The following is a 72,089-nucleotide window of genomic DNA, read 5'->3' on the forward strand; positions in this document are numbered from 1 at the left end:
TGAACGTGATTTTGGTGCAGAGCTGCGAAGAATCCAGCCCAGTCAGTTTTCCCTAGGTTGGGATGTCAGTGTAATCTCAAAAATCAAGAAGTTTACACTGGAATAACATTCAATAGAGTTTTTTTATTGGGAACACATCACCTCCATTACATTGCAGACTGATACATAAGACCCGAGGCTAAAGTTGCTTTATTCCCCTGAATAAAATGAATCGCTGTGCCACAAGGAACTGTATATCCATCTGTTGGACATGCGTATGATGCATATTACATTTTAATGCATGAATGCACAGGATGCAAACTCCACACTCTGCATGGTGAATCATTTGGATCATTGTGGCAGTGGATAAATTGTGGCAGTGATGACCTGTCATCAATGAAATATTCGTTTGTTCATACAAGATTCACTTTTGAACTATTGTCATGCAGCAAATGTTGGACTATGAGACATTCACCAAGATGGGGCCTCATGGTAGCATGGTGGTTAGCATCAATGCTTCACAGCTCCAGGGTCCCAGGTTCGATTCCCGGCTGGGTCACTGTCTGTGTGGAGTCTGCACGTCCTCCCCGTGTGTGCGTGGGTTTCCTCCGGGTGCTCCGGTTTCCTCCCACAGTCCAAAGATGTGCGGGTTAGGTGGATTGGCCATGCTAAATTGCCCGTAGTGTAAGGTTAATGGGGGGATTGTTGGGTTACGGGTATACGGGTTACGTGGGTTTAAGTAGGGTGATCATGGCTCGGCACAACATCGAGGGCCGAAGGGCCTGTTCTGTGCTGTACTGTTCTATGTTCTATGTTCTATGTTCTATGTGTGATCACCACTTTCAATAAGTCAGAAAATAAAACGTACAGTAAAATTAAGTTACACTGATTCTTGATATTTACAATGCAGTAATTTATGATATGCATTAATAGTTGAAAGTAAACGATAAGAATTCCATGTAGGCTGAGCACATAATTTCAAATGCAATGTTTGGAAGCACATAAAAAAATAACAACACAGAAACATGCCCACATCCATGTTAGCAGTCACCCTCCATGCATGTAAGTACTTCTAATGTTAACCTATTACATTTCCATATTTTGTCAATTCTTTTTCCTTCAAACACCTATTCAACTTAATTTTAAATGTTGACCTTGTTTCTGTCTCAACCAAGAACCCTGGAAACTAATTCCAAAGTCTCATAACCAAAGAATTCCTCCTGTTCTCTGTTCAAAGTCTCTTGCGTTTAATCTTGTGTATATGGCCCCACATTCTTAGCCCCAAAACTGCTGCAAATGGTCTTCTACTTTTCCCCCGTACATTCATAATCCCAAATATTTCTGTTATGACACCACAGATCTGCATCGCTGTAATGGCTTGGTAAACAAATATCCCTTGTGGCCCAGCACCAAGCTAAATAGACCTTCAAAGACTGTGCAGACTTAATTAACCTTAGTGGGAAGTGGTGGGGGCCGGGGAGGGGAGTGGGATTCCAGAATTGGCTTCAGTTTAGGGTCACGCCCAAGAGTCTTAAAAAGGGATGGATCACTGCTTGGGGCTAGTAAATGCAAACCAGTCTTACAGAAGAAGAGTAAGTAGCATGATTTTTGCAGTGACAGATGACACCAGCATCCAGAAACAATCTGGCACAGTTAGAGAAATGTAAAATTTAATATTGGATTCAGATTTAAATAAAAATTCAACCAGCTGCTGATGGCCTGCCTCACAAAGCTTTCGGGTGGTGGGGGTGGGGATATGGAGTTAGTATTCTGTCCCAGTGAATGTAAAGCAATACTAGAGAAAGAACACAGAATTCACATAGTGGAATCTTCAGGGAGTGCTTTATAACCATTCTGTAAGTTACTGCATGGAGGAGCTGTACTAATCAAAAATATTCAAATAAGATTCACTTTCTGACTATTTTCAAGCAGAGTTATGTTGTGAAATCAATGTTCATGATGTTGTTCTTGGCATCTATAAGCATTCTCTGGAAGCCTGGGGAGAACCATTGCCCATTAGGCTTTGGGTTTAGTGTTAGGTCTGATATCATGACACCTGAAAACGCAAGTATGTAATTTTCCTTTATCCAGTACATGGATGTACTTTTCATCAATGTTAGCTTTTTGAGATAGCTTCCAAGATATAGAAAGTGAAGGACATTTTCAAGCATTTCATCATCAATTTTTGGATTTCATAACATTTGCTGTGAGTTGGTAAAGGGCGTTGGTCTTCCTGGTGTTCAGGGGAGGCCCATGTTCCCATAGTTGATGCATTCACCGAAGTTTATCTATTGTAGTTCTTCTTTAGAGCATAGCACTAACTTGTGGATATTGTGGTTCAATTAGACAAATTGTTGCTGTCTTGGTTTTGACCTTCAGCCAATTGAGGTTAAGAGTTTACCATTAATGCAACATGTTATTACCATATTTAGGGGCAGCTTGTCAGTAACAAGCTACAGCGATGCTGCAAGAAATATTGAGACTAGTGTTGGCGCAATGACACACTGCTTTTTGATGTCTGTTTTGACAAGGAAGGGATCTGTAATAGAGCTATTGCACTGTACAGTTAGTTGTACTTTGTCATATTGGAGCCGGATGTTTGTGAAATTAGCTTTTTTGCATCTAGATCACTGTAGCTCCTTCCAATCGGCTGTTCAGTTCACTGAGTCGGGTACTTTATGAGATCCAAGAAAGCCAAATACAAAAACAATGTACTGCTCTCTGCACATTTCCTAAAGCTGGCATGATTTCTGGATGGACCCACTCTGTAATTGGCACGAGGCGATTACTAAGTATCTAGAACTTTGCTAACAGTTGAGAGCAATGCTATGCCCCTGCAATTATGACAGTCCTTTCTTGAAGGTTGTGATCATCATGGTGTCTCTAAGGTTAAATGGAATTTCTTAATGTTGTCAGAGTTTCACTAACAGGGAATGCATCTGAGGGATCAATATGCTCCTCTGTGTTTCATTACTTCGACAGCGATATTGTCAGGACCAGAAGATTAGATGTTTTTCAACTGGTTGCCATCCATTGCCACCTCGTTGAACATTGGATAATTGTCTTGCTCATTTCTAATTGTACATTATGGGAGATTCCCGAGAAGGTACAGGTCCATCGTGGAGTTAATATTACATAGTTTTCAAAGTGCTCTTTCCAGTGGTTGCTAATACTGTCTGTACCTTGGGTAATTTTTCCATTGTTGAATCTTACCATTGTTAGACCCTATATTGATGGTTGATAGATCTCTTGAAGCAGGCACGTGTGTCATGCATGTCAATGAGAAGTTGAATCTTCTCAGCCTTCTCTGTCCCCAAAATGGCGCGTCTCTGAACTTTAACTTTGATCGTCTGATAGGCAATCGATGCAGTCCTTACAAGGATCTTTTGAATGAAATTACAGCACAAAAGAACAAAGATCAGCATTCCCCAAGACACAATTTTGTGAATTGTAGAAGCCACAATAATCTCACATCAGCCAAAATGGGCAGGACATGTATAATCAGACTGTCCAACTCAAGACTGCCGGTTTCCACCGAGAGACATGACATTATCACAGGGATCCTGTTCACATGGTGACCAAAGGAAACACTTCAGAGACATCTCAAAGCATCCATGGAGATCTGCTTTATGAACATCAACACATAGGAAGCTGATGCCTGATCTTTCCAAAGTGGCGATAAATTGACCATTGTTGGAGGGTGCCGATCCAGATGACTGGAGTTTATTTCATCACGTTTCGACTTGTGCCTTCCAGATGGTGGAAAGACTTTGAGCAATCAAGTGGTAAGCCACTTGTTGCAGAATATCCAGCATCTGACCTGCTTTTGTAGCCATGGCATTTATGTGAATGATCCAGGTGAGTTTCGAATCAATGTTGACCATCCCGAAGGTTGTTGATGGGAAGTTCAGTGATGGTAATAATATTGGGTGTCAAGGCAAGTTGGTTAGATTCTTGCTTGTTGAAGGTAGTCATTGCTTGGCACTTGTCTCTTAATTCAGTTATATGGCTGTCATTGGTAACCTCCTCCCTAAATCTATTATCCTTTATTGAAAACATTTTGTTTAATCTTCCTCTGCCGAACTTTCATTGATTTTATTTATGAACTCTGCTATTGGAATCCTTAACAGTCAACATGGATCTATTGATGGAAACACAAAATGGCAGATGGACTTTAATCTGACATCAATAATGTCCCTCAACCTGCTAATTAAATGTTGTGCTAGGTAGCACAGGAAGTCAGTCTTCTTTGGAGCAGAAACTGGAGATGAGATAGATAATGCAAAGACCTTAGAAATCAACTTTTCTTTGAACAAAATAGGATTATCTTCATGAAAGATAGCCCCCAGCTCGAGAGTGGCATTTGAGCTCCAGTATATATTAGGTGAAGAAAAATGCTTTGCAATAAATCATTGTATCAAATGTTCAATTAGTTTTGCACACCAAATGTTGATGGGCGTTTCATGAATTCAAGTGAATGACAACATTTGGACTTTGGTTTCCGGAGAATGACTTATTTTCTGAACTGAAGGCTGCATCGGATGGCTTCTCACATAAGGTAGTTGAGGCCTTTGTGGAGTGACTTGAACGTCGTCGTCTGCCTGAGTTGCAGCAAATGGCCACGATTCTCTTACTTACGAGGTATGTAAACTCACAGATGTTTATAAGAACGCACAAGGCTGCAGTAACAACCATAAAAATAGTGAAGATTGTTTTCTCAGTTGGTCTAGCAATGAAGCAATCCACGGTGTTGGGGCAAGGGTCCAGCTGGCACTTAACAAGGCGAGGTAATTCAAAGTTATCATAGATACTGTAAAGTATGTATAGGAAGCCGCTATCAATCGCTGCTTTACATATAAGACTGATAACATAAGTCCACCAAAGTCCACCTATTTTCTTCCCTGTGTCTCTGTAAAGATTATGACAGGTCTCCCCATGTTTCTTCTTATTTTTCCTCTCCCGATCTTCTCTGTAGGCTACATGCATGACCACGAGCAGGGACGGAGTGGAGACAAATATGAGCTGCAGAGCCCACAGTCGGATGTGGGAGACGGGGAAATAGAAGTCGAAGCAGACATTTTCACAACCAGGTTGCTTGACGTTGCATTCAAAGTCTTTTTGGTCATCACCCCAAACTCGTTCTGCTGCCACCACATATACCATGACTCGGAAGAGAAAGAGGACGGACAGCCAAATGCGGCCGAATCCCGTGGAATATTTATTAACCCCACTGAGTATGCCTTGAAGGAAAGCCCAATTCATTATGTCTGAAGGTCTTTACAAATACCTGAAAGGGAGCAAAACACAATCAAATATTAGTGGAGACAAACCAACTTTAAAACCATTGCAAATAGAAAGGTTTAAAAACAAGTTATTTTTTTTAAAATGTCATACTTCAAAATGATTGCATTCTTTATGGTCTAATTTATTTGTTGCTTCTGCAAGAGAGGGTTAAGTAATATGAATGAAGGGCAATCAATTATATGGGACCAGGGTAGCACAGTTGTTAGCACTGTTGCTTCACAGTGCCAGGGACCTTGGTTTGATTCCTGGCTTGGGTCACTGTCTGTGCGGAGTCTGCACGTTCTCCCTGTGTCGGCATGGGTTCCCTCTGGTTTCTTCCCACAAGTCACGAAAGACGTGCTTATTTGGTGTATTGGACATACTGAATTCTCCCTCAGTGCACCCAAACAGGCGTCTTAGTGTGGCGACTAGGGGCTTTTCACAGTAACTTCATTGCAGTGTTAATGTAAGCCTACTTGTAACACTAATAAAGATTATTATTATTATACGGGTTGGATCAACAACTTTCTTGGGAAAGCTTGACAATACTGGTTGGATTTTAAAAAGCTTTTCCTTCTTAAGGCTCTTTCTCTTCTTTGGAATGAATGCACGTGAAACGATTCCTGGTTTTTGTAGGTCCCCTCATGCTTCCAACGGTTTATAGTATCCAGATTCAGCCATGCAGTTCGCATCAAGGGCAGAGGCTACCAACTTCTGACATTGACTGGAGCATGGATCCAATCAAAGTCAATTCTTGTTGCAATTTGTAATCATGTGAAGGGGTCCATTTTAACTTCCGAGAGACTGGCTGTAGTGGACTGGCCATCTCTTAAATATTCCAGTTTATTTCTATTAAATCAAAAAGAAATCTACCTCAAGCACTCAATGATGTATTACCTTTTTTACATGCAGCTTAAAGCCAGTGCTAACAGACTGAGATCACAGCTAAACATAGAAGAGTAGCAGCATATATTCACAGACTTAAAAGAGTAGGCTTAATAGAGAAGCAATGTCTAAAAGAGATTGAAAATCCACAGCAAGGCAGCTACTGCACTGTAGTGTTTGGGAGTATGTGAGATTTAAAATCTCAGCATGGGCAGCACGGCAGCATTGTGGACAGCACAATTGCTTCACAGCTCCAGGGTCCCAGGTTCGATTCCGGCTTGGGTCACTGTCTGTGCGGAGTCTGCACATCCTCCCCGTGTGTGCGTGTGTTTCCTCCGGGTGCTCCCGTTTCCTCCCACAGTCCAAAGATGTGCAGGTTAGGTGGATTGGCCATGATAAATTGCCCTTAGTGTCCAAAATTGCCCTTAGTGTTGGGTGGGGTTAATGGGTTATGGGGATAGAATGGAGGTGTTGACCTTGGGTAGGGTGCTCTTTCCAAGAGCCGGTGCAGACTCGATGGGCCGAATGGCCTCCTTCTGCACTGTAAATTCTATGATCTAAAATGTTTTCTGCGACAGGTATTGCACTGTTGGTTGCTGTATTGGTCATAATAGCTCTGAATTATTTTATTGGTGGCTCATTTCAGTTGCTTCATTGGGATTAGTCAGAAATGTGCCAAAGTGCCTACTCCACCAATACTTTAGATGTGACGAATAAGCAGAACAAAGTTTTTATAGGCTCAATCTTTCCACAGATAAGTGAAGAAACAACTAAGTGGAGTAGACCACTTTACGTTGTTAAAGTTAACTGCTGGCAAAAGATTAAGAACCAATTAAGTCCTTTGAAGGATGAGTTTGGTGAACAGATTATTGGAAATTGCAGATATGTACATAGGTTTTCAACAAGTGCAAACCGTAGGTAAACATTATTTGAAAGTCATCAATACTTAAATTGTTATGTGGAAATGCAAAAGATTAGGCATTATTCCACCAGGCAGGTTTACCCAAGTGGAGTGGCTTCTGTTAAGTGGACATATTATGAGAAATTGCTGGTGTGTTATCAATAATTTCCTCTCCATGAGGATTAACAAACAGCAAATCATTGGGCTATACTCTCCTGATATTTCCCGGGATGGATGTCCTGGGAGCGCTGGGGCGGAATTCTCCGACCCACTGCAGGGTTGGGGAATCGCCCGGGGCTGGTGTAAATACCATCCCCGCCCTGGCCGGAATTCTCCGTCACCCGGGAATCGGCGGGAGCGGGAATCACACCCCGACGATCGGCGTGTTCCCCCGCAGCGATTCTCTGGCCCACGATGGGCCGAAGTCCCGCCGCTGACAGGCCTCTCCCGCCGGCGGGAATTGGAGCACCTCTGGTGCTGGTGGGAATGGTGGCACGAGCGGGCCCCCGGGGTCCTGAGGGGGGGGGGGGGGGCCGTGGGGCGATTGGACCCCGGGAGGTTCCCCCACGGTGGCCTGGCCCGCGATCAGGGCCCACCGATCGGCGGGCGGGCCAGTGCTGTGGGGGCACTCTTTTTCTTCCGTCGCCGCCACGGTTTCCACCATGGCGGAGGCGGAAGAGACCCCCCCTACCGCTCATGCGCCGGTGGTGACGTCAGCGGCTGCTGACGCACCAGCGCATGCGCGAACCGGCGAAGGCCTTTCGGCCAGCCCCAACGCCGAGCGGTGGCCGTCAAAAGCCGTTGGCGCCGCTTTTGGCGCCAGTTGGCGTGGCGCCAACCACTCCGGTATGGGCCTAGCCCCTAAAGGTGCGGAGAATTCTGCACCTTTGGGGAGGCCCGACGCCGGAGTAGTTGGCGCCACTCCGCCCCTCCGGGTAGGGGGGAATCCCGGCCCTGTTCTCCGTTGGGAATATTTTGACTGCAAAACTCGGCCTAAATGTCAACAAGGATTGTCAGGAACTAAAAGAGGAAGTTAGTAGTGTTGTGGATTGTGTTTGTAGGAACTCCACCAATGGCTGCATGGGTAGATTTTGACTGCACATTAGTGTGAAATGAGGGATTGGTTGACTGTGTGGAATTTGCACGTTCTCCCCGTGTCTGTTTGGGTTTCATCCGAGTGCTCCAGTTTCCTCCCACAGTTTAAAGATGTGCAGGTTAGATGGTTTGGTAATGCTAAATTGCCCTCAAATTTCCAAAAATGTGCAGGTTAGGTTACCAGCATTGAGCGGGGTAGTGGGCCTAGGTAGAGTGCTCTTTCGGAGGGTTGGTCCAGACTTGATGGGCCGAATGACCTCCTTCTCCTTTATAGAGATTCTATGGATTGTATGGGATGGCAACTCAGTCAACCAGGCTCCTTCTCTCCTGATTTTTAGTTCCATTGACTTCAGAGCCCCAGATCTACCTCAGTGAGTGAGACATGACTCTCATTGAACATATCCTGTAACCTTAGAGTCGGAATAAATGCCCAAGGGTGTTGTGTAGGATGCCATCGAAAGAAGTTGAAGCTCATTCGAATAGTCGTTCTGCATTTAGATCATATAGGCTGCTCGTTAATCAGCTGCAATTCTTTGAAGGGTAACTACATTTTCAAGAAGGGCGATCCCTTGGATTTTCAGAAATGATTGACTAAAGTTCTACATGTGATAATTTAAAAGAAGCTTATGCCTCTTGGAATTGCTGGTCGATTAGCTAGCTTAAAAATTGACTTAACCACAGAAAGCATGAACCTGCTGCGCAATGGAAATAGTTCTGGCTGGGAGAATTGAGCAGTGGAATTGCATTGGAGTGTGTTTAATAAGAAATAAAAGCAATTGGAAAAAATAGTTGAATATTACGTTAGGAGGAAATGTAACAATCAGAATGTCTGGCAGTTTGATTCTGGTGTGTCCTTGATTTCAAGGCAAATATTAACTTTTGAAGCCAATGGTATGCAGCTGCCCACAGTGTGAGTAAGGTCTGTGAATAAGATCCATGGCATTGCCAGCCTGGCTGTGCATTATTCATAAACTTTATCTCAATCCATTTTAGGAACTGTTGTTGCAACTCGACAAGGCATTGGTGAGACCACACTAGGGGTATTGTGCACAATTCTGTTTCCCTTATTTGAGGAAAGATGCAGCAGCATTGGAAGCAGTTCAGAGAAGGTTCACTAGGTTGATTCCAAAGATGAGGGGCGGGATTCCATGACACCCCCCCCCCCCCCCCCCGGGCCGGGTCAGAGAATCGCTGGGGAGCGGCGTGAATCCCGCCCCCAGCGGCTGCCAAATCCTCCGGCGCCGGGGATTTGGCGGGGGCCGGAATCGCGCCGGTCGGCGGCCGCTGGCAGCGGCACCCCCCAGCGATTCTCTGGTCCGCGATGGGCCAAGTGGCCACCCATTTACGGCCGGTCCCGCTGGCGTAAATTACATGGCTCCGTGGGTGGCCTCCAGAGTCCTCGGGGGAGGGGGGGATCAGGCCCCGGGAGGTGCCCCCACGGTGGCCTGGCCCGCGATTGGAGCCCACCGATCCGTGGGGGCACTCTATTCCCGCCCATGGACTACCTGAGAGCTGGAAAGAGGGATGAAGCTGGATTATGCTTTGTCGGTTGGCACAGCCATAATGGGCCAAATATAATCTCCCTTTATAAATTCCTGAATGCAGCTACGCTGTTCACCTCAACCATATATGTTTTAGCATGTCCCACTTCGTAAACTCTCTTTTGGCTAAAGATTGTTCTCCTGATTACTTACTGAATTTAATTTTGTATTCCTTTATGTGGTGTGGGCATCACTGGCGAGGGCAACATTTATTACCCATCCCAAATTGCCCTCAAGAAGGTGGTGAGGTGCTTTCTTGAACTACTGCAGTTCCTGTGGTGTAGGTACACCCATAGTGCTGTTAGGGAGGGTGTTCCAGGATTTTGACAAGTGACAGTGAAGGAATGGTGGTATGTTTCCAAGTCAGGGTGGGTGGATGGCTTGGACGGGGACGTCTAAGCGGTGGTGTTACCATGTATCTGCTGCCCTTGTCCTTCAAGATGGTAGTGATCATGGGTTTGGAAGGTATTGCCTGAGGGGCCTTGGTGAGTTCCGGAAGTGCATCTTATAGATGGCACACATGGCTGCCAATGTGAATCAGTGGTGGAGGGAGGCATTGTACATACCAGGGAGGTACCCCGAAGTTACGCTGGATCACCCCTCCCCTTATCCCTTCACACCCCCTCCTTCCCCCACCTCTTCCCGCAAGTTCCCACATTAGGAATTGCCCAGAAAGTTCAAACCTTAGGCAATTAGCCTGCACCAGGAACCATTCGATACTTTGACTGAAGTCAGTCATCGAATGGTTCAAACTATCTTAAAGGAATAGTTACTCAGGAAAAGTTGCAACAAATAAAAACACTTCCGACTCCTATAATGTTATAATACTGACATGCCCAATCCTCCATTGGACCTCCCAATGCTCCCCCTCCGACTACCGTGTCGTCCCCTCATGGGGCACACTCACTTTCCTCCTAACCCCTGATTATCCTCTTCCCCCAACTTTTCTATCAAACCTCCCAGCTCTCTCCTACCCCTCAACATCCCCCCACCTCCCAGACTACCCTCCCTACCCCTGACTACCTTCCTGACCCCCATGGGATCCCCTGATTACCCCCAACCCTCCAATTATTTTATTTATTTTTAGGATAAATATAGAGTATTCCATTTTTTTTGCAATTAAGGGGCAATTTACGATGGCCAATCCATATACCCACGCCACGCAGTCACGGGGAGATTGTGCAAAGTCCACATAGACAGTAACCCGGGGCCAGGATCGAACACAGGTTCTTAACGCCGTGGGGCAGCAGTGCTAACCACTATACCACCATGCCGCCCCCCCCCCCCCCAACCCTCCAATCAGCCTCCACCTGGCTACACACCCCAACTCCCTAACGACTCCTGACACTCAACTGAGCTCAACCCCTTGACTTTAACCACCAGGCTCCTGACTATAGCTCCCACGTCCACCCCACCAAATGCCTCCCAACCCCACGATTAATCCCTGCCCATTACCCTAACTCCTCACTGACTATCCAACCCACTTAATCGACCTGCCGGTCTCCATACTCGTACGGTCCCAACCCTATTCTCAACCGCCACCCCCCCCCCCCCCCCCCCTCCACCCACTTACCTTACATTCCCCGTGATCTGGCGGGGCAGGCAACTCTGGCGCGAAGGAGTAACGTGAACCACTCCGGCATCGGGCTGCCCCGAAGCCCCGCACCTTCAGGGGTTAGGGAGGCGACGGAGTGGTTTGCGCCGCGCCAGCCGGCGCAGAAGGGCTTGGCGCCATGCCATCCGGCGCCGAAGTGCCTCCGCCAGCCGGTGTGGGTTGGCGCATGAGCGGGAGCGCCAGCATCTGCTGGCATCATCCCAGCGCATGCGCAGGGGGGGTTCTTCGCCGCACCGGCTTTGGCGGAGGTTGACAGCAGTCGGTGCGGAGGGAAAGAGTGCACCCATAGCACAGGCCTGTCCATGGATTGGCGGGCCCCGATTGTGGGCCAGGCCACCGTGGGGGCAGCCCCCGGGGCCAAATCCCCCCGCGTCCCCCCCGAGGACTCTGCAGGCTGCCCGTGGAGCCAGGTCCCGCCGGTAAGGACCTGTTGTCGGCAGGAACTGCCGAAAACGGGCGGCCACTCGGCCCATCGCAGGCCGGAGAATCGCTGAGGGGGAGGGGCTCCTGCTGCCAGCAGCCACCGACCGGCGCGCCGTGATTCCCGCACACGCCAAAACCCCAGCACCAGAAAATTCGGCAGCCGGCGGGCGTGGGATCCACGCCACCCCCCGGTGATTCTCCGACCCGGCGGGGGGCTCGGTGAATCCCACTCCATAGTCCTGAAGTACATATCCTAGAGTTTTTTAAATGTGGTAAGAGTTTCTGCCTCTACCACCCTCTCAGCCAGTGAGTTCCAAGCCCCTACTACCAACTCAATAAAAATCATTTATCCTCAAGTTCTCTAACCTTTATGCCATCTATGTTAAATCTTTGCCCCCTGGTTATTGATCCATCTGCCAAGGGAAATGGGTATTTTCCATCCATTCTATATAGGTCTCAGATAATTTTATGCACCTCAAATAAACCTCCTCTCAGCTTCCTCTGTACCCAAGAAAACACCCCTTGTCTATCCAACCTTTCCCCATTGTTAAAATTCTCCATTTCTGGCAACCTCTTTGTAAATGATGACGGGCGGGATTTTCTGGTCTCCCAGCCGCGTGTTTCCCAGCAGCAGGGGGTAGCGCATCATTCGCTGGTGGCTCAGGAGTCTCTGGTCCCGCCGGTGTCAATGGGCAATCCCATTGAAGTCACTCCACACTGCTGTGAAACCTGCGGGATGTGGTGCACTGCTGGCAGGACTAGAGAATCAATCCCCCTGCTAGCGAGCCGCTGGAGAATTCCGGCCCATAACTACTGTACCCGAGTTGTGACCTAAATAATGTTTTATACATTTCTAGCATAACATCTCTGCTCTTAGATTCTATGCCTTGGATAATAAAGGGAACTTTATTATGTCTTCTTTTTCTAAAAGTGTGTTTATTGAGGTTTTACATTTTGACAAACAATGTAACCAAACCTCAAGACTGATACAGCACAGCAAGTAAAAGAAAGGCTCAGCATACATGAATACAGAGGGGGACAGCAGAACAGTAGTACAACTAGCTTGATACAATTATTAGACATAACTTGATGCCTCTACAACCCAGCCAGAGAACCAGCGAGAAACAGGATAAAGCCATGAAAGCATGGTAAAATGGTGAACATCTTTCCACACAGCGACTGCTCGCAATTACCACGAGAGTTCAGGAGATGTTTTTCGTGCCATGTTCGGCCGTGCACCGATATACATCTCCCTCAACTCTAGTGGCGCCAGAGGCACCAACAATCTTCTCTGATGCCAGACCCATCTGCACCCATGCAGGACCGATCATGGATTCTTTATACCCACCCTTTAAACAAACAAAAATACACAAGAACCCCAGGTCTAAAATATATATCACATAATGGCAACATAAGCCAAGTCTCAGGCCCAGTACAGAACCAACATCATTCCATACCTTTGTACAGAGAGGACCAGCAGCAACATGTTTGGATTATGCTCAATACTGTCAACACATTCCAAGAAAAACAAAAAGGAAGGAGAATTAGAACTACCAGGAATGGATCATAGGAGAACAAAGGGTCCAGTCCCCAGCATAAGTCCGTATTTCCCTGGCGCACATATGTCACCCATTAATGAAGAGACCAAGCTTCTCATTCAAACAAGAACATGTCCTGATCATTAGGAGGGACAACAGGATATAAACTAAAGTACAGGGCATGGCACAACCCAGGCCCACGTGCACAGAAGAAGCAAAATCCAGCCTCTCAGGATTTCCCAGTAAGTGCCTTCAAGGTGGGATATTCCAAGCTCCAGGGGGACAAGAGGATACCATCCAGGTATCGGACATGGCCTAGCCCAGCACAATCTGACACACAGGAAACAATATTGCTAGGACTTCCAGCATAGCACAACCTATAACCCAGCCGATCCTGTACCTCACCAACCACACCCAGGGAAATGCACCGCCCATATTTACACTAAAACAAATTACACAAGCCCCCAGCTTGGGAGACCCCATCACCAATGAGAAGAATCATCATCCGATAACTGGCACCTTGAAATGCACCACTAATGTAAGGGGAACCTCCTATAGACCACTTGACCGGACCAGGATTTATAGCTGCACACTGCTAACCCAGATAAAGAGAAGGAACAAATCCCTGAGGGAAGAACGCCCGAACCTACCTCAGAATATTAGCCACTGCCCCGCACTGCACGCCATCACAAGAAGGATATTAAGGGAAATGACAGCACTGCCTCACCCGAGACACAAACACTGCTTCCACGTGGAAAACCCAACCACAATGAGGAGGACACTCAGGAATCCATGATTAAGACCACATGGAGGAGAGCTCCTTACTCCCCCATCAAATCTACCCCCATGAGGGAAAGGCTCCAAGATTGTAGAGTCATGACAAACAGTCTCTCTTCAACAAATCAATCAAGGGTTGACCAAATCCACCTTCCGCCACCACTCAATTCCTCCTATTCTAATAGCTCTAATGAAAAAAAGACTCAAAAAGAAAAACACTCCAACCTCACAGAAGAGTCAGAAGGAACCCAATCCTCCCCAGGATACATAATCTTCCGGGGCCACCGAAGGAGACAAGCAGAGATTCTTAAATGCAAACAAAGAAAAAACAACACAAACACCTGACACGGTAGGCTCTAACTGGGTGAGCTATCCTCAATCTCAGTGAGGATTTAACTAACCGTATGACCCAGCTCCACACCAACCAACCATTCATCATCCTGCCATGGCTCCATTCATCTTCATTATAAACGAGGTAAAGGATGTCCGAAAAGCACTCCCTTCTCATAACCGCAAGGATTACAGCACATAATAAAAAGGAGAACATTTCACATAATTAACTCAATATGGCTCTTGTTGTACAGGATAACAGGTTATTCTTGCCATCGTACTCACACTTTGCCCATCCTTGCATAAGAAAAGACAACAGATAACCGACAACATAATGCAAAGGGAGTAACACCCAGGATGGAGGACAATAACACCATCTATGTTGCTCAAAAAGGCCAAAGCCATGACAACATCATCAAGCGCTCCTCAGGGTCTCTTGAGGTTACCAGCGAACAAAGGATCTTCACTTCCACTGTGTCGCTTCTCTGGTGCCCACAGCCTAGGTCCCGGCTGATTGGGGACGACTCGGCATTGGTCAACATCAAGCCTTCTCGCCAGCCATCGAGAAAGTATCATATAGTGCCAGTGAAAGTATAGTGAAAGTATAGTAGACAGCTGGTTCATGATGCAGAGTGAGGTCAAACGCACGGGTTCAATTTCTGCACCGGCTGAGATTATTAATGAAGGCCCTTCCTTCCCAACTTTCCCCCCCCCCCCCCCCCCCCCCCCACCTGAGGTGTAGTGATCCTCAGGTTAAACCATTACCAGTCAACTCTTCACCCTGAAAGGGGAAAGCAGACTATGGTCATCTGGGACTCTGACGAATCAGCCTTTATATAGGACCAGTGGTCGGGTTGTCCAACCAAACCCAGGCTTCGTGGACCGGATACACTGCGCTCCACTAAGCCTGATATACCCAGGGCGGGATTCTCCGACCCCCCACCCGGTCGGAGAATCCACGGGGGGGGGGGGGGCAGCACAAATCTATTCCACGGCAGCCGGGGGCCGTTGGCAGTGATCTCCCTGGCGATTCTCCGGGCCCCGATGGGCCGAGCAGCCGTCCATTTTTGGCCAGTCCCACCAGCATGGGTTATGCATGGTTCCACATGGCAGGACCTGGCAGGTAAGTCGGCAGGGGCGGTCCTCGAGGGGCTGCTGGGGGGATCCAATCCCGGGGGGGCCCCCACGGTGGCCTGGCCCAGGATCGTGGTCCACCGATCCGCGGGCGAGCATGTTCCGTGGGGGTACTTCTTCTTTCTGCGCCGGCCCCTGTCAGGCTCCGCCATGGCCGGTGCGGAGAAGAAAACCCCCTGCTCATGCAGCAAGATACGCCGGCAGGTCTGCGCATGCGCGGAACCACATAGGCGGTTCCAAGCATGTGTGAGATCACGCCGGCCCTTCGGCGCATGCACAAACTCGCGCAGTCCCTTTGGCGCCGGCTGGAGTGGCTCCAACCCCTCCGCTGTCCACCTAGCCCTCGAGACAGGCAAGAATTCTTCACCTCGAGAACCCATTGACGCCGGAGTCGATGGCGCTGGTTTTCAAGCCGGCATGCGGATTTAGTCCCCAGAATGGAGAATCCCGCCTCCAGCCTCCAGATTAAGATTACAAAAGCATGGCAGCTCAATCGGGAATCGCCTCCCACTTTGCAGCAGGGACCAGGCTCACGGACACTCTTTGCCCGGCCCCTACCTCCTGAACCCGTCAGGATAGACGACATACCATGTGACAGAATCTTGACGAGCTGAAGGCAGGGAAAGTGCTCTATCGATTACGTGGATTCTCTCCTGCATCTTTACCATCCTTCAGGATACCTCACATGTCTTCAAAGTGAGCTTCAAAGACCTGCACGACGAAGCCAAGATCCTCATCGAGAACAACATTCTCAATGGCAGCCATCATCCCGATACACACAGCACTGCCGGGGCAACGGCCCACTCATCAGCAACAATGCAAAGCAGCCAACTCCAACCGCCACGGTCAAGTGACGATTCTCTATGATTTAACTTGGCTCCACATCGATTCAGGATCATCCAGGGACATATTTGACTTTTCTGGAGGTATATGTTTTGCACTATGAAATGTGCACTAGGATAAAATAAAGGATTAAAAGATGAGCAAAGCCAGAGCTCAAGAAAATGTAGCCATTCCCACGCTCACGTCATGTAACCCCCCTTTTACATGCCTTCTGAACCAACTTATCTACCTGTCCCACTACCTTTAGGAATCTGCAGTCATATACTCCAAGTTTCCTCTCCAATTCTCAGTGTCCTTTCACTTAATGTGTATTCTCTTGCCAATTATGCCCTCCCAAATGCATTACTTCTCTAAATTGCTACAATCCACATTTTTGAATGACCTGCAGTTGAAGAAATTGCCAACCAGATTCCACATTTTGTAGCTTTTACCGTAACAAAAACCATGCACATTAAACATAAATTAACTGGCAAATGATGTCAAGAAAAGGTAAATTCTCTTCAAATAGTCGATGCAACAAAGATGCATCTTGCAGAACCACAAGCAATTTCCTTCAGACATTACATAGCTACACAGTTCCACAATGTGCTGGTCTTTAAACGTGCAGGGTAAGTTAGGGATCCTATCTAAATACAGCTTTGACCTCCAAGTTTCATAGGTATGCTCATCATCAGCAAATACACTTCTATAAACCGCTCACCCTTAGGTTAAGACATTCCTTATGATATCGCTTTCGAGAGTTCCTTTTCAACCAATCAATCAACAATATCCCGGTTCATAGTTTGGTCTCATCTGGGAAAACACCCAGGGTTCTTTAGTATTTCTGACCTATTCACATAGAGTTTCAGATTTTAGACCTTTCGTGGCCAGCTCACACATTTGTGAGACCTTGAAGGCAAACAGAAAAACTGTCCTCCTGATACAGATTTCTTTATTTTCTTTATTTCCCTTGGAATAATTCAATGTGTTCCTCTGGACAACACCTTCTGGCTCTTCATGCTGGCGGGATCTTCCACGTGACGTGGGATGGAATCAATGGGAAATTCCATTGATAGCGACGGGACAAGAAGATCCCGCTGCTGGCCAATGGCAAGCCGCCTCCCGCTGCCATGAAACACACTGCGGGAAGGCCAGAGAATCTCGTCTTCTCTCTGTTTGTGTCTGTATCTGGGCCTTCACCCTTCAACTTCTCTGCTTGTACTCCACTTTGTGCCTTCAGCTCTCCTTTAAGTTCAGCCACAGATGACAGCTGCATTTTAACTTCCTTCCGTTAGTACAGCTTCAAGATCCACCAGGTCACATGGACCAGTGTTGCTTGTTATCCAAGAAAGGTACAATTTAGCCCTTCACAACTGATGTAAACTCTTAAAAGTAATTTTCAAACATTCTTAAAAACTATTTCAGATCTGCAGATATTTCAAAGAAACGACAATTTTTTCTAACTGTTACTGCTTCTGTGTCAAATATCATCAAAGATTGAATTTCAATTGTCTTTCTTCTGCTCACCTACCCAGTTCATTGGCATCTTCCAGCGGTCTATGACAGGATTTTCCCACTAGCCTCTGCGTGATTTTTGGTGGCGGAGGTGGCCCATCAGCCGTTGTCAGCTGGATTTCCCGTTGGCAGCTCCCCTTTCCACCCGGGAAACCTGTGCGCCGGCATGGAACCAGAATTTCCCGCTGGCATGAACAGCCAGTTAATCATGCCCTATATCTATCTTTCTATCAACCACACGGCTAGTTTTGGATCATCTACAAATTTCTTAATCATGACACGTACATTGAAATCTTAATCATTGATACATACCAGGAAAAGCAAGACACGTAACATGAGCCCTGCAAACCTCCTTGAAAGAGCCTTCCAGTCTCAAAAACACCCATTGACAATTCTACTTTGCTTCCTGCCATTGAGCTAATTTCAAATGTAACTCGCTGCTTATCCTTGGATCTCATGGGCTTTTGTTTTTCTGAGCAGTTTGCCACGTGGGGCCTTGTCAAAAGCCTTTCTAAAATCGACCACCTAAAATGCATTATCATCCTGAAATATTGCCAAAATATTTAAGTTAGTCAGGCACAATTTACCCCTAATAAATCCGTGTGGACTGTCCTTTATTAATCCATGCCTTTCTAAATGGTGATTAATACTCAAAGCCTTTTCCAATAATTTTCGTAGCTCTGAGGTTAAGCTGACTTTTCTGTAATTTATCAGTCTACTCCTTTCTCCATTTTTAAGCATTGGTGCAACACTGGTAGAACTGCAGTCTTCCCAGGACCCCAGATGACAACCTGGGGTACATTTCATCTGGGCATGGATATTTAACAACTTCCACTGAAGCTAGACCCAAAAATAATTCCTTTCTTACTATGAATATCCAAACCAATAGTTCACACTCCTCACACAGAGAACAATGTTTGCACAATTTCCCTCTTTTGTGAAGACAGATGCAAATGATTCGCCAAGAACATGTCCGCATCTTCCATCTCCACTGACAGGTGACCTTTTTGCTCTCTTCATAATTATCCTTTTGCATTTTAGGTATTTCTGACAAATGGCTTTTCCTTGATTTTGCTTACCAATATTTGTTCAAATCCGTCTTTTGTTTTCCCAATTTGCTTTTTAATTTCACTCTGACACTTTCTACACTACTTTTGGCTTCCATGCAGTATTAAGCTCACCATATCTGCTGTCAGCTTCTCTTTCTTTGTCTTATCAAATTCTATGTGCTCCCTAACATCAATTGGAGTCCCACCCTTTTCTTTACAGGGACATATTTGTTCTGAACATCTCAGAAATTGCCTACATATTTGCTCTTTGATCTTTCTCGGGGTGGGGGGGGGGGGGGGGGGGGGGTTCTACAGTATACTCCCAGCAGCGTGATTGCTCTTTCTTCTCCTTTTGTTTCAACTCATGTGGTCACTTTTGATAAGATTTATGCCATTTCACCTCTCCTCATTGTTGCGATTGCCTCTCAGCCCACATCTCTCCCATCTGAAAACCATGTAACCAGCAATGTTGAGCTGCCATTTTTGCTCTCATTTCAACCGTGTTTCAGTAATAGCTATGATATGCTATTTCCAAGTGTCTACCAGTTAATTTGCCTTATTCATCGACTCCAAGCATCAATGTTTAAAGATAAAGTTGTCATAGTCCCAGATGACCATAGGCTGCTCTCCACTTTGAGGGGGAGAGCTGACTGGTGGGGATTTAACTTGAGGATCACCACACCTCCGGCGAAGGGCAAGGTTGAGAAGGTGGACCTTCATGAATAACCTTGGCCAGGGCACAGCCTGGCTGGTTAGCTCAGATGGTTAGAGCATGGTGCTTATGATGCCAAGGTCATGTGTTCAATCCCTGTACTGGCCAATGACACAAACCTGTCATGAAATCAACTGATCAAAGTGTACCCTGTCAGGCACTGACAAAACCTTTGTTGTCTATTTCTTAGCCTTTGTTTCCTCTAATTTCCACACTAATTTTTCACCTATCATTTCCAGCCTTTCTTTCCTCCCTCCTGACTCTGTGCTCACCAATCCCCTCACCAAGCTAGCTTAAATGTTTCCAATGCCATTCAAACACCTCCCCTTGCATATTCAAGGTACTGGTCCTAACAATGCAAATGCAATTTGTCTGCCTGTACAGAAGCCCTCCTTCCTACACTTTCTCTCCAGCCTCATATTCCTCTGCTGTATCCCCAAATGATATACTCACTCACACATGACCACTGGGAGATTTCCAAAAATTGTTACCCTTGAGGTCCTTCTCACTAATTTGTTTCCTAGTTCTCTAAAATATGCCTCCTCCTTTCGACCTCAGTCATTGGTACCAATATGGACTGCAGCCTCTGGCTGTTCATTCCTCTGCCCTCAGAATGTTGTGCGGCTGCTCAGTGACATCCTTGACCCTGTCACCATGAAGGCAGCAAAACATTCTGTAGTCATGTCTGTGACTGGCTGCAGGCACACCTATCAGTTCTCCTGACTATTGAATTCACCATCACTATTGATTTTCTGAGCTTTGCAAAGTCTGTTTTTTCCCAAACTTGCATCTCTCTTTTTCTCCACCATTTAAGTTATACCTTTATTGCTAATTCTTTTTCTCAGAATAGATTCTCTTATTGTGAACCGAATGGGGGAGGGGGGGGGGTCTGAACTAGAAGCTGGGTAAAAAGAAGGACCAGAAATTTGGTACAGTGGTACAGTTCCGGGCGCAGTATTGACATGATAGGTTATTGTGCAGAAAAATCCCTCAAGAGCAAAGCTAGTTATGACAATTGGTATCAGAATAGGCATCAGCGCAAAACCCTTATACAACTTAATCTGTAACTTAAATGACAGGATTCCGAATTTGCCCACAAAATGATTTGGATCGACAATAACTAATTCTTATAGCTTTATGAAGGAGAGTGAGATAGGTGCAGACACGATGGGCTGAATGGACCCTTCCTGTACCGTACCTTTTCTATGGTTCTTTGGTACTGCAATTCTGTCCTCAAATGCAAAAATGCCAAACACATTCACTTCATAATGGAGATAATGATTTAAAGTGTCTGGCTCTTACCATTCCATTCACATTTCACAGGCATCATTTACAGCATCTAGCATGCACAAGTCTTTGTTGCCTTCATGTTCAATCTTTCAAATGCATTGGAAAAGTTTGTTTGGAAAGAATGAGTAAGTGTATAATCTGCTCCTGTGGCATGCAGTGCTCTACTGCAGTCCTGCAATCCAAACTACTCTAATTCTTTGAGTTTACATGTTGAGTTCTGAACTTAAAAAATCAATCATGTACCCTGATTTAAACAAATAAGTAAGGTTTTCGGAGGTGGTGACATTTTCTTTTGATTAAAAACAATTAACCACAAGCTGTTTCTGCTATTCAGCAAAAAGCTCAAAGTTCCAAGTTGGGCTGTGATTTTGTTTTCCCCCTGTGAAGGCTCATGTTTCAACATTCACAATGAGTTTCCCTGTTGAATTAGTTTGAAACATTTTAAAATGTCTTTTGACACATGAGTGCAAAAAAAACATACCTGCAGAAGTAAGGCCAGCCGTTGTTTTCCAACAATTTTCAGCACTACCTTGAAAGCCTTTCAGACTCCGATCTCATCTGTCTGTGCAATACCTCTCTCTGAGAAAGGGTTGGCTTTTCTGTGCTGTCCTGACACGGAGCTCTGGGTGGGGCAAGCTTTGGGTATGACAGCACAGCTGTGTGGTTAAAAAAAAGTTGGAACTTGAAAACAGAAGGGCTGAAACTGAGGAAAAAATCCTTTCCTTAAAATATGACATGAGTATTTTTTTCAAAGGCTGCTCCTAGCCTGCCATGTAACGTTAACGGTTGCCCAATTTCCTGGCTGGCACTCTGAGGTTAGGCTGGAAAGGGTGCATGATAATTTAAAGAGACCAAGGACCATAATACCTATTTGACCAGATGGCAGGTATCAGACTAGGACTTTGCAAGACACTGGCTTTCATCAGGTAGAAAGCTCAAGGCATGGACAAGGTTCTGTAGGATTCAAAGCAAGGAATTATAATGAGGCGTTCAGTCCTCCAGGGTGGACAGGTTTTAGTTCGGGCGGCAGGTTAAAAGATCTGAAACTATCCCCATGTCGGGAAGCCAGCAGGGTCCCACCAAATTCTGCATGAAACCCGAGCACGTTTTGTAGCATATGGGGGAAATTCCGTGGGACAAGAGAGTCTGAGATTTAAATACTTCCTCAGTGGCAACGAGGTGCAGTTTTAACCCAGGATTTTCCCTTTAATTCTGAGCACACAGGTTTCATTCGAATTAGGAGCAAGAGTGAGGCCACTCAGCCCCTCGAATCTGCTTTGCCATTCAATAAGATCATGGCTCATCTGATCGCAACCTCAACCCCACATTCCCATCTATCCCCGGTAATCTTCCACCCCCTTTCCGGGGGCGATGGCAGAGGGGGTTTCCTCGGCTTCTGGGAATTTGACAGGTAAAGAAAAGTCAGGGGACAGTGAAGGATTTTAGGGGTGGAACAATCTACAGGCAAGAAAGGCTTTAAATATATTTTTAAAAATATGTTTATTAAAAAATTTTCATATTAATTAGAACAATCCAAAACAACAAACAGAAATACACATTAGAAGAGAGAAACAGAAAAGCAAAAACTCACATAACATCTGATTAACGTTAACACAAAAACGTAACTAAACTCCCGAACAGCTGATGGTGACTAGCTCCTTAAACAAGGAACTGAATGGTTGCTATCTTAGGTAGAACCCCTCTACCGACATGCTGATGGTGAACTTGACCTTCTCCAAATGCAGAAATGATGAGGTTACCCAACCAGGCAGAGGCACGAGGCGGAGGAGGAGACCTCCACCCAAGCAAAATTTGCGCCTGGACTATCAACGAGGCAAATGCGAGGACATCTGCTTCATCCCAGACTGAAACGCCGGCGAATCCAACACCCCAAATATGGCCACCAGTGGTAATGGATCCAAATCTATGTGGCGTATCTCCTACACGGTGTTTCAGAAAGAAGCCCAGAAACTTATCACCCTGGTACAGGACCAGAATATATGTGTATGGTTAGCCAGCCCACGAGAGCAATGCTCACACTTATCCTCAACCCCAGAGAAAAAATTGCTCTTATCTTTGGTTAGGTGCGTCCTATACAAAACCTTCAATTCAATCAGACTCAGAGCACATGAAGACGTGGAGTTGACTCCGTGGGAGTTGGGCCTTCAACCCCTCCAGCAGCCGCACAATTCATATATTATGCCTCCTGGATCTGTTCTCTAGGTCAAAAGAACAAAGACCAAAGAAACATACAGCACAAGAACAGGCCCTTCGGCCCTCCAAGCCTGCGCCGACCATGCTGCCCGTCTAAACTAAAATCTTCCACATTTTCGGGGTCCGTATCCCTGTATTCCCACCCTATCCATGTATTTGTCAAGATGCCCCTTAAATGTCACTATCGTCCCTGCTTCCACCACCTCCTCCAGCAGTGAATTCCAGGCACCCACTACCCTCTGTGTAAAAGAATTGCCTCGTACATCGCCTCTAAACCTTACCCCTCGCACCTTAAACCTATGCCCCCTCATAATTGACCCCTCTACACTGGGGAAAAGTCTCTGACTACCCACTCTGTCTATGCCCCTCATAATGTTGTAGACCTCTGTCAGGTCGCCCCTCAACCTCCGTTGTTCCAATGAGAACAAGCCAAATTTTTTCAACCTCTCCCCGTAGCTAATGCCCTACATACCAGGCAACATCCTGGCAAATCTCTTCTGTACCCTCTCCAAAGCCTCCACATCCTTCTGACAGTGGGACGATCAGAATTGAACACTGTACTCAAGTGTGGCCGAACTAACGTTCTAAACAGCTGCAACATGACTTGCCAATTTTTATACTCAATGCCCCGGCCAATGAAGGCAAGCATGCCGTATGCCTTCTTGACTACCTTCTCCACCTGTGTTGCCCCTTTTAGTGACCTGTGGACTTGCACACCGAGATCTCTCTGACTGTCAATACTCTTGAGGGTTCTACTATTCACTGCATATTTCCTACCTGTATTAGATCTTCCAAAATGCATTACCTCATATTTGTCCGGATTAAACTCCATCTGCCATCTCTCCGCCCAAGTCTCCAAACGATCTAAATCCTGCTGTATCCTCTGACAGTCCTCATCACTATCCGCAATTCCACCAACCTTTGTGTCACCCGCAAATTTACTAATCAGACCAGTTACATTTATCTCCAAATCATTTATATATACTACGAACAGTAAAGGTCCCAGCACTGATCCTGTGGAACATCACTAATCACAGCCCTCCAATCAGAAAAGCACCCTTCCATTGCTACTCTCTGCCTTCTATGACATGGCCAGTTCTGTATCCAACTTGCCAGCTCACCTCTGATCCCGTGTGACTTCACCTTTTGTACCAGTCTGCCATGAGGGACCTTGTCAAACGCCTTACTGAAGTCCAAATAGACAATATCAATTGCCCTACCTGCATCAATCACCTTTGTGACCTCCTCGAAAAACTCTATCAAGTTAGTGAGACACAACCTCCCCTTCGCAAAACTGTGCTTCCTCTCACTAATATGTCCGCTTGCCTGCAAATGGAAGCAGATCTCGGCTCAAAGAATTCTCTCCAGTAATTTCCCTACCACTGACATCAGGCTCACTGGCCTGTAGTTCCCTGGATTATCCTTACTACCCTCTGAAACAAAGGAACAGTCCTCCAGGTCATCACCTGAAGATAGTGAGGATTCAAAGATTTCTGTCAAGGCCTCAGCAATTTCCCCTCTTTCCTCCTTCAGTATTCTGGGATAGAACCCATCAGGCCCTGGGGACTTATCCACCTTAATATTTTTCAAGACACCCAAAACCTCCTCTTCTTGCATCTCAATGTGACCCAGGCTATCTACACACCCTTCTCCAGACTCAACATCCACAAATTGCTTCTCTTTGGTGAATACTGATGCAAAGTATTCATTTAGTCACTCTCCCATTTCCTCTGGCTCCACACATAGATTCCCTTCCCTATCCTTCAGTGGTCCAACCCTTTCCCTGGCTAACCTCTTGCTTTTTATGTACGTGTAAAAAGCCTTGGGATTTTCCTTAACCCTATTTGCCAATGACTTTTTGTGACCCCTTTTAGCCCTCCTGACTCCTTGCTTAGGTTCCTTCCTACTCTCCTTATATTCCACACATGCTTTATCTGTTCCCAGCCTTCTAGCCCTGACAAATGCCTCCTTTTTCTGTTTGAAGAGGCCTACGATATCTCTCGTTATTCAATCTTTATCCTTCTTCCACACAAGAACATGCCCTTCCTAAATTCCTTTCAACTGACATTTCAAAGCCTCCCACATGTCAGATGTTGATTTACCCTCAAACATCCAGTCATTTATCCTGGCCTTCAACGATTTATTTGCTTCGACCACTGAAGACAGCTCTAATTCCAGTGAGGCAATCCTATCATTGTGGCGCCCTGGGCTTCCACTGTTTCATTGGTTTTCCCAGAGCCACTTGGACTCTTCATTGGTTTCCTGAGGTCCTCCAAAACAATTCGTTGGTGCTTTTCAAATTCCTTCACCAAGGTACTAGAAAGCACCTCGGCTGCCAATGGAGAGGCCGGAGTGCCACTTGTTCTGCCGATGAACTCTGAAAGTTCTCAGACTCCATCGACGAAACTCTGCTCTCAGCCTTCTTTTCCCTAACATTTTTGGGCATTTTAGTCATACAAGATCCTTATGACATTAACTATGTGGGCTTTCAAGAGTGAACAGTCTGTGGTACAAAGTAGAGGGGCAAATGGTATAATACTCCTGTGGGAACCACCTCATGCATGCCTTCCCCCTACATTATGACACCAGAAGTTTTGAAAGGCTTTAAATATTAAATATAACAGCTGCTTCCTTGCCTAAACGAAAGGCTTTTGCTGACAGGACTTATTCTAAGAGTGCACCTTCTCTGCTTTGGAGGTGACTCCCAATACTTCAAATGTCATTTCTGCCACCTTGGTGTCAATTTCCTTTGATGTGCATTTCTTAGCTCCCAGCCATCAAAGCAGGATGGATGCTACTATATAACCCTACCTTGAACCTTTCCGGTCAAATAATAGGAACTGCACCAGCACAAGCAAGAGCGACATTCTCCTGAACCAACTTGTTACTCTGCAGGGATGATAACAGATCTCCAGCTCACAGGAGCTGATACACCAAACATAGGGTATACAGGGAACAGGATGAGCATCCTGGACATGACAACACCAGAGCTTCAGGGGGCACAGACTTTCTTTACAGATTGTAACTGACATCTGCAACCTCCTGGGAAATAATCTCTTTCCAATGGCCCATATGGGCATGAATTGCTTATGGTGAGTCAAGGATACCACTGCACTTAATTTGTCACCTCTGGGTATTGCCAATGATCCAGTGGTGACAGTCGTGGGATCTAACAATCTGCTCCCCACAAGTGCATCTCCTAGGGTGACAGATGTAAGTAATCTTTATTTTTAAGTACGTAATCTTTATTGTCACAAGTAGGTTTACATTAACACTGCAATGAAGTTACTGTGAAAGCCCCTCGTCGCCACATTCCAGCGCCTGTTCGGGTACACAGAGGGAGAATTCAGAATGTCTAAATTATCTGACAGCACGGGCGTGATTCTCTGCACCCGCGAGAAATCGTGAGGCTGGCATCAAAAACGGGCGGGTTTGACGCCAGCCTCCACCCCCCCGACCGGGAACCGATTCTGCTCCCCGGTCGGGGCTAGCATCCCGCGGCCGTGAACTCTGGCATCGCGGGCTTAACGAATTTCGTTAAGCCCGCTAGCCAGGGTTAGCGACGGCTGACGCGTCAGATGACGTCAGCCGCGCATGCGCGGATTGGATGACTCCAACCCGCGTATGCGCGGATGACGACATCACGCATTTGCGTGAAACCCCCGCATGCATGGGCCGGTATGCCCCTCAGCTGCCCCGCAAATGGGTACAGCGGGACGGCGGAAGGATAAAGAGTGCGTGGGGTAAGTACCCGCTGCCCGCGATCGGTGCCCACCGATCGCGGGCCCATGACACCCTTGGTACGGCCGTGGTACTGCCATGCCAATCGGTGCCATGGTTCCCCAGATCGGGACTTTACGGCCGTTTTTACGAACGGCCAGACCAGGTGTGATTGACATTCATAAAAATGGTCGTAAAGGCCTTGGAAATCGGCCCATCGGCCAGCTGAGAATCGCTGCTCGCCGTAAAAAAACGGCGGGCAGCGATTCGTGTCGGGAGGCGGGTGTGGGGGGGGGGGGAGAATAGCTGGAGGACGTCGGACCAGCGTGGCCGTAAAAATTTATGCCGCCCGCTATTCTCCTCCCTGTCGTGAGTGCAGAGAATTCCGCCCCACATCTTTCAGGACATGTGGGAGGAAACCGGAGTGTCCGGAGGAAACCCACGCAGACACAGGGAGAGCGTGCAGACTCCACACAGACAGTGACCTAAGCCAGGAATCGAACCTGGGGTCCTGGAGCTGTGAAGCAACAGTGCCACCGTACTGCCCACATATGCCATGTATGCCATGGCCAGCCCTCAAATGGCTTCCCAGCTAATGAGAATAAAAGATCCCAAGATTTCCACAAGTTCTGGGAGTTGTAGGTTCTGCATATGTGCCAATCAGGTCCTCTTCAGACCACTAAGGAGTATTCTTCAGCTGAAAGGGATGGCATTTCCATTTACATTTGACTGATGTACAACCACCAGCATACCATCATGCATGTTTGTGCAAGAATCCCAGGGAGCTGCCATGGTGTCTTTGCTGCATCAGTCAAATCGCGCACAGATATTTTCTACTCCAACTAGTGCCTGAGAGAGCGATCATGGGGCCTGGTCCTTCTCCTGTTTCTGGCCACCCCTTCCCCACCTTCCCCATTTAATGCTCCCCTTACCATGTTTTGGATGCTCAGAATTGGGAATCATGCTCCCAACTGTTTCATGGAGGTTTAGCAAAACTTCTAGGCCTAGGTACTCAATGCCTCTATTTATAAAGGCCAACAAAAACTCACTTTTTAGTATGATGCACTTTATAACCATGGCTTTTATCAAATAATTACACTCAACTTGATTGTTCATGTTGTGCATCAAGCTCCACCTCATTGAACCTGGCTCTATTCAATATCCTGACAGGAACATCCAAAACCCAAACACTGAAAACTACAATCCTATGTACGTGGCACAATGTTTAGCTCTGCTGCCTCACAGTGCCAGGGACCAGAGTTGAATTCTGGCCATGGGTGACTGTGTGGAGTTTGCACGTTCTCCCCACATCGATGTGGGTTTCCTCCAGATGCTCTGGTTTCCTCCCACAGTCCAAAGATGTACAGATTAGGTGGATTTGTCATGCTAAATTGCCCCTTAGTGTCCAGAGATGTGCAGGTGAGGTGGGTCACTGAGATCGGCACGGATGTGGGCCTAGGTAGGCTGTTCTTTCAAAGGGCCGGTGCAGACTCGATGGGCCAAATGGCCTCCTTCTGCCCTGTAGGGATTCTATGGATTCTGTCTTGAACTAACTGTGACCTAACCTACTGCCGCATGATTCCTGGTTTCACTTCCTAGTTTAAAAATGGCAAGAACTTCCAGTAGGTTAGCACCAAACAATTCATCTACAATAATGTGGTATTTCTATCCATGCAAGTGGGCTTTGTTTACAGAACACTACCACTTTGCATTGAGTGATAAATATTTTCCCATTTTAAGATGAAGCTAACTCACAGATGCCCAGCATAGAGCATGAAGAGGAGAGCAAAGCACTGCTGATGCTGGAAAACTGAAATATTAACAGAAACTGCTGGAAATATTCAGCAGGCCAGGCAGCATCTGTGGAGGTCGAAACTGTCAATGCTTCAGGTCCACCATCTGCACTCGTTCTGGCCAAGAGTCACTGATTTCTCTTTTTCTCTGCACAGTTGCTGCCAGATGTGCTGAGCATTTCTAACACTTCCTGCTTCTACTGAAGCAAAAATACCTCCTCTTGCCAACCCCTACAAAAGAAAATTCGACTTTTGTGAGCCTCTCGTTCCCCTTCGGCAACAGTAGTTGCCCGAGATCTGGTTTGGCACAACATTAAACATGAAAAAAATGAGGTTATGGAGTAAACATTAACAACAATGCCAAAACAATAGACCGATCAATTTAATAATGAGTATCTGATGAATATAACCATTAAAAGGAGCTAAGCAGCAGAACCAAATAAATCATTTTTGGCTTTTTGTTTAACAAGCAGAGTTAGACATTGAAGGATAAGGACCCAAGTCCTGGTCACCAGGGATGGGGGAGGGGACTAGGGTGAAGAGTTGGGTTTAACTAATATCGGCTTAGCGTTTGCCGCTGGTGGTGCACATTCTGATTTGGCTCAGCAAAGTTTATACAAAAGCGAGGATCGGAAGCAAGTTGTCTTTCAGCTTGGAGTTTCCTCCTCCCCTAATGGTGTGTGTAGATAGGGATTTGGGGAGGGATAAAAAGGTGGAAGGGCGGGCATTTGTGTATCCGTCCCTGAACTGGGAAGCCTGTGTGTATATGCGTGTGGGTTCTCTCTCACACACACACACACACACACACACACTCACTCACTCTCTCACACGCATTCACTCTCTCACACACACTTATTCACACACATATTCATGCACACACGCTCTCACACACACTTACACACACATTCACTCAGACACACTGTGATAAACCACGTTATTGCATTAAATGTATTGTACTTTATTGGGCTTGTCCAGGCTGGCTCCGCCTGTGGCTCCTCCCCTCGGGCTTCTATATAAAAGTGGTAAGTCTCCGCCTCCGATTTAATGAGAAATCCCATTGACAGTGGCAGGAGTAGAGAATCCCACCACGAATGAACATCACAGTGCCGTCTCCTGCCGCCAAGAAACATGTGGCTGGGTGAAGTATTGGGCAGTGTAGACTTGTGAAGCTAACATATGCCACCAACACTGAAGAAGGTTCAACTCTATTTTATTAACTACTACTAAAATAATAGACATACAAGAACTGTGGGTTTAAACAATGCTAGTTTAACCAGAGACCTGTGCCTGTCCGAACCAGTTGAATCTCTCAGCACGTGGTGTGAGTCTGTACTAAACTTGATGAGCTCTTGTGCTTCTGAGAGGCAGCATCCAGAATGAGCGGGAAAAGTGATGCCCTCTGTCTTTATAGTGCGTGTGTTCTAACTGGTGATTGGCTGCGGTGTTTGTGCATGTTGATTGGTCCTAGTGTATGTCCCTCAGTATGTGTCTGCACCATGATATACTGGTGTATATTTTGACACTGGGTGGACAGGAGAATCCCGCCCAGAAAATCACAGTATATAGTCAGCAGGTGCAGGTTACAGAGATTGTTCTCAAGCTTTTCAATGTACGGATCAGAAAATGTCACCAATATCCCCCCCCCCCAAAAAAAAAACTTTGTAAGAGGCATAGGAACAAGATACAAATCTCATGTGTTAAACGGATCAGGAAAGTACTGAAAAACTACTACCAGCGTTACTACACCGTTGTAAGATCCTCCAAAAATAGTGGCAAGAAATTCACTGTAACCTCTTCCAAGCCAATATATCCTGTATCCAGGCGCTAATCCATGAGACAGGATGTGTTGTTCAAATGCCTGACACTAGATACCTAAAACAACTGTTCTATTCAGAAGTCGGTCACGGCAGGTAGGTGACTCCTAGATGGACAGTGGGAATGCTTTCGGGATGTCCTCGAAACATCCTTGAAGAGGTCAAATATCCCCACCAACTCACGGGAGTTCCAAAACGGAGAAGGGTCTTTCAGGGGGGCACCAAACACATTTAAAGACTTTGTTGGGAACACAGAGAGGAGAGGCTGAGGCATCGCTTATTGGACTTAGCAATCACTCAGAACCTGTTGAACCAGAGTGGAAGCAAATCACCCTCAATACTTAGGGACTGCCTAACAGAGAGAGAGAGAGTTTCTGCACTGTGAGTACATAATCACTCATTGCTTTCAGACCAAAGATCAGGATTACAATCCAACACGTATTGAACAAACAAACTTGCACTTATAACACCTTTCAAAACCTCAGCATATACCAGAGTGCTTTACAGACCATTAAGTTCTTACGGTGTGTCGTCATTATGTTAATGTAGAAAACGCAGCAATTTGTGTGCAACAACAGCTCTGTATTTATGATTACATGGAATGACATCCCATCAAATCACACCATGCAACATCAAATTTGAAGTTAAATTTGGCGTAAACCAAGTGAAAACAGAATGGGTTCTTAATACTGATCTCTTACCACAGTGCTGTTAAATTCAATGTTAAATTATAGGCTCTAAAGATACCCATTCAAAGCCGGAGGGGCCTTGTTTTAAATTCTCACTCGTCTCCTCCAAGAAATGCGAGCTCTTGAAGGATATTTGCTGAACTGATAAAAATAATCGATCCACCTTTAGCAAACTATTTATTGCTAATCATGATTAAACAAATGCGTACAGTGAAAGGAGACTAATCTCTAGGAGTTGCACAACTAAAATCGGCAAACTGCCCTTCGCAAACATAATGGTATTCACTTTAACTCCCAGAGGGAAGCAAGGCCGAGCGATTGACCTGCCTATCGGGGACAAAATGAAGGCCCAACCAATTGAATGGCCTCATGAATGTACCATTGGCCTTCTCCATGATTAAAAGGAAATCAGGAGAGATTCCCCCCCCCCCCCCCCCCCCCCAACCAGGCAACCCCGGCTTGAAATGACCAGACACCAGATACCCTCTTTCCTCCTCTGCACCCCCCAGGTCTCTCGCATTCTGACTCAGCCCCATGGGTCTCCCCCTTCTGACTCCACTCTCGGTTTTCCTTGGGTCTGCCCCCCCGTCCCCTGGGTCTTCCCTGGCCTGACATCGTTCTCCACACACCTCGCCTAGTTTGCCCCGCTCTGCCCTGTTCTGATTCTAACCCCCCCTGGCCCCCCCAACTCTGCCCCTGGTTCTACCAGAGTCCAAATGCGACAACCCACCGCTCCAATTTTATCATCCCCCCCACCCCCCCCCCGCACCCCCGGAAGCCCCCTGCCCCCATGGTATCCCCCTGGTCCGACTCCAAATCCTTAGTCCAGGTTTGAACCCAGCTTCCCAGCCTGGCTGCACCCTCAGTTCCTGTCCAGGTCTCTTACCCCCCACTATTGGTCTCCCCCTTCCCCTATTCAGGAAGGTCAGCGGAGACAGGGGGCTGCATTGTCCGAGACAATGCGTCAAAATTGCGAAACACGATCGGACGGACAATCGGCTCCGACGCAGAAATCGGGGTTGACGCCGGTTTCACACTGATTTTGGATTCTCCGGACCACGCAACCTGCCAATCGCGGCGCCCATCGTGCGGCCCAGAGAATCGCATTATCCGACGACCAATTCTCCGGGGCCTCAACGATACTGCGGCCCAGATGGGCCAATTTCCCGACAGCGTGTATCTAACCGCCTATACAAAATTGTGTCACCGGCGTGTTGGCTGAGGCGGCTGCGCGAGGAGGTAGGAGTTGCCGTCGGGTGGTACTACCAGCTCTGGTAACGGACACCAGCCGTGCTTTCGGGGGGAAGGAGGTGCCCTGCCAGTGTCAGGGAGGGGGCGGGAAGGTGGGGGGACTGGCCGAGCAGCCAGGGAGCCCAACATGACAGGGGCAATGAGCGCCATTACGGCGGCCATTTTGTTGGCCACCCACCCTGGGCGTTGTGTGAACGCAGGGTTAATGGCCGTATGGGTGGGTGCCACACCCCTCCCCAGCCACCCCCCTCCCCGGCCACCCCCCTCCCCGGCCACCCCATTCAACCGGCAACACCCACCAGGGGGAACACCCAAGGCCACACCGCCGGCAGCCCCCAGTGAGGGAAATTGGATTGGATTTGTTTATTGTCACGTGTACCGAGGTACAGTGAAAAGTATTTTTCTGCAAGCAGCTCAACAGATCATTCAGTACATGGAAGAAAAGGGAATTAAACAAAATTCAAGAAAATACAATAAAATACATGAGAATACATAATAGGGCAACACAAGCTACACAATGTAACTACATAAGCATTGGCATCGGATGAAGCATACAGGGTGTAGTGTTAATGAGGTCAGTCAATAAGAGGGTCATTTAGGAGTCTGGTGACAGTGGGGAAGAAGCTGTTTTTGAGTCTGTTCATGCGTGTTCTCGGACTTCTGTATCTCCTGCCCGATGGAAAAAGTTGGAAAAGTGGGAGGGACCCTTGATTATGCTGCCCACTTTCCCCCGGCAGCGGGAGGTGTAGATGGAGTCCATGGATGGGAGGCAGGTTCGTGTGATGGACTGGGCGGTATTCACGACTCTGAAGTTCCTTGCGGTCCTGGGCCGAGCAGTTGCCATACCAGGTGTGATGCAGCCCGATAGGATGCTTTCTATCGTGCATCTGTAAAAGTTGATAAGGGTTAATGTGGACATGCCGAATTTCCTTAGTTTCCTGAGGAAGTATAGGCGCTGTTGTGCTTTCTTGGTGATAGCGTAACGTGAGTGGACCAGGACAGATTTTTGGTGATGTGCACCCCTAGGAATTTGAAACTGCTAACCATCTCCACCTCGGCCCCGTTGATGTTGATAGGGGTGTGTACAGTACTTTGCTTCCTGAAGTCGATGACCAGCTCTTTAGTTTTGCTGGCATTGAGGGAGAAATTGTTGTCATTACACCACTCCACTAGGTTCTCTATCTCCCTCCTGTATTCGGACTCGTCTTTATTCGAGATCCGGCCCACTATGGTCGTATCGTCACCAAACTTGTAGATGGAGTTGGAACCAAGTTTTGCCCCACAGTCGTGTGTGTACAGGGAGTAGAGTAGGGGGCTAAGTACGCAGCCTTGCGGGGCACCGGTATTGAGGACTATTGTGGAGGATGTGTTGGTGTTCATTCTTACTGATTGTGGTCTGTTGGTCAGAACGTCAAGGATCCAGTTGTAGAGTGGAGAGCCAAGTCCTAGGTTTTGGAGCTTTGATATGAGCTTGGCTGGAATTATGGTGTTGAAGGCAGAGCTGTAGTCAATAAATAGGAGTCTGATGTAGGAGTCCTTGTTTTCGAGATGCTCTAGGGATGAGTGTAGGGCCAGGGAAATGGCGTCTGATGTGGACCGGTTGCGACGGTATGCGAATTGTAGTGGGTCAAAGCGTTCCGGGAGTATGGAGGTGATGCGCTTCATGATCAGCCTCTCGAAGCACTTCATTAAAACTGACGTCAAGGCCACCGGGCGGTAGTCATTGAGGCACGTTGCCTTGTTCTTCTTAGGTACCGGTATGATGGTGGTCTTCTTGAAGCAGGTGGGGACCTCGGAGTGGAGTAGGGATAGGTTAAAGATGTCTGTGAATACCTCTGCCAGCTGGTATGCGCAGGCTTTGAGTGCATGACCAGGGATCCCGTCCGGGCCCGTCGCCTTCCGTGGGCTCACTTTCAGGAAGGCCGATCTGACTTCGGAAGCTGTGATGGTGGGTATGGGTGAATTATGGGCTGCTGGGGCACTCAACAGCGGATTGTTGGTTACCTGCTCAAACCGAGCATAGAATGCATTAAGTTCATCGGGGAGGGTGCGCTGCTGCCAGAGATACTGCTCGGCTTCGCTTTGTAGCCCGTTATGTTGCTTAGTCCTTGCCGCAACCGCCGAGAGTCTGTCTGTGACTCTAGCTTAGTTTGATATTCTCTCTTGGCGTCTCGGATGGCTTTGCGGAGGTCGTACCTGGATTTCTTGTATAGAACAGGGTCGTCTGCCTTGAACACGTCAGATCTGTCCTTCAGTAGGGAGTCAATCTCGCAGTTGAGCCATGGTTTCCGGTTGGGGAACGTGCGTACTGCTTTATTTGGCACGCAGTCGTCCACACATTTGCTGATGAAGTCTGTGACAGTGGTGGCATACTCATTTAAGTTAGTCACTGAGTTCTTAAATATGGACCAGTCCACTGACTCAAAGCAGTCACGTAAGAGCTCTTCTGTCTCCTCGGACCAGCACTGCACATCCTTCTTAGCTGGATTCTCCCGCTTGAGTTTCTGCTTGTAAGCCGGGAGAAGGAGCACAGTCTTATGGTCTGATTTCCCAAAATGCGGTCGGGGGATGGAACGGTAGGCGCCCTTGATTTTTGAGTAGCAGTGGTCAAGAGTGTTGTCGCCCCTGATGGGACAGGAGATGTGCTGGTGAAATTTTGGCAGTACACTCTTGAGGTTGGCTTTGTTGAAATCTCCGGCCACAATGAACAAGGCCTCCTGGTGTTCTGTTTCGTAATTGTTTATGACTGTGTACAGTTCATCCAGCACCTTCCTCACTTCTGCCTCAGGTGGGATGTAGACCGCTGTGATAATGGCTGAAGTGAACTCACGTGGCAGATAGTATGGGCGGCACTTTACGGTCAAGTATTCCAGGTCTGGGGAGCAGTAGGTCACCAGGGTCACCACATCCAAGCACCAGGAGGAGTTGATGAGGAGGCAAACCCCTCCACCCTTTGCTTTGCCTGAAGATGCCGTGCGGTCTGCCCGGTGAACAGAGAAGCCTTCAGGTTGTATGGCACAGTCCGGTGAGGCGGGGGTGAGCCATGTCTCTGTGAAACAGAGCACACAGCAGTCTCTTACTTCCCTCTGAGAGGTAAGCCTGGCGTTAAGTTCATCCAGCTTGTTTTCAATTGCTTGGACGTTTGCCAGGAGTATGCTGGGGAGAGGGGTCGTGAAACCGTGTTGCTTCAGTCTAACCTGCAGACCGCTGCATTTCCCTCGCTTTCTCGGTCGGCGGCTGCTGCTGGGTGATCCTGGGATCCGATGGGAGACGTCAGCCCTTGTGGAAGGTAGGTGGTTGCGTAATGACATGAAACGGTGGTCCTGACAGTAGGGAATGCCGGCAGGAGCAGGGGCATCAATGGGGGGCGGTGGGGGGGGGGGCATGCGTGGCTGGATCTGTGGTGCCAACCGGGGTGACTGTGTAGCCCATGGTACCTGGTTGTGCACGAGTGTATGCGCCATGATGACATGTTTTCCCTCATCCCCTGCAGAGTATCACATTTGGTAACCAACCAACGATGTTGGCCACTGTGGCGGGGTCCGCTGCCCTGCGTGCAGCCATGTGGCAGTGGCAACGGAGGCAGCGCAGAGAGGAGGCGGATGCTGCAACAGAGGAGTAGCCGCAGAGGGGTAGCTGGCAGCCGCCCGTCCGACAGGCCGAGGAGGAGGTGGAGGAACGGGAGGAGGAGGAGGAGGAGATGGTGGAGGTGCCAAGGAGGTGCCGGATGAGGCCTCATGTGTACTGGCGTTGCATGTCCTTGGGGAACTCCTGGACAGGCATGCAGAAGGAGACTGCTGGTGAGCCTGGAGACTGATGGACACATCTGCCACATGATGGCACACCTAGAACCGGTGGGAGTTGGGAAGGACACCCGTTACCGGTGGCCGTCAAGTTGATGTCGCCTTGAACATTTAGGCCACGGAGTTGTTCCAGTTGCCGAGTGAGCAACTGTCCAGCATCTCCCAGGCATTGATGCACAGGTGCATCCGTGCCATCACTCATGCCCTGTATGCCCTGGTGGACTGCTACTTCCAGTTTCCTGTGGACTGCGCCCATCAGGATGGCCAGGCAGCGGGCTTCGCTGCCGTTGCCGGGATGCCCCAGGTCCAGGGGGTAATCGATAGTGTGCATGTCACCCTGTGGCCACTGGCGGATAACAGGTCACCGTTCACCAACCAAAAGGGATACCATTCGATGAACATTCAGGTGTCTGTGACCATCAGATGAGGATCCTGCACGCCTGCGCCCGATATCTGGGCAGTGTGCATGATTCGTTCATACTGGCAAAATCTGTGATCCCCGGCATGTTCTGGAGACACCACCCCCCGGCCCCCCTCCACCCAACCCCCCACCCCCGCCGGCTGCGGGGCTGGTTGCTGGGTGACAGGGGTTACCTGTTGCAGTCATGGCTGATGACGCCTATATGGAGGTCACAGAGCAACGTGGAGACCCGCTACAATGAGGCCCACTGTGCGACCAGGAGTGTGGTCGAGTGGTGCTTCGGGGTCCTGAATATGCACTTCAGGTGCATGGACCACTCTGGAGGGGCCCTGCAGTACGAGGCTAGGAGGGTCGGCCGCATCGTGGTGGTCTGCTGCGTCCTGCACAATATAGCCCAGTAGAGTGCGATGTGCTGTAGGAGGATGAGGAGGATGAGGGGGAGGGGGACAATGATCGGAACATGGGAGCTGGCCATGCACGGGAGGCTGCACTACGCTATTGTCAGGGCCAGAGAGCACGGGACTCTTTAGTCGACGCACGTTTCACCAACTGGGGGTGGGAGGGGGTTGCTCGGCAGGGGCATGGACACCACAACACCACACCCCCTCACCACCAGACACCCTCACCTCCCACACGACCGACCACCCTCACCTCCCCCACCACCGAACCACCCGCATGCACACTCAATTATCTATACCTGCGACACAACGGTCTGGTCCATGGGACGGAGGATGATGACAGCCCGCTCTGCGATGAGCTCCATGCTCCACATCGTTAGACAATGTCTGACTCATGCCCCCAGTAGCATCCCCCACCTGGGTGATCACTGCATGCGAGCTAGCCAGTCCATCACACCGTCCTGTTGAATAGCTAGGGACGGTCGACTGAGGGGGGTGGGGGTTGGGGGGGGGGGGGGTTGCTGCACGTTCCACCCACTGGGCCTCACCCGTCCCCACCCTTCACCCTCAGTGGCCATCACTGACGGCCCCACCCCCACACCGATCAGACAGAGCACAGAGGCAGTTTTGAACGGTGTTAACAAGTGTTTAATGTGAAGAGGCGGCCAGCTGACACTCCTGCCCTGTGACTAGGGTCCCCGTTGGCGCTCGTCCCCTGGGATGGCCAGGCCTGGATGGGCCTGGCTGCTCCTCAGCTGTCTCGGGTGGTGTGGTGGCACCCTGTTCTGCCCGCTGCCCATCAGATGCACCAGGGACAGGAAGGGCAAGTCCGAGGTGCTGCGGTGTTCTGAGACCTCCCCTGCAGGAGTCACCGGCATGGTCTCAGCACCTCCTCCTTCCTCGTAGTGCCCAGTGGCCCCAGGCTTCTCCATGGGACGGGGATGCAAGCGGAGCCAACCCCCGAGGCCCCCTCCGACACCTGGTGCTGCCAGTCCTGGATGCCCACTCTGGTCTCGTCAAGGGTCTGTGTATTAGGGGCCATGGAGCAAGGGTTGTCAGCCATCTCCGTCTGGGACTGCGCCATCTTCCTCTGGTTCTGTGTTGGCCAGCACCTGGGCAATGCCGCCGATGCCCTCAGCAATGACCTGCTGTGACTGGGCCACACTGAGGAGCGCTGCTGCAATTTGCAGCTGCTCGGGCACATGGTTGCCTGTGAGTGGGTAGCCCTGTCCTGGGCCATGCCCCCCCCCCCCTGCCATAGGCCTCGCAAACCCTGACCCATGTCCGACACCATTGCCCCCATTGCCTCTACTGCGGAATCACAGGTGCTCTTTTGGCCTGGGTGGCACTCATGACCGGCACCATTCCCTACGCCTGCAGGCGGTTGGACTCCTCCATCAGCGCCTGAAGGTGCTGGAAGCTGCCGTCATCCCCTCCTCTAGCCACTGGGTCTCTGCCTACGCCCGCACTATGAGCAGAATGTCTGGGCGGCAGTTGGTTGCTGGCGTCTGGCCCCTCGGCTGCTCCTATCTCCACCTGCTGTACCGGAACAGCTGTGTGGTGCGCACCAGTGAGTGTCCCAGAAGCTTCATCACTAATTTGCCCAATCGAGGTGATAGTCTCGGAGAGGGTGTTGGAGACAGCAGTGACGGAACGTCAATGACCTCATCCGACCCGAAGTCCGGGGTCTCCCCGGTTGTGGTCTCCTGTGTGTCAGTCCCTTGTGTATTCGTACCCTCAGTGTCTGTCCTCTGGGTCGTGGTGTCCTGTCTCATCTCGGGCAGAGGGCTGGTGTGCCGGCTGCTTTCCCCGTCGGTGCTTGATGTCCTGGGGGGCACCAGCCCGGGCACTGGCTGGGGTGGGGGGCCCAAATGGGCCGGGCCCATCGCCGGCTGGTCCTGTAAGACACAAGACAGCTTGTATGGTTGGACAGGCGGACGGGGATGAGGAGTGAGGTGGTGAGGGCTGTTGGTGTGTGGGGTGAGGGGTGCTGGGGTATGGGTGAGGGGGTGAGGGTAAGGGGGTGAGGGGTGAGGCAGGTGTGGGGTTGAGGGGAGTGGGGTGAGGGGGGTGGGGTGAGGTGTATGAGGTGTGTGGGGTGAGGAGTGTTGGGGTATGGGGTGAGGGGGTGAGAAAGTGATGGGTGAGGGTGTGAGGGCTGAAGTGTGAGGGGGGTGTGGCGTCAGGGGTGGGCACACATGTGTCGTGAGCACCCGTAACCAGGCAGGGGGTCTCATTTCATGGCGCGCCTCAGACCTCAGCATCGGCGACCTCCCTCTCCTCCGACCCACCTACAATGTGGAGTGCCCTCTGCTCGGGCACAGTGAGGAGATGCAGGTCTTCCGTTTCCCCCCTCTTCTCCCGCTCCCGGCAGCTATGCGCGGACTTCTCCTGGGGTGGGGACAAACACAAACAGCAACAGTGTTAGACGGTCTGACGCATGCAGCCCAGGGTGTGGGTTTCTGATGGCAGTAGTGCACAGGGCACCCGGCCATTGTGGCTGGCATGGGTGGGTGCAGCCATGTGGGTCAGGATGTGGGGGGGGGGGGCGTGTCACATGTTTGTGGGGGTTAGTGCCATGGGCACAGTGCTGGGTGCTCACCTGGCTGCCCTGAGGAAGTTGTGCAGTTTTTTTCTGCACTGGTCTGCAGTCCAGGCCACCGGCCCGATGGCTCTGACGCTGCCTGCCACCTCCACCCAGGCATGGCAAACAATGGCCTCTGCTGTTCTCCGTCCCCGCCCGGGATACAACACCAGCCTCCTCTCCTCCACGGCATCCAGGAGGCTCTCCAGTTCGTCGTCCGGAAATTGTGGCGCTGCTCTCCTGGCGGCCATCTTGCCTGCTGCGCTGTGTGTCACGGGGAGAAGTATTAGCTTCAGCCGCGGCGTTGTGTCAATGACGGAACCGGGGAATCGACAGCCGTCCAGACATTGCACAATGCGCCCGTGCTAGCCCCTGGTGGGCCATTGAATATCTGCACATGGGGGCCTGATTGCGCCATCATGAAACTCCACGGTTTTCATGACGGCATCAACACTTCCAGTACAGGGGCTTTACACACCAAACAAGGTTAAGTCCCTCCACAATCCACCCAACAATTGCTGCCCCGAGGAGGTTACGAGCCATTAACTCAATTCGTCTTTCTACAAATGCTGTCTGGCCTGCTGAATAGTTCCAGCATTTTCTGTTTGATTTCCAGCATCCACAACTTTTGAGTTTTTTTTTTACGAAGCGCTCAATCTAAAGGGTTGTCTTGGAAAATCTGCTGTTTGGTTCCAACAACATATCCCTCCACAGGCCCATTACAAAGCAAACTTTGCACTGAGCTCCCTAAGAGGATATTTGGTGAATGCTTGGTCAGAGATAGTTTTTAAAGAAGGGAAGAGAGTTAGAAAGTTGGTTAGGTTTAACAAAGGAATTCCAGAGCTTCGAGCAAATCTGAGTTGCAGTCCTCCTGGCCTGGTTTGCATCATGCTCCTTTCACTGCAAGAATGTTGTACCTGGGTGTGTTTAATTACCTTAAAGTTATCTATTCTGTCTCACAAAAGAGGTAGGTGCTGATGATTGACAGCGGAGACGGAGTAACAAAAGCCAATCTTTTGAAAGCAATGCTCGTAACCATGTAAACTTAAAGACAGAGATTTGGGTGGGACAAATAACCAAACACCAAGCTGTGGACTCATCTTCAAGTCTGTACTTGTCCACTCTGCACTAAAGTAAAATCTATGTTTCATGCACATCATCTGTGAAATTATAAGGTGAGGAGTCAAGGAATAGAAAAAAGAAATCTCGCTAAATGTGAATGCCTCTTACAAGATGGAGGACAAATCAATGGGATTTCACGCATTACGAATTGTGAAATCTTGACCATGTTCTGAATAGCTAGAGCAATAAAGTGCAAGACATCATTACTTATCAATCTTATACATATTTTTAAAAAATCTTCTTTTTGGCATGCAACACTAGTTTTTCTGGAATGAATACTGAATAAGTTTAATGCACGGAATTCTCGTGTACTGTTGATCTTCCAGCCAGGACAGAGGTCCATGAACTATGGATCAATCTGCCAATTGTTTCTCATCACTTCCTTGTTTGATTCATGACATTAACTTTTTTCTCATGGTGTCACCATCACCATTGAAACAGCTGAGATGTGTGGTTGATGTCTACACAGGTGAGTCATGTGGGGCTCATAGCTTCCGCCTTGGTTTACCTGTTGGCTTGTTAAAGGCGTTTAACTGTTGATATAATTCAGTTATGAATCACGCGTGAAACTCAGTAAGGCCACACAAGGGGGTAAGCACTTCAGATCTAAATAGTACCTGAAAATTGAAGGTAGATTTTCACCCCAGGTTTAGCATCGGTGTGAAGACACTGATTCTGGAACGAAGTAAAGTCTGACTCTTTAGAAGCGGTAGCCTTACAGCACTCTGACTGCACGCAGCATGGACTGCAAATAGAAACATAGAAAATATCAGCAGGAGTAGGCCATTCAGCCCTTCGAGCATACTCTGCCATTCATTATGAGCATGGCTGATCATCAAACACAATAATCTGTTCTCACCTTCTCCCTATTTCCTTTGATCCCCTTTGTCCTAAGTGCTATTTCCAAATGCCTGTTGAAAACATAAAGGCCAGGATTGTCTGTTTGGGAGACTATTGGTGGGATTCTCCATCCCGCCGCACCCGTTTTACGGTGCGCGCCTGCCGGCAGCAAGATTCTCCATCCCGGCAGCTGACCAATGGGGTTTGCTATTGTGGGCACCCTCATGCCATTCAGAAGTCCGCGGGCATGAGTTCGCTGCTGGTGAAACGGAGGGTCCCGCCGATGGAGAATCCAGTTTTATGTTTTACAGTCCTCTTGTGGTCATAAAGCATGATGCAATTCCATATTCCTTACGGTGCAAATTTATGCATGGTATGGAATACGAGGTGATTCCCGGGGTAATCCCAATATCGCGCTGCCACCTTGAGCGGGTGACCTGATAGGGGGGTCCCGTGGAAGCACCCCCCGCGCCCTGCACTCACCCCCCCCCCCCCCCCCCCCCCCCCCCGCCCACCACCACACGGCAGCCCCCATCCCGGATTGTCTGGGTGCCCTCCTACCCCCAAATATAGGGGTGACCCGACGCGACAAGCCCACCACGCCCTCCTCAAATGGACCCCTGTAATAAGGGAGCCCCCACAGGGACCCTTGCCTAACAAAACCCTCTCCGCAGTCCCCACCCACACACAAAACCTCCCCACTCACAGATCCCCCGCACACAACCCCCCCTCACACAGACTCCCTCACACACACAGAACCTCCCCCCACACACACACACATACACAGTGCCTCCCCACCTGCCCCCCCCCCCCCCCCCCCCCCCCCCCCCCACAATGACAGCCCCCAGAAAAGAGACAGCAGTCTGGAAGCTAGCGAGCAGTCCAAACAGGGGCTATGAGATACATCCCGGGGGCGGAGAATCCCGCCCAAAATATTTCGGCCTCAACTGCTTTCCGTGGTAACGAATTGCACTGGCCGACCACTCTCCCGGTAAAGAAAGTTCTCCTTATCCCAGTTCTAAATAGTGCTATCCCAAACCTGGCTCGAAGTGATCAGGGTCTGGTAAACCCGCTGGACACTGGAATCTCAGTCCCAGTTTAAATACTTTGACAGTGAGAACTACCTCCTCACTTTCCAAACATTTACATTTTCACCGACATCCAGAATCATGCTTGACTCTCTTCCAAGGTTTCTCAAATACCAGCCAAGCAGGATCGAGAGAATATTAACGTAATTCTGCCTGGCTGGAACCTAAAAGGCAGATATTGGTCTCAGTCGGTAGCTGCAGTGAAAATGCATGCAATCTCATGAAGTCATTATAAACATGTTCTGGCTCACCGCAAATGCAAAAGATTAGCATTTGCATTGCACCTTTCATGACTTCAGGATGCTCTCCGCATGTCTACAATTAAACTCTTACAAGTTTAGTCACTGTTGAAATGTTATAAACAGAGCAGCCCAATTGTGTGCCACAATGTCCCACAAGCAGCAAGGTGATAATGGGCAGATAATCTGTTTTCCATTCAGAATAGAGGGAGGAGCACAAAAACAGGAAACCATCGGCCAGTTAGTTTCATGTCTGTCGCGGGCAAGGTGCTAGGATGGACCATTAAAGACGTCAGAGGTGGGCACTTCGAAAAACTCAAGGTAATTGAAGAGAGTCAACATGGTTTTGTGAAAGGGAAATAATGGGTGAAATTCAGCGGATAATCATTAATATCTGCTTTTGGACACATTTGGTGGGTGTTTTGCGCCGGCTGCGTTAGTGAAATCGCGACCTGTATTCAACGGCACTTGGCTGCTTGCCACTGACACGAGGAGCTGGTTTTAAGGCCCCCCTCACCACTCACTCCCAGTCAACACACAAGCATGGTAGCACATAGACCTGCTCCTCATTTTGGCGATGCCGACCTGACCACGCTTCTCGATGCTATCGATGAGAGGCAGGGCACCCTGTTCTCCGAGGGGGCCGGAGAACCGTCTGGGAGGCATTGGCAGCTCCAGTGAGTGTGGGCAGCATGACCAGGAGGACTGCCCTTCAATGCCAATGAACGACCTCCAACGAGCTGCAAGGATAGGTTACCTCCTCTCTCTTATCATCAATTCTGTCTGCCATCCTCAAATTCCCAAACCTTCCTCTCCCCCTCTAATCCACTGTCTGACATCTCACACCCTCCCAACATCTGATCTTCAAGCTTCTTCCTCAGAAGCCCCTGGCATCCAGCATTATAACCCCTCCATGTCTAGGTTTGATGCCTACACATGCCACCTGCTATAGACCCTCTGACCCATCAAGTGTGTGACTCACAATGTCCTCTCTTTGTCCCTGCATGAGAAGATAGTCCATAATAAGCGAGAAAGGATGAAGACAAGGGGAGGAGTTCCAGAGATTCAAGTCCTCACCCTCTATAAAGAACAGACCCTGGAGATCGCAGGGTTTCCTGAGGAGAGACCAGTCACCGACACGAGGTTGACCTGTGCTTGAGAGGTGAGGATCCACTGCCCCTTCACCAGATTACCTGTCTCAAGTGAGTAGTTGGTGTCAGACAAAATGGCCTGGAAATGGTAAGGGCCTCCCTGATCCTCCTCACATGTTGGACCCTCACCTCAGCCTGTCCTCCTGCATTTGGCTCCTCCTTTGGCTCCTCCTTTGGGCTCGTCCTCTAGCCCCTCCTGGTCGACATCCTCCTCCTCAGACAAGCCCACACATCCCTCCACCTCCTTCTCCAGCATGTCACCCTGCTGCTGTGGCAGATTGTGGAAGGCACAGTAGACCACCACAAAGTGCAAGACCCACTAGAGGTGTACTGCATGGCACCTCCAGACTGGTCAAGGCATTGGAACTGCATCTCAGGTAGCCCAATGCACTGCTCAATGATATCACGGATGGCAATGTGGGCCTCATTGTAACCAGTCTCTGCCTCGGTGTCAGATCTCCGCGTCATTAGCCATGTCCTCAACGGGTATCCCTCGACCCCCACAAGCCGATCCATTATCCTGGGGTGGTCCTTGAAGACACTGGGAATCTCTGAGTACCCCAGGATGTAGCTGTCATGCACACTCCCAGGGTAGGAGGCACACGCACGCATGATTCTGAGGTGGTGGCCTGAAGCTGATCTGAACATTCAGGGAGTGAAACCTCTTCCTGTTAATATAGGGCACTCCCTGATGCAACGGTGCCCTCAAAGTGACATGCATGCCATCGACCACCCCCTGGACATGAGGCATCCCAGCGATTGTGGAAAATCCTGCAGCCCAGGTGGGCCTAGGTGGGCCTGGTCCAGGTCAAAGGTGATACAGTCTGATGCCTCGACATACAGAGCATCCGTCACCTCCCGGATGCATCTGTGGGCTGATGACAGGGCCAACATGTTCCAACAATAAAAAGGGTGGGACCAACGAATCCAGTAAACCCTGGATATCGAGAGATATACAGCTTATAGCAGACATCATAGAACAGTACAGCACAGAACAGGCCCTTCGGCCCTCGATTTTGTGCCGAACAATGATCACCCTACTCAAACCCACGTATCCACCCTATACCCGTAACCCAACAACGCCCCCCCCCCCCCCCCCCCCCCCCCCTTAACCTACTTTTTAGCATGGCCAATCCACCTAACCCACACATCTTTGGACTGTGGGAGGAAACCGGAGCACCCGGAGGAAACCCACGCACACACGGGGAGGACGTGCAGACTCCACACAGACAGTGACCCAGCCGGGAACCGAACCTGGGACCCTGAAGCTGTGAAGCATTTATGCTAACCACCATGCTACCGTGCTGCCCAGTGAGCCCATCGAGGGCTCAAAACAGCAGAAGCCCGAGAGGCATATCGAATGTGCAAAAGGGAACTGAAAAAGGAAATTAGGAGAGCACAAAGGAGACCTGAAAGCATACTGGCCGGTAAAATAATGGAAAATCCCAAGTTGTTTTACAAGTACATTAAAGGTAAAATAATATCTAGGGAAACAGTAGGGCCCATTGAGGGTAATTAAGTAGTAATGTGTGTGTGGAGCCGGAGGACATAGGTAGGGTCCTAAATGAATACTTTGTGTCAGTGTTCACTCATGAGAGGGACAGTATGGGTATAGAAACCAGGGAGAAGGACTGTGATAACATTAAAGAGATTAACATAGACAGAGAGGAGGCTCTGAGTGGTCTAGCAGGCTTAACAGTGGACAAATATCAGGGCCAAATGAAATGTATCCCAGGCTGAGAGCGGGAGGGGAGGAAATAACAAGGCACTGGCAATAATTTTCAATTCAATGGCTACAGGAGAGGTGCCAGAGGATCAGAGGATAGCCAAGGAGGATAGCCTTCTTATTCAAGAAGGGATAAAGGGATAAACCAGGAAACTACAGACCAGTCAGTGGTGGAAAACTATTGGAAGCAATTTCGGGAGGCAGAATTAATCTGCATTTGGAGAAGCAGGGATTAATCAAGAAAAGTCAGCATAGTTTTGTTGAGGAGAGGTCGGGAGCGATTCTCCCTGGAGACAGGGTTTCAGTGCCCTGTGAGAGGCCGAAACCAAGAACTGCGCCAGGCGGCGACCCGTTTGCGATGAAATCAGCCCATTACCGTAGGCAAAATCGGGATCTTGTTGTCACATTGCGAGAAACCAATTATCACCATTTAAGGCCCATTTCCATACAATTAAAGGGAGCCATTCCTTATCAAATGACCTCCCATGATTCATTGGCCTCCCCAGCAAGTGGTCACGCTGGCACCGATTAGTACTTCTTTTGAAAAACGTGAACCTGGCGGAGGGCTTCTGTGGGGAGCCGGGGAGGTGAGTATCCATCTTTGCTCACAGGCAAGGAGACCAGTGGTCTGGGCTTGCCACTCCAGTGCTCGGCGGGAGATGGGGGAACATCAGCTGAGGGGTGGGGGATTATCCTCAGGGTTCGGTTGCCATGGAAGGGCGGGGGGAAGCTTGTGGGGGGGGGGGAAATCGGGGGGAGGGCGTAACCCAACATGGCACCACCTAGCAAACCCCTGGATCATGTGTTTCCGTTCTGGTCGCAGCCCTCGTGCCTGCCCCTCTGCCCCACTGACCACTCAAAACCCCCACCAGATGCTGAGGCCTCTGGTCGTGCGGCTGAAGGCTCTTGCAAAAAGTGAATTGGCAATCGTTGTTAAGTGAGCACTGCACACAACCCATGTGGATTTCCAAGGGTGGACAGGCCTTGTAGCATTTGGGAGTCATTGCCTAGCATCCCAATCACACCTTGATGCCTGGACACTGTGCCTGAATACTGCGAGAGGCAACATCACACACGCAACAGCCAACATTCGAACACCCAAGGGATGGGACAGAGCTCCAGGGATATGTCCACGGCCAGAGAGTGGGTGGGTGCCATGGGGAGGGGACCAGTGCCCTGTCCAGGTGACGTTATGAGCGAGTATCCAAGGATGGGGGATGCCTGGAGAGATGGGCCAAGGGTTCGCAGGTCAGCCTGCATTGCTGAAGAAAGTGATAGAGGTATCACCCTCCCGATTGTGCCGCCAGCCCCCCTCATTCCCTCCCCCTCACCCCACCATCACCCTCTTCACCCCACCCCCCCTCACCTCCCCCTTCACCCCCTTCTCACCCCCTTTCCCGGTGCCCTCAGTGTTCCTCTATGTGCTTGGCCTTCCTACTGCTACATCTAGGTATCTCCCCAGGATGGACATCAGAGCGGGAGGCTGCCAGTTGCTTACCACATCTGTGGCCTTCGATGGCCCTGGTGGTAGCACAGTAGCATTGTGGATAGCACAATCGCTTCACAACTCCAGGGTCCCAGGTTCGATTCCGGCTTGGGTCACTGTCTGTGCGGAGTCTGCACATCCTCCCCGTGTGTGCATGGGTTTCCTCCGGGTGCTCCGGTTTCCTCCCACAGTACAAAGATGTGCAGGTTAGGTGGATTGGCCATGGTAAATTGCCCTTAGTGTCCAAAATTGCTCTTAGTGTTGAGTGGGGTTACTGGGTTATGGGGATAGGGTGGAGGTGTTGACCTTGGGTAGGGTGCTCTTTCCAAGAGCCGGTGCAGACTCGATGGGCCGAATGGCCTCCTTCTGCACTGTAATTTCTATGACATGTTTCAGCTGTTTAGAACCTTAGTTCGGCCACACTTGGAGTACAGTGTTCAATTCTGACATCTCTCCTGGCCTCCACCGCATCGAGGAGCCTCCCCAGGTCTGCATTGCCGAATCTTGGGGTCCATCTTCTCGGTGCCGTTGCTGCTGTTATGGGCCAGGAGTTAGAGAACCCCAAAGTGTATCATGGAGTTCACCTGACCCACAACCTTTAATAGATTGTGGTATGGGGAGCACATGGCCCACTCTACAGGTGTGGTACAGCAGAAATGGAAAAGTATTTTTTAAAGCAAAACAATGTTTATGCCATGAACTCAAGTTAACCTTTTTAAACATACAGTGAACATCTTAGCAACCATTAATTCAAATAAAACCCCCAAAGAATACAACACTAAGTAATTCTTACTTTCCTTTTAACATCCATAAGACTTAAAAACACCTTTTAACTGAAAGACATCGGGCTTAACTTCTCTACTGAGAACAGTTACCACGTTGAAATCAGCAAATGGACATTCATAAGCTTGCAGAGATTCACACACATCCTGCTGTGATTGCAGCTTCTCCAAAACTAAAATGAAACCAATCCCACCCTGCAGCAAAAAGCCTAAAGCAAAAGTAAAAAGCTGACAGACAGCCCAGCTCCACCCATTCTCTGACATCACTGCAGTAATAAACACCCATTTCTTAAAGGTCCTCTCCCATGACACTGCTGGCAGGAGTTGGTTGAGCAAGTGCTGCTTCAGTGCTGCCCGACATCGTTAGCGGGGGGGGCTGGCGAGTGCGGTCCCGGCAAATCGGCTGGCGAGCCTTCGTTTGCGGAAAGAAGGCCATGGAGACTCATTAAGTGGACCAATTTACGTTGAATACCATTTCTGGCCTCGCTGGGCCGAACGGCGGGAAGCTCACGGCGGTTCTTGCTCGCTACCACACTGAGAAACCTTTCCGGAGTATCGTGCCCGTCATGTCTGACCAACCTGATTGAATTTTGTGAAGAGGTGACCAGTGTGTAAATGAGAGAAATGCATTTGACTTAGTCTATTTGGGCGTCAGCAAGGTTTTTGATAACGTCCTACATGGGAGACTAAAGTTACGAGCCCATGGGGTCCAAGGAATTTTGACAAATGGGATCCAGAATTGGCTGAGTGGAAGCAGAGTGTGATGGTTGAGGGGTGTTTTTCTGATTGGAAATCTGTGTCCAGTGGAGTTCCGCAGGGATTAGTGTTGCGGCCTTGCTGTTTGTGGTTTATATGAATGATTTAGATTTAAATATAGGAGGGTTAATCAGTAAGGTTGCAGATGATGCGAACATAGGTGTGGTGGTAAATTATGAGGAGGATGGCCTTCGATTACAGGTGGATACAGACGGCTGGCCAGATGGGTTGAACTGTAGCAAATGGAATTCAATCCGGATATGTATGAGGTGATGCACTTGTGCAGGACAAACAATGATAAACAAGGCTAGGATCTGTATAAAACATCAGTTAAGCCATAGCTAGAGTATTGTGTGCAGTTCCGGAATCCACATTTTTGAAGGGCTATGATAGCACTGGAAAGAGTGCAGAGGAGATTTACCAGGATGTTGTTTGAGTGAGAGTGTTTTAGCTATGAAGAGAGATTGGATATACTGGGGTTGTTTCCTTTGGAGCAGAGGAGACTAAGGGGGGATTTGATTGAGATGTATAGAATTATTAGAGGCATAGATAGAGTAGACAAGAAGAAACTTTAACCCTTAGAACATAGAACAGTACAGCACAGAACAGGCCCTTCGGCCCTCAATGTTGTGCCGAGCCATGATCACCCTACTCAAACCCACGTATCCACCCTATACCCGTAACCCAACAACCCCCCCTTAACCTTACTTTTATTAGGACACTACGGGCAATTTAGCATGGCCAATCCACCTAACCCGCACATCTTTGGACTGTGGGAGGAAACCGGAGCACCCGGAGGAAACCCACGCACACAGGGGGAGGACGTGCAGACTCCACACAGACAGTGACCCAGCCGGGAATCGAACCTGGGACCCTGGAGCTGTGAAGCATTTATGCTAACCACCATGCTACCCTGCTGCTCCTTGTTGGAAGGATTGATGGTTAGGGGGCATACATTTAAGGTAAGAGGCAGGAGGTTGAGAGAGGCAACCCAGAGGGTGGTGGGAGTCTGGATGTCACTGTCTGAAAGGGTTGTGGAGGCAGAAACTCTCATAACATTGAAGAAGTATTTAGATGTGCACTTGTGAGCCAAGGCATATAAGGCTATGGGCCAAGTGCTGGAAAGTGGTATTAGAATAGTGAGGTGGTTATTTTTGACCGGTGCAGATGCAATGGTCCTTTTCTGTGCTGTAGACCTCCATGAGTCTATGACGACGATATAGCGCACAGGACCCCGCAAGAACCCTGGAATGACCGGTAGCACAGAACTTGAGGGTTATGATGACATTCACGGCCACTGGGAGCAGGTGTTGCCCGCCTCCACGGGGTGCCACATCCGTGAAATCCACCACATGTGGGCCACGCTTGAAAATATTTGCACCAATCCACGCTATGTGAATCCTAGCTGAGAGGTCTGCAGCTTTGGTGTGGCTTGGGGAATCGGGCTTCCAACCAGTTAATTGGATGCAAATGGGTTCAAATGACCCATTGTTCCTTTTCAAATCACAGTCTGATCCCTTTTAAATGCACGAGTGAACCTGCCCCCACCGCACTCTCAGGTAGAATATTCTAGACCCTAAACATCCGCTTTGTAAAAACGTTCTTTCTCATATCACTCTTTTGCCAATTACATTAAATCTGTGTCCTCTCATTCTCAATCTTTTCATGAGCAGGAACCGTTTCTCCCTATCGACTCTGCCCAGGGACTTCATGACTTGAGCACTCCTATCAGACCTCCTCACTACCGTCTCTTCTCCAATCCACCTTTGTAACTGGAGTTCCTCATTCCTGTAACCATTCTCGTGAATCTTTTCTGCAACTCTGCAATGCTTTCACACCCATCCTAAAGTGTGGTGCCCAGGACTGGATGCAATACTTCAGCTGTGGCTGGATCTAGTGCCTTATAAAAGTTATGAATATATGAACATACATAGTTTAATGTAACTGTAACTTCCTTTTTATACTCTATGTCCTTATTGGTTAAGCTGAGTTTGGAGTATTTTTTAGTAACTCTATTTGCTCCTGCATAGGCACTGTTTTATTCTATGGCCAATCACATCTGCCTCTCCGTTGCTTCAGTGGTGACAGATCTTGATCAACACTATGACTCCTGAGCCATCCTGAGAGCTCAGTAATTGGCCGAGGCATAGACCCCCTCCTATGTTCTAGAGTAATATACGCCCTGAGGGTTCTCAAATGGTCTGCTTGCTAAACTGAGGGTTTAGGATTTGCCTTCATTAATAGGTGGATGTGTGACACTGAATAAAGGAGCGTTAGCTGCTGACAGTGGCTGCTATCTCAACCTATGGTTTCTTGGTGTCCATCAGTGGGGCTCTTCCTGCCCCCTCTTGGAAACGGGCATTTCTCCTCTCCCTTCTGATTCCACCGTTACCTTGAAGTTGTTATTTGAGAACCTAGACGTGTCGGGCCATTGATTTTCCAGTGACATTCAGTGACGCTGTAGTTCAAACCAATTGGCTCAAAGTCAATCTTCTGGTTCCTCCCTCACACTCACCCAACAGTGCTTTATAATGGTTGCTGTGGGGAGTTTAAATCAAGCCCGCGCTTCACCTGGCCCCCTCCGCTCCACCCTTGCAGCTTCTAATTGTCTTTCGAACACGACTCAAATCCAATTAAAAAGTTATCCCTGTGAAAATTATTTCTGCTTCCCTTTGGGATGAGTTCAGAACCTGGGAACAGTGGTGATATCTGTTTGCCGCATCCAGCATGAAAATTCAGCCCACTGAGTTTGTAATTTACATGTTGGAATGATCCAGTAATCTATTTCCTTGGAACTGACTACACAGTCTACTTTCTTCTTTTTTATGATTCAACATGTTTTAGGGAGATTTGGAACAGACATTTCCTGCAAAATCCCTTCGATGCTGAGAACGACATGAAATCAGGAAAGTGGCCTGCAGGATGGTGCCCAACATATGACTGGGTCTCGTTTAATCTTATTCTAGATTTGAGACTAGGCCGACGCCATTTTCCTTGCCAGATCCCCTCCCTGGGAAACACTTTGCCCCAGTCAACCATCAGCAAACATCACACGGACCACAGAGAATCTATGTGGCACCAACACGGAATGCCTTCAGTCAAAATTATATATAAACTCAACCACAACTATTAAAATGAAGGGCAGAATCAGCGCAAAAGCAAATTATTTTAAATTGAAATTTCAAGTGGTGCAGCCTAGCTGGAACTTGCACATATGGATATGACATAGTAATATATATATTTTAATTTGGTGCAGAAGAAAAAAATGATCCACAGGGTCCAAATTTTCTTTACCATAGTTTCATGACTGATTTTGAAAACTTATGATAATCTTGCCATGTACATTGCACTGTAAACTTGTAAATATTCAATTACAAGAGGCCACAGGGTTTAATGTGAGTGGGAGAAATTTTAGCGGAGATGTGCAGGGAAAGGCTTTCATACAGAGGATGGTGGGTGCCTTTAACCCATTGCCAGTGGAGGTGTTGGAAGCAGACATGGTAGCAATGTTTAAGATGTACCTTGATAGATACATAAATGGAGGGATACAAATCATTTGGGGTAATAAGTAGTAGGTCTAAACTAGGAATCTGAATCAGCCCAGGCTTGACGGGCCAAAGGGCCTGTTGCTGTGTTGTAATGTTCTTTGTTCTTCTTTGTCCAGTTGAGGGAAATGTGTAAAGTAAAATGTGCTTTAAAAAACAACTTTGTTGTATCAAGGAAATATATTCTGAGACATAAGAACATAAGAATTAGGAGCAGGAGTAGGCCATCTGGCCCCTCGGGCCTGCTCCGCCATTCAATGAGATCATGGCTGATCTTTTGTGGACTCAGCTCCACTTTCCGGCCCACACACCATAACCTTTAATCCCTTTATTCTTCAGACCAGTGTAAATTCGTGAGTGCTGGGTCTTGTCAAGTAAATCACTGGGCCGTAAACATTGCACTGTGCCCAAGAGCCCAAGGCTGGAATATATAAAGGATGAAAGCTGTCATTATGTACTCTGGGCTTGGGCTCTTGTCCACCTTGAAATGTTTACGGCCCAATGTCTTATTCTACATAACCCGCACATCACAAATTTACATCCTTAGTATTTTGTATCAATAATGGTTGAAGAAATACCTTTATGAAGCAGTTAGAATGATAGAATATCCCAGGTCATTCAGCCATCAAGTCTGTGCCAGTGTATTTCTTTACTTTGGACAATTAGTCCAATCTCACTCTCTGTATCTTATAATATTTCTTTTTTCGTACAATCCTATATCATTCCCTTTGATAAGAAGTTACGGGCTTTGTATTAAAGGTGATTTGCAGCAAAGAATTCCACATAACTCCCCTCTGGGCAAAGAGATTTTCATCTGAGCTTCCCTTTAATTTGTTTGTGCCGTCTCATGAACACATTATTGGCCAACGAACACAATCCATTATAAGGGCCCTTCCTGTTTATTCCTTTATTTCCCCTTTATTTTTTTGTGCCATTATTATTTTCGATCCATGGATGATTTTGGACATGTATGTTTAAGTCGAGCAGCAGAATTCAGAACAGGAGAGAACACTCTGCAAGTTTCTATTAGCTTGAACAGGAGAAGCTTTAGACTTGTCGGCACCAGAGAGAGAGATGGGGTGGGACTCAGCTTGATTGATCAGCTTGTGGCCAATGAATTGGCCCAAAAGGCTGTATTCTACCTGGTAACAGGTGGTGATAGCATCCTATCCCAGTAGAATGATTTTCAGAGTCCCAAGAAGTTTCAGTTTGACTCCAGGCAGCACAATGACGAGAACTTTCTCTCTTTTTCTCTAGAAAGGCTGTATTACTGGGCCTGTAGAGAACCTGAATGAATTAATCGCCAGGAAAATCATTACAGGTGCAAACAAAGACAAAAACATATTCTTGCTCACTCCAGAAAGGCCTGTGAGTGCAGTTTTTCTGAACATGCAGAGGCCTGAGTGAGCCTATAATAAAACCATGAACTGAAATGAGGTTTGAAGAGGAATAAGGTGCTGGAAATCACCACCTGAAACAACAACTGTTGAAAAAAAATGTATTTTATGTTTTTTCTACCCCTTTCTTTCCCTCTATGTTTAACTGTCTTGTGTGTATGTGCATGTGCATGTGCATATGCATGTGTGTGTGTAGAGGGTCGGGGGGGGGGGCAGGTAAAATTGGGCAATTAGTAACTAGATAAATGCTAACCAGTAGTATTTGCTGCATATTTCATTATAGTTCTTGCTATAAATAAACAGTAATTGTGATTACATTTACAAACCTGGTGACTGTAATTATTGGGCAGCCAATGGTCAAAGACTTTGAAAATATTTTGAAGGATTATTGGTTAATTCAATTCTGTTGTGACTCTGGGTCAAGTAGGCAGCAATTGACCGTGCCTTAGCCCAGGGTGTTGTAACACTATCATTATATAAAAATGGGACAAACCTGTTCATAAAATAAGGCCAAATTTGGGTAATTTGGGGAATCAACAACACAGCTGATATTCTGTTCTGTCTTGTGAGATCTAATAATATGGAGGGCATAATAATATAGATTCACCAGACCAATGCTTTAGACCAAGTATTGGAGCCTGTGATTCCCAATGTGACCATTTCAGTCATGATCATAGCTACTACAGTGAAGAAACACGAAGCGGAGCTTCCTCTTGGAATTGTGCATAAATCGAGGACAATTATCTGCCTTCTTCTCAGAGCCATTCTTATGCTACCATCTCATGACAGAGACTAGCCCAGCAAACCCCGATTTGGAGGAGATTAACTGTGACCCTCTCAGATGTCTTCATAGAATCTCTACAGTTCAGAAGGAGGCCATTTGGCCCGTCGAGTCTACAATGACCCTCTGAGACAGCACCTGACCTAGGCCCATTTCCCTGGCCTATCCCTGTAACTTCATAACACCACCTAACCTGCACATCTTTGGACCATGGGAGGAAACCGGAGCACCTGGAGGAAACCCACGCAGACACAGAGAGACCATGCAAACTCCGTACAGACAGTGACCCAAGGCCGGAATTGAACCTGGGACACTGGCACTGTGAGGAAGCAGTGCTAACCACTGTGCCACCATGCCACGCCCCCCCCCTCCCCCCCTCCCCCCCTGAGTTGCTGTATTGTGTGATGTGAAGGGGAGCAAAGGAAAAATAAATGATTAATTTCTCCCTAGTCTCTATCCGGTTGTTGTAATGAGAATGCAGGTTCAATTTTCTCCAGTCCTCTGCCTGAGCTACATTGTGCTTGGCTCTACGAAGTATGATAGTGGTTTAGAGACCATTTTCTTGTTGATTTTCTGCTCTCCCCATGAGGATATGCCCCCCCCCCCAACCACTGCTTAGAACATCTATCGCTCCTCCACAGCCCCCCTCATGAAGGTCACTGTTGTCGGCAGTAAATCAGGGGTAACACCTGTGGTAATCTCTGTACATCAATATACATGATCAATATATAACAACACCCTTTTCTTTCTGAACGGCTATGTGTTTAGGTCCCGCTCCAGAGGGTGAATACAAAATCATGGAAAATACCAGCTGCAGTACTGAGGGGGAATGCTGCACTGTCAAAGGTGATGTAATTCAGATGAGACATTAAACATCAGGCAATGTCTGCCCTCAAGGAATGGAAATTATTCCGTGAGATAATTCCATATGAGAGCTAACCATGGGGTTTTGACTGAAATATATGTATATGTCTTGGCGATCATCAATAAAATAGATTAGCTGGTGTCACGTAGCTATTTATGGAATTTTGCTGTGTGTAAATTGGCTGCCTTGTTTCCTGTCATGAAATGTAGGGGAGCTGCTGCTGCGCAAAGACATTAAGCACAGGTAAAAAGCAAATGATCAATGTGACAAGCACAGGTTACAATCAGGAAAAGTTCAGGATGTAAGAGTTAAGGGAGGAGCATTGGAATCAGAGGAAGTAAAGTATTTAATTCAGTCCTGATTTATGCTGAGAGTTTTATTGAGTACATAATTGTCCAAAGTGTTTAATTTAGTATATCATTGAGCTAAGTATTTAATTTAGCATATAATTTAAACTCTGAACCGATCTGTCATTTGAAACAAATGAGTAAACAAATAATTAAAGCAATCAGATAATTAATCTGCTGATTAATTTGAAATCATGTTGAATCCATCTATGAAAAACAATTAAAATCTCCAACTACAGCTCGGAAAATAAACTACTGCTGACAAAGAATAATAATACCAGCAGAGGAAGCATGTTAGGATTGTAGTAAAGGGAGCAACACGGTTCCCATATTGCCACATCTACAGGAAATACTTGTCGATACACTCCATTGCAGATTGTTGAGCCATCACGTAATTCAGTGGGAGGAATTTATGAATAGTTTTCCTCAAAACACTTTGGAGGGAATCATGTGCAGCAAGGAACGGGTGTGATTACCACTCGGCAGGGAGAATAAAGGCAAGATATAGAAGTAGGCCCTGCAGATAGTGGCCCGTTCTAACTGATACAATGGTCTGGATTCTCCGTTAGCGGGATCCTCCATTTTGCGGATTTCCTGACGGTGCGGCGATGCCCACAATCGGAAATCCCATCCGTCGGCTGCTGGGACGGAGATTTCCGCCGCTGGTGGGGCACGCCGCACCAGAAAACGGATGCGGCGGGACGGAGAATCCCGCCCAAGTTCTTGTTACCTGTGAGGATACAAATGTAGGGCAGCGCAGCATGATGGCGCAGTGGTTAGCACTGATGCATCATGGCGCCGAGGTCTCAGGTTCGCTCCCGGTTCTGGATCACTGTCCATGTGAAGTTTGCACATTCTCCCCGTGTTTGCGTGAGTTTCACCCCCACAAATCTATGTTCTATGGTCAGATAGGCTTCAGATGGTTTCACGGGTCGGCGCAACATCGAGGGCCGAAGGGCCGTACTGCGCTGTAATGTTCTATGTTCTATGTTCTATGTTCTATAACCCAAAGGTGTGCAGGGTAGGTGGATTGGCCACTCTAAATTTCCCCTTAATTAGAAAAAATAACTTGGGTACTCTTAAAAAAATGTGTCGGGTGGACTTCCAGTGGTGGCATGGGGAGAGTGGTCGCACATCTGGTGGCTCTCGCACAAGGTGGATTTTTTCAGTCTTTTCGTCGTCCGCAGGATGTGGCATTTGAGGGCAAAAGGTAGAGGAGTGCCCAGGAAAGGTAATACTCCTCTGGTGGCTGGTGCATAGATCAGTGGATGAAAAGCGCCACGACAAATAAAGTACGCTTGGAGCAGGAGTGTTTTCGTGGTGCGCCACAGGGAAAGATGTCGGAAGACAAGAGGGCACGCAGCCCACCCAGTGGTCGATGGAGCAGCTGGTGGAGTTCTTGAATATCAAGTTCCAGCAGCAAGGGAAAGAGGCCCATGGAGGACCTGACCAAGGTGGTGGAATCTCTGAGACCTGGGATTGGACGAGTGGAGCACAGGCTGGAGTCTCAGGGCTGGGTGATTCAGAAAGTGGAAGAGGCACTGGGGGAGCATGAGGAGCAGATGACTTCATTCGTGGCGGAGTTGGGAGTGATGCAGGAAAGTCAGAAGAGACTGAGGGAGAAGGTGGAGGACTTGGAGAACCACTCTAGAAGGCAAAATGTGACAGGAGCGGAGACCGCTGTGCATGTGGGGAGTATCCTGGAAAAGCTGATGGGTAGGGGGCCTTTGATCGGCCTCTCGAGGTGGACTGAGCACATAGGGCACTGAGGTGGAGGCCGCTGAGGGCGATGGTGGTGCGGCTCCATCACTTGGATAAAAAAAAGATTCTACGATGGGTGTGGCGCACCAAGAAGTGTACCTGGGAGGGGAGTGAGCTCCGGTCGACCAAGACCTTGGCGAAGAGGAGGACCGGGTTTAACCCGATCAAGGTTGCTCTCTTTGAGAAGAAGGTGAGGTTTGGAGTATTATACCCGGTCCGCCTGTGGGTGACTTTCCAGAAACAGGAGCTTTATTTCGACACACCAGAGGAGGCGCCGGACTTTATGAGGGGCAATGGACTGGGAGGAGTGTGAGAACATTGAACATTGGTGGAGTTTTGTCTGCTTTTTAAAGTGTTTGGCGGTGAGTATTCTGAGCAGGTCTTGGCAGGAGAGCAGTGATGGTGAGTGTGCCTTTTGTTATTCTTTGTGTGTTGACAGTTGGGGTGATCAGTGGTGGGGGAGGAATCTGGTGGGAAGGGGAGACGTTGCAGGCCTTGGGCAGGGGCCACCATGCTAGCTGGGCAGGCTAGTTAAACAGAGTGAGGTGGGGGGTTGCTAGGAGGATGGTGTGGTGGGTGGGGGGGATGGGGTTGTTTTTTTGTTAGAGGGCAGGGGGAGGGGGGGGTTGCTGACAAGGGTGTGGTTGGTGTGGCGCAGTTGGGAAGAGGTCGATGGCCTGGAGGGGGCGTGACACACTCGGGGCTGGCTCAAAAATGGATATGGCTGATCAGCAGGGGAAGGGGGGGGGGGGGGGGGGGGGGGGGGGGGGGTCACATGGAACGTGAGGGGGTTGAATGGGTCAGTTAAACGGTCGTGTGCGTTCATGCATTTGCTGAATCTGAAGCCAGATGTGTCATTTTTGCAGGACACGCACCTGAAGTTGGCTGATTAGGCAAAGCTCAGAAAGGGATGGGTGGGGCAAGTGTTTCATTTGGGGCTGGATATGAAGACAAGGGGGTTGGTCAATAGTAGGGTTGTGTTCAGAATGGGGGTATTGAAGCTGATCCAGGGAGAGGTATGTGATGGTTATGGAAATTTGGAGGGATTGCTGGTGGTTCTGGTAAATGTTTATGCCCTGAATTGGGATGACATGAATTTTATGAGGCAGGTGTTGTGGAAGATTCCAGACTTGGACTCTCATTGGCAGGGGGAGGGATTAATATGGTCATCGATCCGATCTTGGACCAGTCGAGTCCAAGTTGTCAAGCGTGTCGCTAGTGGTGAGAGAGTTGAGGGGATCAGGAAGCGCATGAGGTAAAGGAGTTTTCATGCGACTCTCATGTGCACTGGGTGTACTCCCGAATTGATTTTTTTTGTGATGGACAAGTTGCTGCTCGCAAGGGTGGCCTACTTAGAGTATCCGGCCATTGTGGTTTCCGACCACCAGCTGCATTGGATTGACTTGCAGGTGGCTCAGGGGGAGACCCAATGGCTGCAATGGAGGCTGGATGTGAGGTTGATGGCGGATGAGGAGGTGTGCGAGCAGGTGAAGATTGCCATTCGGATCCAAGTAGAGTTTTATTTTTAAAATAATGTTTGTTGAAAAATTTTGTATTTATACAACAACAAACAGTAATGAAAATAGCAACGGTCTCTAACAATAACAGTCATAACACCCCAGAACCGTAACAGCTCATACACCGAAACCCCCCCCCCCCAACCCCAGTGACCAACAAAATAAATTAACAACAAATTAAATTAACAACATATTAAATTGAATAACCGTAGAACAAATAGATAACACTTCTTCCCCCCTCTCCCCTCCGGGTTGCTGCTGCTATTGACCCATTTCCCTATCTCTGAGCCAGAAAGTCCAAGAAAGGCTGCCACCGTTTATAGAACCCTTGTACTGATCCTCTCAGGGAGAATTTGACCCTTTTCCAGTTAGATAAACCCCGCCATGTCACTGATCCAGGTCTCCACGCTTGGGGGCCTCGCATCTTTCCACTGCAGCAAGATCCTCCGCCGGGCTACTAGGGACGCAAAGGCCAAAACACCGGCCTCTTTCGCCACCTGCACTCCCGGCTCTGCCGCAACCCCAAAGATCGCGAGTCCCCAGCCCGGTTTGACCCTGGATCCAACCACCCTCGACACCGTCCTCGCTACCCCCTTCCAAAATTCCTCCAGTGCCGGGCATGCCCAGAACATATGGGCATGATTCGCAGGACTCCCCAAACACCTGACACACCTATCTTCGCCCCCAAAGAACCTACTCATCCGAGTCCCGGACATGTGAGCCCGATGCAGCACCTTAAATTGAATGAGACTAAGCCTCGCACATGAAGAGGAAGAGTTAACCCTCTCCAAGGCATCCGCCCAAGTCCCGTCCTCCATCTGCTCCCCTAATTCCCCTTCCCACTTAGCCTTCAGCTCCTCCACTGACACCTCCTCCCCCTCCTGCATTACCTTATAAATGTCAGACACCTTCCCATCCCCGACCCACACCCCCGAAAGCACCCTGTCCCTTGCCCCCCACGAGGGCAGCAAAGGAAATCCCTCCACCTGCCGCCTAGCAAACGCCTTTACCTGAAAGTACCTGAACGTGTTCCCTGGGGGGAGCCCGAATTTCTCTTCCAATTCCCCCAGGCTCGCAAACCTCCCGCCCATAAACAGGTCCCCCAACTTCCTAATGCCCACCCTGTACCACCCCTAAATCCCCCGTCGATGTTCCCCGGGACGAACCGATGATTCCCCCTTAATGGAGCCTCCACCGAGCCCTTCACTCCCCCCTGTGCCGCCTCCACTGCCCCCATATTTTTAGGGTCGCCGCCACCACTGGGCTCGTGGTATACCTCGTGGGAGGGAGTGGCAACGGCGCCGTTACCAGGGCCCCCAGGCTCGTGCCTCCACAGGACGCCATCTCCATCCTTTTCCATGCCCCCCCCACATCACCCATTTACACACCATTGACACATTGGCCGCCCAATAATAACTCAAAAGGTTGGGCAGCGCCAGCCCCCCCCCCCCCCCCCCCCCCCCCCTGCCCCCCACCATCTCTACCTCGCTCCAGAAAGACCCTCTTCACTCTCGGAGTCCCACACACCCACACAGAGCTCAAAATGCTACTAGTCACCCTCCTGAAAAAGGTCCTGGGGATAAAGATGGGCAGGCACTGAAACAGGAACAAGAACCTCGGGAGCACCATCATTTTGACGGACTGCACCCTCCCCGCCAACAACAGTGGCAGCATATCCCATCTTTTAAATTCCTCCTCCATCTGCTCCACAAGACTGGTGAAATTGAGCTTGTGAAGAGTCCTCCAGCTCCTGGCCACCTGCACCCCCAGGTACCTGAAACTCTTCCCTGCTCTCTTAAACGGGAGCCTTCTAATTCCCTCCTCTTGGTCCCCCGGGTGCACCACAAACACCTCACTCTTGGCCAGATTCAGTTTATAGCCTGAAAAGGCCCCGAACTCAGCCAACAGCTCCATCACCCTCGGCATCCCTCCCACTGGGTCCGCCACAAACAGTAACAGGTCATCTGCATACAACGGCACCCGATGTTCCTCCCCACCCCGCATCACACCCCTCCACCTTCCTGACTCCCTCAACGCCATCGCTAAAGGTTCGATTGCCAGTGCAAACGACAAGGGGGACAGGGGGCACCCCTGCCTGGTCCCTCGGTAGAGCCGGAAGTACTCCGACCTCCTCCCATTCGGAGCCACACTCGCCATCGGGGCCTCATACAGTAGCCTCACCCACTTAATAAACCCTTCTCCAAATCCAAACCTCCCCAGCACCTCCCATAGGTACCCCCACTCCACTCTATCGAAGGCCTTCTCCGCATCCAGCGCCACCACTATCTCCGCCTCCCCCTCAATCGCCGGCATCATAATGACATTTAGCAACCTCCGTACATTCGTATTCAGCTGCCTTCTCTTAACAAAACCTGTCCGGTCCTCGTGTATCACCACTGGCACACAGTCCTCAATCCTGGTGGCCAGGATCTTTGCCAGCAACTTGGCGTCTACATTAAGGAGAGATATGGGCTTGTACGAACCACACTGCTGGGGGTCCTTATCCCTCTTTAGGATTAAGGATATCAGAGCCATCATCGGGAGCAAAGCCCCCCCCTCCCATGCCTCATTAAACGTCCGCACTAACAGGGGGCCCACCAGGTCCACATACTTTTTATAGAACTCCACCGGGAACCCATCCGGCCCTGGCGCCTTCCCAGACTGCATCTGCCCAATCCCCTTAACCAGCTCCTCCCGCTCAATCGGCGCCCCCAGCCCTTCTACCTGCTCCTCCTGCATCTTCGGGAAAGATAGCCCGTCGAGAAAACTCTCCATTCCTCTCCTCTCCACCGGTGGCTCCGACCGGTACAGTTCCCCATAAAAGTCCTTGAAGACCTCATTCACCTCTGCCCACTTCCGCACCCCATTCCCACTCTCATCTCTCACTCCAGCAATTTCCCTAGCCGCATCCTGCTTGCGGAGCTGATGCGCCAGCATCCTACTCGCCTTTTCACCATATTCATACACCGCCCCCTGTGCCTTCCTCCACTGTGCCTCCGCCTTCCTGGTGGTTAAGAAATCAAACCTAGCTTGTAGGCTACGCCTCTCCCCCAGCAATCCTTCCTCTGGTGCCTCCGCGTACCTCCTATCCACCTCCAGGAGATCCCCCACCAGTCTCTCCCTCTCCCTCCTCTCCGTCCTATCCCTGTGGGCCCGGATGGATATCAGCTCCCCCAGAATCACTGCCTTCAGGGCTTCCCAGACCATCCCCACCTGGACCTCCCCCGTATCGTTAACCTCAAGGCACCCCTCAATACTTCCCCGGACCCTCCTACACACCTCGGCCTCCTATCCATCCTTGAACTGGACCGATCCAGTGAAGGATCCAGCACCGTATTGAAGTCTCCCCCCATGATCAGGCTTCCCCGCCTCCAGGTCCGGGATACGTCCCAGCATACTCTTCATAAAGCCCGCATCATCCCAATTTGGGGCATACACATTAACTAATATCACCTTCTCTCCCTGTAGCCTACCCCTCACCATAACAAACCTACCCCCCTTATCCGCCACCACCTCAGATGCCTCAAACAACACCCTCTTCCCCACCAGAATCGCCACCCCCCGGTTCTTCGCATCCAACCCGGAGTGGAAAACCTTCCCTACCCACCCTTTCCTCAGACGGACCTGGTCCACCACCTTCAGGTGGGTCTCCTGGAGCATCGCCACATCCGCCTTCAGCCCCTTCAAATGAGCAAATACCCTAGCCCGCTTAACCGGCCCGTTCAGTCCTCTCACATTCCAGGTGACCAACCGGATCAGAGGGCATCCCACCCCCCTACCCCGCCGACTAGCCATAGCCCGTCGACTGCCCGCCCCAGGCCAGCACACCCCGCCCGACCCAGTCCCCACGACGACAGCACCTCTCCTCTACCCCCCCCGCCCACACCCGCTCCTTCCTGACCCTCCCAGCAGCAACCCGGTATCCCCCCCCCCCCCCCCACCCCCCCCCACCCCCCCAGGCTAGGACCCCTCCCAGCTGCGACACGCCCTCCATTGTACTTCCGTGGGTCAGCTGACTTCTGCTGACACCGGCAACTCCCGCCAAAACTCGACCCCTCCCGACGTGGGATCATCCCCCCTCCTGCCACTCCCCTTGGCACCGCTCCAGCGCGGAAAAAAAAAAGAAACCAGTAGAGGCCCCGCCCCCACCACCAGCTCCACCCGTCCAGCCTCGCAACGCGGGAAATCAGAGGAAAGCCCGCGCTTTCGCACTGCCCCACCCCACCCTACTGACGCAGCTCCCAAATACCAGCCCCATCCCATCCCCTAACCCCATATAGAATACAACAAACCCCCAACATCCCCCGCAAAATACAAAACTCAGACCATACCCCCCCACCCCCAGAAAACAGAGCAAAACCCACATAAAGAAACCATGTCAAAATTACAAAAGTACAGAAAACACAGCAACAGCAAAAACCAGCAATATAACAATACAACCGACCCCGCAACCCCCAACCCCTAGTTCGAGTCCAGCTTCTCCTTCTGCACAAAGGCCCACGCCTCCTCCGGGGACTCAAAATAGTAGTGCCGATCCAGATAAGTTACCCACAGGCGCGCAGGCTGCAACATCCCAAACTTTACGTGCTTCTTATGAAGCACCTCCTTCGTCCGGTTAAACCCGGCCCGCCGCTTAGCCACCTCCACACTCCAGTCCTGGTAGATCCGCACTACCGAATTCTCCCACTTGCTGCTCCTCACCTTCTTGGCCCAGCGCAGCACACACTCCCGGTCACTGAACCGATGGAACCGCACCAGCACCGCGCGCGGGGGTTCATTCACCCTGGGCCTCCTGGCCATCACTCTGTGGGCTCCCTCCAGCTCCAGGGGCAGATGGAACGCCCCTGCCCCCACCATCGAATTCAACATGCTGGCCACGGAGGTCGGCAGATCCGACCCCTCCAGAGGTCCAAGATCCTTAAATTCTTCCGCCTCATGCGGAGATCCAGCTCCTCAAAGCAGTCTTGCCACTATTTATGGAGTGCCTCATGCACCTCCAGCTTACCCACGAGGACCGCGGCCTCCTCCTCTCATTCAGCGGCCTGCTGCTGCAACTCCTGGATGGCAGCACCCTGGGTCGTCTGGGTCTCCATCAGCTTGCTGGTTGTTTCCTTCAGTGAGCTCAGCAACTCAGCCTTCAGCTCCGCAAAACAGCGCAGGAGAGCAGCTTGCTGCTCCTGCGCCCACAGCCTCCACTCCTCGGGTGCTCCGCCGGCCTTCATCTTGGATTCCTTCCCCCGCTTTTTCTGGGGAGCTGCTGCCATTTTTCTCCTTGCCCCACTTCGATTTCGAAACATAAATTGCGGTGAATGTTTCTCCCAACACCTTCCCCCACTGGGAAACGACAAAAAAGCGCCGTTTGGGGCTCTAAAAAGAGCCCAAAAGTCCGTTAAAATCGGGAGCTCCCAAATGTGCAGCTTAGCATGTCATCACCGCAACTGGAAGGCCGGATCCAAGTAGAGTTGAATGACACTGTTGTGGTCACAGCCACCAAGTTGTGGGAGGAACCTAAGGCTGCAGTCATGGGGGAGTTCATATTAATTCGCACACATAGAGAGAAGGCAGAGCGGGAGGAGAGGGCAAGGCTGGTGGATGAGATATTGAGGGTGGACAGGAGATATTCCGAGATGCTGGAGGCAGGGTTGTTGAAGGCGAAGCAGAGGCTCCAGATGGAGTTTGGACTAGTTTCCATGGGGAAGACAGTGAGACAATTGTGGAGGGCAAGAGTGGTTGTGCATGAATACAGGGAAAAGGCGAGTAGGATGTTGACCATCAGCTGAGGAAATAGGAGGCGGCGAGGGAGATTGGTAGAGTTAGGGATGATAAGGGTAAGGTGGTGCTGGACCCGGAGGGGGTGAATGAGGTGTTTGAGGCTTTTTATAGGATGATCTACGATTAGGAGAACCCGACCGGGAAGGAGGGGATGCAGTGGTTCCTTGATGGGTTGGAGTTTCCCAAAGTGGAGGAAGGGTTGGTTCAGGGTCTGGGGCACCAATTGGGCTGAGGGAGGTTATGGATGGGATGGAGGTGAAGCAGGCGGGTAAGGCCCTGGAGCTGAATGGGTTCCTGGTAGAGTTTTATAAAAAGTTTGGGGCGGACCTGAGTCCACTCCAGGTGAGGGCGCATAATGAAGGGAGGGAGAGGGGGGATCTCCCCACTTCATTGTCGCAGGCTTCCATATCCCTAACTTTAAAGAAAGATAAGGCCTGGAGCAACGTGCGTCGTACTGCCCGATATCATTGTTGAATTTCCATGCCAAGTTATTTGCAAAGGTTCTTGCACCGTGGATTGAGGACTGTGCGCCAGGGGTGATAGGTGAGGATCAGGTAGGCTTTGTGAAGGGAAGGCCGTTGTCGGCGAATCTATGGAGGCTATTCAATGTCACCATGATTCCTTCAGAGGGGCATGAGGTAGAGGTAATGGCAGCGATGGACTTTTGATCGGGTTGAGTGGAGTATTTTCTGGAGGTGCTGGGATGGTTTGGGTTCGGGCAGGGGTTTGTGGACTGGGCCCGGCTGCTGTACATAACGCTAGTTGCGAGCGTGTGGATGAACCACAAAGGAGAGGATAATAATTGGGAATACAAAGAATTTAGGAAAGGAATACATAAAACAAATATGAAAGCAAAAAGTAACTATAAAAATAAATTATCAAGGAAGATTTAAAAAGTGACGCATTTCACAAACACATAAATAACATTTTAAATATAGAGAATGAACAGAACCATTAAAATATGCACAAAATAACCTGATAGGTAATGATAGCAAATTATAGAAATATTGAATATTTACCTTGCATCCAGGTTAACTAACATGGTAGACAAGTCATGAGAAGATGAGGTCAAAAATGCACTGGCATTTAATGTATAAAGGAAAGGGAGGTTGCCTATTTAAGACAGAGATGAGGAGGAATTTCTTCTCTCAAAGGGTAGTGAATCTGTCGAAGTCTTCACTACAGAGGGCTATAGAGACAGAGTCGTTAGGTATGTGCAAGGCTGAGATAGACAGATTTTTAATCAGTAAGGCAATCAAGCAGTATGAGGATAAGGGGGGAACGTGGAGTTGCGGATTATCATATCAGATCAGTCATGATCTCATGGAATGGCAGAGCAGGCGGGATGGGCTGAATGGCCTACTTCTGCTCCTACATCTTATGGGCTTATGGAAATAATTGACAAACTAATCAAAATTAAGAGAAGATAATGCCCCTGGTACAAATGGATTTCACTCATATATATTAAAAGAAGTTAGGGAAGAGATATTAGAGGTACAATTACATGTATATAAATAAATTCATTGGAAAAGAAAATAATGTAAAAAGGAAAATGTGGAGAGGTTAAACTGGCAGGCAGTTAATATTATTCTTATATTTGAAAGGGAAAATACAACAAGTCAGGGAAACCTAGACTGGTTAGCTTAATGCCAGTGGTAGGAAACATAATTGAACCATTACACAAAGACATAACAGACAGTAAAAATATAATCAAGAGTAGTCACATATATTTTGAAACAGGTAATAATTTAGCAACCTTATTATAATTGATGTCTTATTATTTGAATTTTTAAATGGCCTTATAAAGTATTGAATAGTAGACTAAGTTCAGAGTGTATGGAGTGGGACAGGCAGCAGAATGGTAGCTGTTTACAAAACATAAAACCAAGAGTATGGTTAAAGGTAGTTAGTTTCACTGGCAAAATATGGCAAGTGACATTCCACAGGGATCAGTATTAGGACTATTGTTCTTCACAAACTACATAAATGATTTAGGCTTTCCAATTGGAAGTACAACTTCAAAAATTGCAGATGACACTAAATCTGGAGGGTATCATTAATTCTGAAGAAGGATGAGACAAAATACAAGACGTAGACTTGCAGAATTGGCATGTAATTAGCAAATTAATTTCAGTATAGACAAGTGGAAGGTGGCACAATTCGATAGTAAGATTAAGTTGATCTCTCCTATTTGAACTGATTTTCCTTTTTTGCTATCTGCAGTGTAAAATTTCAAAAGCAGAGTAGAGTAAATTGAGCTGAAGAGCAGAGATGCATTTAAGGGGAAGATGTTATCGTTAGGGAGAAATGAGTTGAAGGATATGTTGATAGCGTGAAATGAAATGGGGTGATATGAGGCTTACGTTGAGCGTATAAACTAGCAAAGAAAAGTCTCTGTGACATTACAAAAGCATTCGATTGGCTGCAAAGTGCTTTAGGATATCATGAGGATTTTAAAGGAAGTATCTAAATTCCAGTTCCTTCTTTCTTACTCATACTCCAACAGACTGAATCAGGAAGCTTAACAGGCATGAAGAATACGATAAGGAAATCCTTTTTTCCAATTAACTTCTTTTTAATGTTGGGAGAACTTTCTTTCCTGTTTGGTTACACAAGCTTACATAGCTTATGCTAATGTCAATGCTACTGGCACTCCTGTGGTCAATGCCTGCCAACTCTGTTGTGTACAGTAACAGAAGCTCAACTTCAATGATTGGTGTCAAACCAAATTCAAGTGTCTTAGTAACAACAATTGCTAAGTACATTAGGAAATATTATTTTGTGGATCGAATGTTTGAAACACAGTAATAGACGAGCAAAGTAAAATGGACAATATACTTTTTGTAGAGTAAAGGATTCAGTCCAACAATACTCTAACAATAGCCACTGAGTAGGTGCGTAAGGAGTATGTAATTATGATGTCATGTAGAAAAGAATGAGGACAATCTGAAAGAGGAGCAGTAACTCTGTCCGAGTGTTTTTTTAACACTGCACATAGTTACATATATAAATGAAGGTTACTTTGAAAAATTATCTTTGCCTCCAGCCAGATCACTTACGAAGAAAAAGACACCCAGCATCTTCCAAGGATAACAGATGGTGGCAGCAGTGACCAGGCCCATTGAAAAGCAGCATAAAATGGCAAGAAACAACCTGAGGTGAAATTCGGCAGCAGAAGAGAGCAGTGGGTGAAGGACATTGAAGACTACCCAGTAATCAAACCAGAGACAACAGCCCGGCGACTAACACAGAAAGCAGCATGGGAAAGGTGACAAGTGATCCAGAGTCCCAGTGTAATGCTTCGAACCCGGGTTCAAATGCCACCAGGGCAAATGGTGCAATTTGAATTCAATCAATCGAAAATCTGGAATGAAAAGTCTAATGATGACCATGAAACTATTTGATATACCTTCAATTCACCGTGAGGCCGAGAGACAAGTGAACAGTCGGCTTTATTAGTCATGAACTTGCCTAGCCAGAGTCAGTAGTACAGAATTGATGCCGCCTACAAGAGGCCGGCTTATATATGCCCCGGTGTGGGCGGAGCCAGAGGCAGAGCCATACCGGGGATACAGTACAGTACCTGGAAGCAGTTCACATCACCACTTCCAGGTCATAGGTCACAGGTTACAGTATTATGCATGCATTCTGGTGAATACATTCACCACACTATCATTAAAAACGAGTATCTGGGGCTGAATTCTCCCCTACCCGGTGGGGCTGGGGGTCCTGGCGGGATGGATTTCTCCGCACCTTTATGGGCCAAGACCTAACCTTGAGGAGCTAGGCCCGCACTGGAGTGGTTGGCGCCTGCCGGCCGGCGGGAAAGGCCTTTGGCGCCACGCCACCTGGGGCCGAAGGGACTTCACGGCCGGCAGAAATCTGCGCATGCGCCGGAGCGTCAGCGGCTGCTGACGCCATCCCCGCGCATGCGCAGGGGAGGGGGTCACTTCCGCGTCGGCCATCGTGAAGACTATGGCCAACGCAGAAGGAAAAGAGTGGCCCCATGGCACAGGCCCACCCGCCAATCGGTGGGCCCTGATCGCGGGCCAGGCCACCGTGGGGGCACCCCCCGGGGCCAGATCTCCCCGCGCCCCCTCCCCCAGGTCCCCGGAGCCTGCCTGCAGCGCCAATCCCGCCAGTAAGGTTTTGATTCACGCCGGCGGGACCAGCATTACAGCAGTGGGACTTCGGCCCAACATGGGCCGGAGAATTGCACGGGGGGGGGGGGGGGTGCCGACAGGCCGGCGCGATTCCCGCCACCGCCGAATCTCTGGTGCCGGAGACATCGGTGGACGCCGGGGCAGGATTCACGCCGCTCCCCCCCAGCGATTCTCCGACCCGGCGGGGGGTCGAAGAATCCAGCCCCTGGTTCACTAATGCTCTTTAGGGAAGCAAATCTGCCATCCTTCTTGGTCTGGCCTACATGTGACTCCAGATCCACAGCAATGTAGTTGACTCTAAATGCCCTCTGAAATAGCTGAGCAAGCCACCCAGTTGCATCAAATCGCTACAAAGTCTAAAAGGAGCGACACCAGATGGTCCATTCAGCATCGACCTATGCACTGGAAAGGCAACGGCAAACTCGCCCTGTCAACTTTGCAATGTCCTCTTTATTAACATCTGGGGCTTGTGCCAAAACTGGGAGACAAGTCAAGCAACAGCCTGATGGAATTGTACTTTCCAGATAATGTCCCAAACATGACCATCACCATACCTGAGTATATCCTGTCCCTGCAGAGTTGGCAGCACAGTGGTATACAGCCAGGAAGGAATAGTCCGGGGCATCTGCAACATCAACTCCGGACCGCACAGGCAAGGAAGCCTCCTGCTGATTCACATACACTGTGCCTGACATCCACCCTCCTCACCGCTCCCCTGCCTCAGCTGATGAATCAGTACTCCTTCATGTTGAATACCACTTGGAAGAAGCAATGAGGGTGCGATGGATTTAGAATGTACACTGGGTAAGGGCCTTTAATATCCTTCACCAAGAGTGAAAGAGTGACTCAGTAGCACCACTACTAGTTCTAAAGGACATGGCTGCTAGACGGGCCTGCGGCAGGTGGTGATGGAACATGAGGGAAAAACATTCTTTACCTCATCCTCACCAATCCACTTGCTGCAGATGCATCTGTCTGTGACATTATTGGAAGGAGTGACCATGCACAGTCCTTGTAAAAACGTTTTCATATTGAGGATATCCTCCATCATGTTGTGTGACACTACCACCATGGGACATATTTCAAACAGATCAAGCAACTCATGACTGAGTAGCGCTGTGGGACATCAGTAGCAACAGAATTGTACTCAACCACAATCTAGAACCTCATTGCTTGGCATATGTCCCATTCTACCATTACCACCAAGCCAGGTTCAATTAAGAGTACAGAAGGATTGCCCGCAGCAGCAGGCATACATAAAAATGAGATGTCAACCTGGTAAAGCTACAACACTGGACTACTTGCATGCCAACAGCATAAGCAGCAAGTGATAGGGCGAAGCAATTCAATAATTTATTGATCATACCTAAAATCTGCAGTCCTTCCACATCCAACCATGAATGGTGTGGACAATTAAACAACTCACTGAAGGAGGGGGCATCACAAATATCCCCATCCTCAATGACGGAGGAGCCCAGTGTATCAATGCAAAATATAAGGATTAAACATTTGTTACGTTTTCGGCGAGAAGTGCCGAGTGGATGATCCATCTCGGCCTCCTCCAGTGGCCCCCGAACATAACGCATGCCAGACTTCACGAATTACATTCACTCTATGTGATATCAAGTTACGGTTGAAGGCTCTGGATACTGCAAAGGCTGTGGGCCTTGATAATATCCCGGCAATAGTGCTGAAGACTTCTGCTCCAGAATTTGCTGCACCCCTAACCAAGTTGTGGCCGCTCAGCTACAACACTGGCATCTACCTGACAATATGGAAAATTGTCCAGGTATATCCTGTACACAAAATGCAGGAAAACTCAACCCTAGTTAATTACCATCCCTTTAGTCTAATCTTGATCATCTGTAAAGTGATAGAAGGGATCACCAACAGTGCTCTCGTGCGGCACTTGCTTAGACAAACCTGTTCACTGAATCTCAGTTTGGCCCATGCCAAGTTCACTAATACTTCATTATAGCCTTGGTTCAAACATGGACAGAAGAGCTGAACTCCAGAGGTGAGTTGAAAGTGACTGCTCTTGATATAAAGCCAATATTTGACCAAGTTTATTTAACCAAGGAGCCCTAACATAACTGGAGTCAATGGGAATCAGAGGGAAATCTCTCCGCTGGTTGGAGTCATATCTGGCGCAAAGGAAGATGGTTGCTGTGGTTGGAGTTCAATCATCTCAGTTCCAGGACATCACTGCAGAAGTTCCTTCAGGTAGTGTCCTCGACCCAATCATCTTCAGCTACTTCATCAATGACCTTCCTTCCCATTATAAGGTCAGAAGTGGGGATGTTTGCGGATGACTGCACAAAGTTCAGCCCCATTCGTGACTCCTCAGATAATAAAATCCCATGTCCAAATACAGCAAGATCTGGACAATATCCAGAATTGGGCAGTCAAGTGGTAAGTAACGTCGGTGCCACACAAATGACAGGCAATGAACATCTACAACAAGAGATCAGCTAACCAATGCTGCTTGACATTCAATGACATTTTCATAGCTGAATCCTGCGAGTTACCATTGACCAAAAATTTAACTGGACTAACCATATAAATACTGTGGCTACCAGATCAGGTCAAGGGCTAGGAATACTTTGGGGAGTAACTCACCTCCTGACTCACAAAAGCCTATCCACCACCTACAAGGCACAAGTCAGGAATGTGAATGAAATATTCCCCAGTTGCCTGGATGAGTGCAACTTCAACAACACTCAAGAAGCTCAACACCATCCAGAACAAAGCTTGATTAGCACCATATCCACAAACATTCACTCCCTCAGCCACCGATGAACAGTAGAACAGTGTGTACCACTGCAGGAGCTCAAAAAGGCTGCTTAGGCTGCACTTTCCAAACCCATGACTACTACCGACTAGAACGATTGGGGCAGCAGCTACCTTTATTGTCACAAGTAGGCTTACATTAACACTGCAATGAAGTTACCGTGAATGTTTTTCATTTTCAATCAAAATGCTTAAGGTCCTATCAGTAAGACTAACAAGGATCAAGTTAGTATCTTGTTATATCTGGCCAGGTAGTAGGATGTAAGGTTTAGGGGTTTCAAGGTATAATATCCATTCAATTAAAGTCCAAATTCTTAATTTCAAAAAATGGTGTCTTCACTTGTACCAGACCCTACAAGGTACAGATAACTAGTATTTATGAATA

At 48.7% G+C, this 72,089-nt stretch overlaps 1 protein-coding gene across 1 annotated transcript; it reads right to left on the reverse strand.

Moving 5' to 3' along the window:
• Positions 1-810: 810 nt before the first annotated feature.
• On the reverse strand, positions 811-21,477 carry LOC119968206 (gap junction beta-4 protein-like). Its single transcript, XM_038801177.1, has 2 exons — positions 21,371-21,477; positions 811-5,266 (listed from the first exon to the last, which is right to left on the reverse strand). Exon 2 carries the CDS (start codon positions 5,239-5,241, stop codon positions 4,441-4,443), a length of 801 nt encoding a protein of 266 aa, XP_038657105.1. The 5' UTR covers positions 5,242-5,266; positions 21,371-21,477; the 3' UTR covers positions 811-4,440.
• Between the last annotated feature and the right edge of the window lie 50,612 nt (positions 21,478-72,089).

This window comes from Scyliorhinus canicula, chromosome 1 (genome assembly GCF_902713615.1).
Source record: "Scyliorhinus canicula chromosome 1, sScyCan1.1, whole genome shotgun sequence".
NCBI classification, from domain to species: Eukaryota; Metazoa; Chordata; class Chondrichthyes; order Carcharhiniformes; family Scyliorhinidae; genus Scyliorhinus; species Scyliorhinus canicula.

Coding starts and splice junctions, on each gene's coding strand:
- LOC119968206 (XM_038801177.1), bottom strand. CDS start 5,241: ATGAATTGGGCTTTCCTTCAAGGCATACTCAGTGGGGTTAATAAATAT.